The sequence below is a fragment of the Amblyomma americanum genome, chromosome 9 (assembly GCF_052857255.1).
Source record: "Amblyomma americanum isolate KBUSLIRL-KWMA chromosome 9, ASM5285725v1, whole genome shotgun sequence".
Lineage (NCBI taxonomy): Eukaryota > Metazoa > Arthropoda > Arachnida > Ixodida > Ixodidae > Amblyomma > Amblyomma americanum.
In genome coordinates, this window is record NC_135505.1 from 97173471 (window position 1) to 97245559 (window position 72089).

The 72089-nt window shown below is 44.8% G+C and overlaps 1 protein-coding gene across 1 annotated transcript; it reads left to right on the top strand.

The window, feature by feature from the left end:
* Nucleotides 1-6056: 6056 nt before the first annotated feature.
* LOC144103525 (uncharacterized) lies at nucleotides 6057-54554 on the top strand. The gene is made up of 10 exons (XM_077636223.1): nucleotides 6057-6181; nucleotides 6679-6837; nucleotides 13401-13486; nucleotides 23012-23032; nucleotides 25660-25843; nucleotides 26276-26569; nucleotides 28002-28102; nucleotides 45737-45992; nucleotides 50846-51046; nucleotides 54434-54554. Exons 1-10 carry the CDS (start codon nucleotides 6130-6132, stop codon nucleotides 54535-54537), a joined length of 1458 nt encoding a protein of 485 aa, XP_077492349.1. The 5' UTR covers nucleotides 6057-6129; the 3' UTR covers nucleotides 54538-54554.
* Nucleotides 54555-72089: the final 17535 nt, after the last annotated feature.

Consider the following 72089-nt stretch of genomic DNA (forward strand, 5'->3'; position numbering starts at 1 on the left):
TACACAGAAGTAAGGCAGTTCTCTCTTGAGCGTGGCGGCGGATGAAGACACCTTGCCTTCCAAGCACTGGATGAGGCGTTTTAGGTAGAGGTCCGAGCGTTGCTGCTGTACAAATGAGCTGGAGCAAATCGGTCCAAGGAAGTCGTCCTCATCGTCGTCCTGCGATGGCGCATCTACAGGGGCTCGTGACAGGCAGGCGGCGTCATAGTGCCGGCGTCCACACCTGTAAACCACGGCGACGTCAAACTCCTGGAGGCGCAGGCTTCATTGAGCAAGGCGGCCGGAGGGGTCCTTGAAATTGGCAAGCCAACACAGAGCGTGGTGGCCGCTGACCACACTGAACGGTCGTCAATACAGGTAGGGGCAGAATTTCGAGGTAGCCCAGATGAAGGCAAGGCACTCCTGAGTTGTCGAATATTTAACCGCGGCCTTGCACAGAGAACGGCTAGTCTATGCGAATGCATTCTCCAGACTGTCGCTTTTCTGAACGAGGACGGCGCCTAGGCCCACGCTGCTTGCGTCGGTACGAACTCACTATCGGCGTTTTCATCAAATGCGCGAGGATTGGTGGGGACTGTAAACGACGCTAAATTTCCTTGAAGGCTGCTGCTTGCGGTGATTCTCATTTAAATGGCACGTCTGCCTTCGTCAATTGAGTGTGGGGCTCGGTGATGCAAGAAAACTTTTCACAAATTGTTTGGTGATAAGCCCACAGTCCGAAAAATCCACGCACTGATCTCTTATCCAGCTGTTTTCTGCGGGTCTGGGCGTACTCCCTCCTTGCTAACAATGTGGCCTATAAACAGGAGCTCTTCGTACTCAAAGTTGCACTGGTATGCTATCAACGTTAGGCCAGACGACTTGATGGCGTCTAGTACCGTTCGAAGTCTTTTGCGGTGCTCTTCAAAGATACAGTTGAAGACAACGACGTCATCTAATATATAAGACAAATTTGCCACTTGAGGCCCGCCGGCATCGTATCCTTTACTCGCTAAATCGCCGCTGGTACGCCACGAGACTAAATGCCATCATCTCAAACTGTAAGCAGCCATCCGGAGTGATGAATGGGTTCTTCTCGCGATCTCTTTCATCGACCTCATTATGTCAGTAGCCGCTCTTGAGATCCATCGATGAGGAATACCTGGGGTCGCACAGCCGGTCCAGTGTGTCGTCGATGCGGGGGGGGGGGGGGGGTAGACTTCCTCCTTCGTTATGTTGTTTGAGTGGCGGTAATCAACACAGAATTGAAGTGCGTCGCCTTTCTTCGCCTTTCTTCTTTACCAGAACAACCGCTGCCGCCCAGGGACTGTTCGATGGCTGAATGACACAGTCACGGAGCATTTCTTTCACTTGGTCCTGGATGGCATAGCTTTCTCGCGGCGACACAAGAGGAAAGGTCGCATGTGTTCGAAGGTTTAATGCGTTGCTTTGCAATGGGCGTTTCTCGGAACTTCGGCGATGACGAGAAACACTCGCTGTAGCTTGGAAGCAGATTGCGAATCTAGTCTTGTCTGTTGCGTGGTGGGGCAGGGCTGTGTTTACTTCGAAAACGTGCTTGCAATCTCCCTTAGGTTAATCTTCTGGGACTCGATCGGAGAGAGCGAAGGCGTCGCGAACGTTGGATATTTCGTCGAGGAAATAAATCGTCGTTAATTTGTTAACGTGCCAGTATTCTTCGCTGAAGTTCGCAGCAGCACTTCAGGACGTTCATTGCGGAAATGTGCAATGCCCTTTGCGATGCCGATCCCTTGCTCTAGAAGCAACGCCGTGTTCCGCTCAATGAGAGGTTTCTCGTTCCTGGCATCCGTGGCACCTACGGTGCCCATGACGCTTGATCGGAGTGGGACGCTCATTTGTTCTTCCAGGACACTCAGGGCAACTTACTGCTTTACGGTTTTCATTGGAGCGATGGCTCCGTCTGTCTAAGCAATTATGAGCTTCGAACGCAGGTTGATAATGGCCTGATGCTCATTACGAAATTCTGTGCCAAGCATCACGTCGCGGGAACAATGCTGCAGTACCACCAATGTCACAGGATAGGTAAGTTCCTTGACAGTCACTCGCTCCGTGCATCTCCCCGATGGCGTTATGAGGTGGCCTCCGGAGGTACGGGTTTGTGGGTCGACCCAGGTGGTCGCGACTTTCCTCAATTGCGCGAGGAATGTTCCATTCATCACCGAATAATCGGCGCCCGTGTCGACTACAGCGTTAAATTTCCTGCCGTCTACTGTTACTTCTATGCTGGATGTCCTGGCTCTTGCGTTGCACGTCCTCCTCGGTGTCGGGTCACGGCTTCGTCGCGTATTTGAATCTTGGTTAGGGCGTCGTCGAAGCTTTTCTGGGTGGCAGCGTCGTTCTGAAGTGGTTCACGTCATGGTCGAGGATGTATTTTTGTGCAGCGTCTTTGTAGCGGGTGCAGCATCTTCATACGGCATCTTCATGCCGGCAGCTGTGAAGAATGAACAAACGAATGCTACAAATATTTGCGGCAATATTTACCTTGCTTAAGATTAGGGCATGACCTACAGCATCAAAATCCCTACAGCATCAAAAGAGCTAAGCGACATGATTATTTTCGGCCACATTATTAACGTGATCGAAAAATTCTTGCAGGAGTCCTTTTGAATTTATTTTTTTTCTTTTGACACCAAACTGCACTGAATTATGCATGAATAAAGTTTTCGTAAAACGGGTGCGTCCCAGATGGAGAATGTTTTTCCAATATTTGCGCTTAAGGCCACACAATTGCTATCAATGTGTAGGTTGCGTGGTCATCTTTTTTTCGGTGGGATGAACATACCTTATTGTAGATGTTTTTAGCTTGTGAAGTATAACACCGGTTTCAAGTATGCCTTTTAGTGACCTTAGCCCCAGATCTTTCAGCTCATTGAAGTGGGAATAAAAATCTTCAAACTATCTATCCCAGGTGATTTTATAAGATTTATCTACCTCATGATGCTACAAAAGTTCGTTTCAGCTATTTGTGGACGGTCATTCTGTCCTTCTACTTTTTGAGCGGCCCTTACGAACGTATCGTTGAACTTTGCTCATATCACATACGTGCATGACTGCAGCACGGTAGCCTTATCCCTGATTGTGAAATACAAGCAGCTTGCCCCACTTTTCGCTGCCTTCTTCTTGTTGATGTTCCTTCTACCGCCCACAAATTTCCTCTATGCTGCCGATACGCCTGCCCAGTAATTAATATCGAAGTTATTCCAAGTTTTCGAACGAAGAAGCGCGGGTTTTATTTTTGAAGCAGTCAAGCACTCTTTCACGCAAGATATTAAGGAAACATATGATCTGCTATTAATGTTTATAAGAGTTTTCTTAAGCCTACTTTTCTAAATAATTTTGGTGGAAGCCCCGCCGGCCCAACAATAGCTACAGCTTGCTACTTAACGGCGCAACTTCTGAAATATGGACTGTGTATTAATAAATCATACATATCGACTTTGTATGCTGTTCCTGACGACGCGCCTTTTTTATCTTTTCCTTGCTTTCACTCTTGAAGCTTGCTTGGTGTTTACTTGCATTGAAGCACTGGTTTGAAGCATGTTCACTGCTGCAGCCATGAAGTAGTTTACACGCTTGAATCAAAGAAACCTATATAGGTCTTCAGGGTAACAGGTGAGCACCTATATTAGGGCATATTTTTAAATATGTTGACGACAAAATACCTTAATTGTTTTCAAACAACTATATAGAGAAGAGAGATTTGAAATATTCTTCAGTGCGCAAAGCCGAAACCCAGCTGCGACAAAGGTTCGTTCCTTCACCTGCGTGCAAAAAGGGCGCTTTTGTGTATGTCCCGTAGAACTTTTCCCATAAAGAGAATTTAATTACGCAGAAATATGCCAAAATACAATCTGTTGACCGGAATTGCAAGATCTCATTTGTAGTTACCCACTTTATGCCTAGTACAATTCGAAGGAGTGAAGCGATCTTTCATTTTAAAGTACCACACCCGTGTTCCCTGAGACAGGGTTCTGTTCATGGGGATAATTATTTTAGATTTTCTGCAAACCACAGATCTGAAACAGTGAAAGAGTACCTGCATAATGAACCCACCATTTTTCAAGTGAAGTAGTCCCCGATGTTTTGAACATTTCGAATAATGCTCATTTTATCACGACAGGGCTCCTGGCCAGATTAGATGTAGTGCACTCGAGACATCTTTTACTTTGGGTAAAATGGGTTCCTCATGATGTTCGCTTTGCTGAGCAGAAAAATGGGACTTTATTCGCTTGCTAACGCCGAGATCCCTGGCCCATGGCCATTCACATAGTTCGCAACGGTTCAGGCCGGGCGCCATCGTGGAAGACGGTGTTCGAGTACATGCTGCTATCAAGCCCCGAGAGGTGGCCGCACAATTCCATATTGTGTAAATTGTGCGGTAGCATAAGGCTGCCATTGTGGGGAAAATCCGGATCTGGTGTCGTTGTGAGCAAAACGTGGGTTGGTCTAAAAGGTGGCTAGGCCGCACGCGAGTGGCAGTTAGGAAAACTGACTGAAGCATATAAATTAAGTATGTTTTATTGGAGTTAAACGTCGCAAAGCAACTGAGGGTGTGAGGGACGCCGTAGTGAAGTTCTCCGGAGATTTCGACTACCTGGGGTTCTTTAACGTTCACTGACAACGCACAGTACACGGGTCTCTAGAATTTCGCTTCCATCAAATTTCGACCGCCGCGGCCGGGATCGAACCCGCGTTTTTCGAGTCAGCAGCCGAGCGCCATAACCACTGAGACACCGCGGCGGTTGTAAAATAAGTAAATAAAGTAAAAGAATTGAGATTAAAAGAAAATTCGAGTAATTAGCAGGAAATCGAGGGCCTGCCTCTTGGGTTGCCAGTCCGGCACTTTAAGGGCACTCAGCGCTCGCACGGCTTAAGGGTGCGCCTTTAAGGGTACGTGTACGATCGTACTTAAGCTGTGCGATAAATTCGGATCTTAAGCATTTCTTAATTTTTGTGCTGAAAAGAAACAAGGTTGTTTGCACAAAATGTAACCAGATATCATTTCTCCAATCTAGGCATTGTAGTCGGCGCTCACAATTTAAGATTTTCACCGTTATTTTCTCAGAGATGAACTGAAAACTTGTTTACACAGCCGACTGCTTCTACTCATGGCACTTTCTCCACCACGACGCTTTTACGCGGCCGTACGCGATAATTCATTTGCAGCCCTTGTTAGTGCGAAGACACTAATACGGACTTTCAAAAATAAGAAAAATCGTCTCTTGCCGATGTATATGCAGCAGAAGAATCAGAAAGGACAAACAAAGAAAAGAAAACCACATCAATATCCACGCCTGGAAGTCGAAGTCGCGGTGGCGAAAACAGATCAGCTTCAAAGGTTTCTGCTCGAGACCACTAGGCTACCGGCTAATTTTTTTTCTTTTGATTGCAGGCTATCAACGCAGCCAAACACGACTCGTGTTAAACACCTGCACAGTCACGCGCTGTGCATAACAGAGCGTGGTCTTAAACAACATGGACCTGCGGCACCTCCCACTCATCGTCGTCTTCTGCGTGGCTGCTAATCCGTGCTTTCCCACTGATTCGAATGGAGTAAACATTCTGTGTAATTTTCTGTGGCTGATGGCCCGAAGGACGCGGTTTCAATTTCGGCCGCTTCGGTCTTATTTCGATGGAGGCGAAATTCTAGAGGCCAGTGTACTGCGCGATGTCAGTGCACGTTAAAGAACCCCAGGTGGTCGAAATTCCCGGAGCCTTTCACTACGGCGTCTCTCACAGCCTGAGTCGCTTTGGGACGTTAAACCCCCATAAACCATAAACCAAACCATAACCTCAACATTCAGGTTTAAACATTGTGTCGTGTTGTTGTAATACGAAACTTTCCGTTTCGCTTCGCGATAAACTACCATAGGCTTATCAGGCATGCAGCGAGTGCTCTCCTTAATTTTATCACATGTTGGTTTCATTTGGCGTTCACAGACCGCGGTGGGCAGTGTCACCTTTCACGCTGGCTGCTCGGCTATCTACGTTCCCGCCTCCGCCAAGGGTGGTTTGGGTGTCAGTGCGTCTTAGTGCTGGCACGCTACCGGAGCCAGCGTGCTACAGGGAAGCATACATCGGCCGGGAGCCGCACATATTTTCAACGGAAGCATGATGCGTGTAGCGTGCGCGGCTTTTCAACTGCTCCTTCTGAGCCCGATAGGTAAGCTTGCGTATTATTGGTTTCTGACATCCTGTTGTCTACTGTATGTGATCTTGGGTGGTTTACTGCCACTATTACGGCGCGATGGTTAAAAGGGGTCATCCCATAACTACCATGCATTATTTATGTATGGCATGTTGAAAAACTCTCCCTCCCCCATTTTTCTTAACTGCCTATTTTTAATGTAATCGTGGTTGCGATACCCATAAATATTCGCCTCAAAAATTACCGCCGAGCATCTCTGCACGAGTGTCAGGTGCTGTTAACTTAGAACTTTCACTAGCACACAGTGAACAGAAAAACAGCAGCATCGCAGCGCCCGCGTATTTTAACGATGAACTTTTCTCAACCACAGCACTGCAATAGGGGCGCCAAAATTTTTTGACAGATCACTTGTTACCGTTGCACCGTTTTCTTCTTTTCCTCGCATACCGTCCTTACGTACGGTCGGTGGGAAATAAAAGTACACCAAAGTTCTTTTACTCTTACCCGTACAGCCTCGCCTCTACGGGAAAAGGATTTCACCTGCCCTCATGCGGATTCTTATGAGCCTGCTATTCCTGCTACGTCTGTTTGCGACGGAACTGTTGAATGCAGCGTACCGGCAGGCGCGGACGCCGACGAGGGTCTTCATGACGAAAATCCTGAATTATGCGGTGAGGTTTCCTGAAGCAATTGCTGCGACCTACCGCCCACAAACTTAAAGCGCTCAAAAAGTGTTTGCTCGCAAACAGTGTTTCTCTCTCCCGTTTGCTATGTAAGCACAGGTTGACTTGCGCTTTTTCTTAAGACCTTCTGTCACCCTAAGTGTAGTCGACTGCGTCAAGCAAACAACTAGTAATCTATTCCAGCCCCACAACCATTCTTGGAGAAGCAACCTGTTCTCGGGGTGGCTAACGTGACAAGCACTATTGCGCGCTTTTTGTGGTCGGAGGTTACAAGAGACTTGCCCGGCCAATCGCTCAAACTGGCAGGATACTTTCTCACCGGAAGTTCCCAGTCCTATTCCTTCGACGCCATGTTATCAAAAAGCACGTCCTCATACCACAAGGATTCAATGAAGCCGTGGACCAACTACACAGTATTCTTCAGGCCATTTTACACCGTAGAGGACAAATTGATGCTGCGTACAAGATTGGAAGAGCGGCTTCTATCGTTTTCCAGACACTCGCTTCCGGTGAGTAAGCCAGGACGGTTTTAATCATACAACATTTATCTTTAAATGCGTCTGGATCTGCTATTAAAGCTTAACTTTCACAGTGCCACTCTAGCGATGCAGCACTGCCACGGATCTCTCCGGAGAACACTCGGACTGCAAGAATGGACTAGGCGACGGGTGTACCCACACAAACGCACATTTAATACACACTACGCGGCCACACACACTAGAACCCAAAACTAACAAAACACAAAATACAAAGACTATAAATACACACGACCCGGGCACACTGCTAGTAGCGTCTACTACTAGTGTTCTACTGTTAGCGGTCGGCGTTCGTGCTCACGGTTGGTTCGGTGTGGCTGCGGCGTAGTATGGATCAAGTAGGCGGCGTCGAGGCGGCGTTCGCCGTGCTTGGGCTGGCGTTGCTGGCGGCGTCCAAGCGCCCGAGGAGGTGATGCCGGTGTTGTTGGCGTTGGGGGAACCACCCGGATCGGTAGCAACAGCGCTGGAGACACGCTTGGCCGTAGCAGGTGGTAGCGTCCTCCGTTGACTCCCCGGAACGGGCTCAGGCACGGCAGGAAGTCCACGATGCGGAGCCGTAGAACGCGAGCTCACCGGAGCAGTAGCCGGCGTCGCTCTCTTCCAGCCGATGTGTCCCTGACCTGCCGGAGCCTCCGCTTCTCTGCTGTTCCCCCCAGTGTCTCGCTCTCACTCGTCCTTTTATAACCTCAGTGTTAGTCCACGCAAGCCTTGTCGTCGTCTTCTTCTCTTCTCCACCAATCATCTCTCTCCACCTCACCGAATGCTTCTCCACCAATAATTTCTCTCCACCTCAAATAATGCTTCTTCTTCCTCTTCTTTATTCATCGGTTAATTCGCGTCGTCTGCTGCGGTGTTTGTAAGTTTTCCCCACTAATTTTCACAAAAAGCACGGGGAAAAAAAAGATATCTAAAATTATGAGACATAACACACCAGGCGCAAACAAGCAAAAATTAAGAAACTAAGGCGCCTTCAGAAGGTTCTGGCCTAGTATAAGAAACTTAAATCATGCAGATGCTGAAAAACTGAAGAAAAGAAGATTAATGCAGTGATACAACCGCCACGCTGTTGTGATTTTTTGCAACAATGAATCTTGACATGGCACCAAGAAAATCGAAACAGGCGCGGTGATTAAGGTCCATTTCGGCTCTAGCCAAGCTCAAAGGCGCCTATAAGTGTGTGAAGAACGTGTAAAGGATAAAATTAAGCTACCCATCTAAAATCACGTCAGTATGAAAGTTACTGACTGCGTAACGTAGTGCGGTCTTGCTTACCTGGCTCAAGAGCTACACAGAATAGACGATTCGATGTTGAAAGAGCAACTAATGTAGGCACGAATAAATGCTCGCTGTTGCACAAGTCAGGTAACGTGACATTCAAGAAAGCACAGGTGATCGCCGTTTCTCGAAAAAACGGCGGATCTTCAAGAATTTAACTGCCGTACGAAATGATGATGTATCGCAGTCTACTACATGCAATGGGGAAGACGGCGAGGACGTCAGTGGTCTGCCTTTAGTGCTAAGCAAAACGAAATTGCTTTGCTGAAGGCGCGCACGGTGTCGGTGCACTTTTTGAGCTTAACGTTCTGTAATCTCGCATGTGTGCTTGATAGGGAGCGGACGAGCCAACGTTTAGTGGGCACTTTTGATATTCGATGACGTAGATGGCTTAGTGGGTGACCTTTCATTTCCTTTCGTGCACTGCTGTCGGTTTTGTTTTATATCGATCACATCAGAGCAACGTTTCCTGCTTCCTTTCATACTCAGGACACAATTCGCGCTTCATATTTTGTTTCCTTCTAAAGTTGTTTGCTTTCTCCTGCGAGCTTTGTAGCCTTTTAGCGCAAGGAAATTTGCCCTAAACTTTTGCACAAGGAAATGTCCTTTCAACTAGACCACAAAGTGTCCTGCTTATCAGCTAGTCTGATGAATAAAAACGACCAGCAAAAAAAAAGTGCGCTAGCGATACAGCTCTTTGGCTAAGCGAGAAAACGGCCGACACATTGTTTGCATCTGCATTTGCCTTGATGTTTACAAAATGTCTGAAACAATCTACTTTGCTCAAATAAGTAAGGCAACGTTTGACGCATTGTACTTCGGAAAGACCTTAAGGTTAGGAAGTTACAGAGCATTAAAGATGGAAGCACGTAGCCAATATTTTTATGACCAACCGTTTTCTAAATGTTTCTGTGAATATGTAAAGGATGTGTACAATACCTTTCGGTCGCTTTTCGTTTTCAGTTTATTTTCTCTATTCATTTTCTTGGTTTCTTCATATTTGATAAATCAAGCTTCTACATTAGGATTCCTTCTTGAGCTGTCATCCCTATATGGAGTCGCAAAAACCAATGCGCAATGAATGCATCCGAAAATGAATTGGCTCAAAATGTGAGCCCAGGTTAGGGACTCCGGTGAAAGCTTCAAGACATTGCATCTTAGACAAGCAGGCAAGGTCAAGTCAATGACTACTTGTGAGACGCCGCTAGGCGGCGTATTTTAAAAACAACTGCTTTGGAAGCAGAAGCAATGAACGTCGGGGTAATTATTGTTTGAAAACGTTACTGCTTTAGAAGTGAGAAAAACGAGGCTTCGAATCAATTAATATACTATAAGACTATATCTAATTAGGCGCATGATAGCTTTAGTAGTTTCTGAGCCGCACATTCGGGCGCTACTGTGTTAAACACAGTTAGCAGAAAAAATTGTGCTGTTAATACGTAATGTGGCACTTTCAGTAATGCTTGAAAATAAAGCAACCGCATTGCACTCCTTCGTGTAAAAGCTTATTACAACCACGAAAAACATTTCGAAGGGGCCAACGTAACTGGTTTTAGCATTGTTGAAGGCGCGGTGCAGGGTATGGTGGCTCATGAAACGCGCAGCTGTTTGTAACACTGTTAGTGTTGAATGCAGTTTTACAAGATATTTGCTAAAATTCAACACTTCCGTATTATGCTTTGTTTTGGAAGCCTCCCAGTCAATTTCCACAGCTTGAGCTTTTTATGCGTACCACAATTTTGTTACAAAGGCGTTTCTTAGCTTTCAGTTCAACAACATGCGAGCGCCTTTGTCGCAAGCGAGGAAGCGAACGCCAGTAGCCTAACGGAGCAGCCATTCTCTAAATTAGCGGGATCTCAAGAAAAAGTGCATGCCGAAAAATTAAATGAAACGGCTGCATTCCGAACCAGGACTCATGAAAATATTCCGCTGAATTTGGTTTAGTTTTATAGGGTTTAAAACATCCCAGAGCGAATCAGACTGTGAGGAACGCCGCATTGGAGGGCTCCGGATAATTTAGGCCCCCTTCTACTGCTATTCTTGAGTGTCCACTGAGATTGCACAGCACACGAGCCTCTAGTATTTCGTCTCCATGAAAACGCGACCGCACCGACCAGAAAAAAGCCCTAATCATTCGGATTAGCGGCACAGCCCTAATACCACTGATCCACCGCGCAGGTAGGAGACTATGCAGCCAAACAAAAACTTCGAGAGCGGACCGTACCTAGTTCCACTTACGTCTGAATAATGGAGCTTTCGCTGATGGTTTGTGAACGAAATATTTGAAGCTCATATCACTCGCGGTGTTTGCGAGCCTTGGGTTCTTTTCACCTTTTCGTGTGACGTTGTGGCTGGAAGAGTCCGGAAACAGCGGAGCGTGTGAACCGTTATTTCGTTCTTTGTCGGAGCCGTGAAAGATCGGCGGAACTATAAAACGTTCATGTTAGAAAGAACAAGTTTTGTTGAATCACAGCAGAACATTTTGGGTCCTCACGATTGTAGCTAATATTAAAAGCAGTGAATAGCTTTCAGAACGCCGCTCATATTCGCATTCTTGGATTCACTTTTGTTGTAGACTGCTGCTTTACTGAATTTCTCGCTCTGAAGTCCATCCTCGCCAACTCTTTTATTAACACATATTTCGTAAGTACTCTGTTCAAGCTTAGGACGTAAAAGATAGATTGCGTGCTAACAGACACAGCGAAGGAGCAAGAAAGTCAACTTCGCGATGGCTCGGCTTGCTTCATAAAGGAGACACAGATAAAGCTACTATTGCGAAGAGTGGCAAGCCCTTGAAAGAACGTTTCGATTGATATGGAGCATGTTTTATCGCCCTGTAATACACATGGCAGCAGCTTCTCTAGAGAGTGCAATCTTATTTGGTTTTAAAACAACTCTCTAAGGAAAAGGTCTGGAAGTCATAAGAAATTCATTTCCTATTTCTATTGAACCATGGGAAACCAGGGGTATCACGGGTGATACACAGTATAAAGATGCGAATCATTGTAATTTCTACATGTAAAACTACATATGCTGCTGATACATTTGCATAACGGTCTATTCCAGCACATCCATCAAAGCAAGGTCAATGTGCCGGCTGCGATAGATGCAGAATGCTTGCTGGACGATGAAGCCCTGCAAAAGCTAAGCTTAAGTGCGCAACAGCCTTAAATGTCGGTGGTAGAAATACTACGTTGGGCAGGGATGCCGCAATTTTGAAGTTTTCTTTTTGTGTGCTGCGCATACCACCCTATTTACATGGGTTTTGATCATGCTTAGACATCAGAGAGTTCTGTAATATGCGGCACCAAGGCTCTGGGCCCGCCAAGAAATTGGCCTAGTTGTAATGCGCATGTCCAGAAACCAAGGCATGCCTTGCGTCTTAGGTTTACGTTGTCCCCGAGGTCCACGGGGTGCACCGAAACCGCCCTGCGTTAAAAGCATATTTGCGAAGTACATCGAAGGGGAACCGCTGGCTTAAGGCACGAGTTGTTGCCATAACCATGTTTTTGAGGTTTATGATAAACGAAAGGGCGCGACTGTTTAGTCTTGTTTTAAGATATTTACACTACAAATTGTTAGCCGTTGAAGGTGCTAAATTTTCATACTGTTTTCCATACCCTGCGTTAGGTATGAACCGAGACAAGACCTAAGAGGGGTTTACTACACTGGAGATAAGATAAGTAACCACAAATATCAGACAAAGTAATTTTTGATGTGATTTTTGTTTTTTGTTTACACATCCCCCACTTGCCGTAATGGCTCTGGAGTAAACGGACCCAAGCCTCACGCCGTGCGTAGAGAAAACCTCTATTCTAAATGAGAGAGGTACACGCGTCGGATTCGTGGAGGCACGCTATTTCTTGGGGACCACAATCCCTAGATTTCTTTATTCTAAAACTGTTCTGAATTCACTGATAGTCAGAATAATTTTAGTGTACAGAATTTCTAATGAATCCCCCAGCGTTTCATAGTACTGCTACACAGAGACCATTAGTGAAGAGTTCCTGAAACTTCATTACCTTTATGAAACTTCATTACCTTTACATTAGAGTGTTAATAGGGCGTATTCGGCAAAAGGAAGCGTCAGTGTCAGTTTATTTTTATTACTCAGGAATTATTCAAAACGTTTTTGCATCCTTGAGAACTCAATTTGGAATTTGAAATGTCCAGGCGCAAATTATGCGTCATTAATACGACATTCTCGAAAGTTAATCTTCACTTACTTCTGCCACGACGCACCGCGTTGGCTCAGTCCGAGCCTGCTGCTGCAAGCGATTTAATTTTATAAAGAACTTGCTTGTGTTTCCTGCAATATGCCGTAAACATTGTTCAAAAAGATGGCATTTGCCGTACTACATCATTTAGACATCTGATTTCCTAAGGCCCTAAAAAGCATGCCTCCCTTAGAACTGCCTAGGGTTAATATTATAGGTCGTATGGGCAGGCTAACTTCAACTAAGATTTATTCCAGCTTATATTCCACAACGTGTACCTCATCTTCTAAACAGAACCTGCTTTTTCAGTCTTATCCCTGCAAAAGAACACGGGCATAAGTTGATACTGTCGCGCAGAAAGGTAAGAGCCCTTGCTTGAGTTTTTTCCCAGGGGTAACGTGCGACGTCCAGTATAAAGAAATTGATAAGAGTATGAACCGCCTTCTTCTGACAAGTTTATTACTCGCTTCGCCGGGCAGCACTATTGTCTATAGTTCCAGCGACATGGTTGCACTCATTCCAGATCCGTACCAGATATGGGCCTACGCTGTTGACTGCTTGAGAGCATTCGTCTCTTGGCGGCCCTCGGTGAAGGTGGACATTTTCAATGTAAGTTAAGCGCCCGAAGACAGCACTGCTTTTTTAACGCTTATTTTCTCAATTGAATGCGACCCAGTTTATTTGTTCAGTATAAGCAGGCCCTCAGAAATTATCTGAGGCTTGCGTGCAGTGCCCTGTAATAAAGTAACAACGCAATGACATTGAAAAATCTTTAACAGCTCCGAGAATATTCAGGTGGCCGGACACTGCTGGGCATATTCGCGTAGACTTAAACACTATAATATGAGCCATCAGCGTTGAATGAATTTGAAAAACCTAGTTTCTTACTTTGTGCTAAACACGCGGATTGTTTTCACTAGAGTGGAACCTCTTTTTCTGTGACATCGATGAAACTTCAACTCAAGCTAGATAAGGAGTCAACGTTTTGACTGCGGAAGAATTCGGGCTAACTTTTTTCGGCATATCAGGTTAAGCCTTAGAGGGTGGTGAGACACAGATTTTACTACGCAAATAAACAATATTATTTCTTTCTTGGGCGTACAGACATACCTTCTAGCAAGCTTTAGATGCAGGAGTTCAGCAGAACATAATTTAACGTAATTTTTAATTTAATTTTATTTTAATACGTTACAGACCCGGTGAGGGATGTTACATGATTGGGTGGAAATAGCATAAGGAGAAAATATTTAAGATCGCGTAAGATGACTGGCGACGATTTCGGCGAAGTTTGATGAGAACGGGTTGACTGTGATGCCCTTGGATAGGCTGTTCCAATCTGCAGCAGCCCGGGAAAAAATGAAGCAGCAGAAGTCGGGAAATTTAGAAAACACGACGAGCGCGATAAGATATGCGGGCTGGCGGGGCAAGCTAGAGTAGGCAGCTAAGTGAGCTATAAAAAAATTGATGAGGTAAGCAAAGGCTCGCATTACAGCTACGAACTAAGATTATGAAGAACATAAAGAAAGTATCAATCTCGCTGTTCTGTTTTGAACCGAACCAAGTGCACTGATAAGGTTCCATGTGGCGGGTTCCAAATCGGTGATGCATATTCTAATTTTGATCGGGGAACATATTCGTAAGATAAAAAATTTTACAGGTTGATGGGCTTGACGGAGATGACATCTTAAAATGGAAGCGCTTTATTACAGCCATAAATATAGCAGTTGCGTTTAAACCCCAGGAAAAGTCGTTACATAGGGTGATGTCTATGTATTCATATGATTAAACTAACTGCACAAGGACGTTAGCGATTACGTAAGGGAAATGAAGTAGGCTACAGCAGCGGTGGAGAGACAGGCGCTTACATATATTAGGGTTCAGTCTCATTAACCAATCGGCACACCATTTCTGATAGCGGTTAATGTCGTCTTGAAGTGATGCTTTGTCGATGACGTCAGTAAACTGAGACACACAACACAGTCGTCGGCGAACATTAGTATATTAGAACATATAGCCACACTGCTGCCACTCTGCCAGAGCAACCATGTGGCAGAACCTAATATCTTATTTTGTGGCCGAGCGCCTTCGTCTCGAAGGAGTGCGGCTGTTCGGCGATCTTCTTTCAGAATCGGTTGTGCTGCCCTGCTTGCTATGTTTGCCAGTGAAATTTGATGGATGTTCTAGGAAACCTCTTATGTACACTGATTATGACGATATCTTTGACGCTGGTCTCCGACGCGCGGGCGCCGCACCCGTCCACACAGAAAGTCGTCACCTGCGAGGCCTGCAACACGGGTTTGAGCAACTGACAACGTTGGTGCGGGCCATTTCCTCCACCCCGGGCAGCCATGCATGTCAGTGCTCCGCCAATGCCTCGCTGATCGTCCTGGAACCTCGGTCGCCGCCATCCTTCCACGACTACAGGCTAGGATGTAGAACGTTGCCTGGCCAGTTTTGACCGTTTTGATGCATTCATCCAATGGGACGATTAGCGAAAGCTGATGAGCGTGTATTTCGCCCCGCAAGACTCGGCGAAGACGGGGTTTGAGAACCATGAGGCATCTTCCTTCAACTGAGCATCTATCCGCCGTGAATTGCGGTTTCGTATTCAGCTCGAACGAGCGAAAGTAAAATGCTGAAATCACCCTTCGCTCTGGGTCACAGCAGTCAAACGAGAGCGTGGCCATGCTTACAGAGGACATGACACGAAACTTCAGTCGGGCAAACCCTGCCGTTCCTGAGGCAACGAAGGTATGACACCTGATGCGTGGGGTGAAAGACCAGCTGCGTTAGAGTGCTCTCCATGTCTCCAGATGGCCGCTATCTACGGCAGCACCTTCCCTTTGTGAGACCCTGGAGGCACTTGACAAGACATTGTGTAGCCCAGGATTAGTCGGGTGTCAATGCTCGTTGCTCGTTAGCTGTCCGAATGCCGACAGCCTGGCCGCCATCTTTATTCGCTCGGCGACAATCATTCAACTGGTCAAGCACATCCCGCAAGAGTGATTGGGGCGCCGGCAGGAAGGGGAAAGACTCAAGCCGCCGGGGTCTCCAGGCAAGACGGGAAATGCCGCAGGCCTTGGTATTCATAAGAAGGAGAGGGAGAAGCTCCAGCGTGGAAAGAAGGATCGCCCGAATGGAAGGGTAAAAACGAAGAAAGATAGTTAGTGGAGTGACAAGCAAGGCCCGAGACTACACCGCTGGGTATCGGTCCTCTGGCGTCCCAAGTGCCCAAGCCATCGGAGAGAAGTTCAGCCGCAGCGAACGAACAGGGTCAAATCCGCAGTGCCTGTCTCCCTCCTGACGAAGACTCCGGCGCCGACGCAGCGGCATATAAGAGTGGGTACCCCAGCCTCCACATTCTGTACTCTATAAAATGTAATTTTAATCATACCTGTTTTGTTCCAACTGAGTCTAACGTATCTCCTTGCCTCTAAGTCCCGTGTTGATATGCGTAATACGTGGGGCCGTTACAGCTGTTTACTGGCCTTATTCGCAACCCGCCGACAACCGTTGCCGCCTTTCCCAAGGAAGCCACGAGTATGGAACTTGCGTTGCAGGAACGGAGTGCACAGCACGGCCGTCAGTCAAATGTAGCGGCCACTCAATGTTGCGCGCCCGTGCCCGCCTCTGGCAGGAGGCCCTACTGGAGATTGTGCGGAGCGTTATTCTCGAAGAACTATGAAACTTCCGTTTAGATTCTCCATCGGCAAGCACTGCTTCTACAAGGGACGTCGTCCGTGATGAAATTTGGCGCGGTTCAGCCACCACCAGCGCCACTACCAAAGCCGTACGTAATGTTTTCTAGATATTCCATACGCCGACCTTCCCCAGCGCCGCAAGCGCTCCGCCCTGTTACCGGACCACCCCACCGTTACCTGGGTCCGTCGACGGGCAGCAGCAGGACCTGCGCCCTGCTACCAGGAAAACGCACGTGCGGCGCACGCCCATCAATTGGCCGTTCTGTAACCACTGCGGGAACCCCGGGCATATACGAAATTTCCCGTAACGGAGGATGGGTCTGAGAGTATTCGAACGCGACGCGCCTCGACCACTCTATAGTGAAAGACCGCAGGACCTTGAGGAATACCTGAACGCTCACGTGCTGCCCCCGACATCGCAGCACCGCCAAAGTCGATAGCCATCTCCACGGTGCGTTGCTTCGCCCAGTCAACTGTCATCCATCTTTTAGTGAGTGCATGGGCACGTTCCCTCACCAGGAAAAGTGAAGACGGCGTCCTCCGGGGTTAAGGCCAGCCTTACATCAGAGTCAACAGGCTCCACCCGAACATTTGACGCGACGGCCTAAGCGGTGACGGCCCGAGAGGCGACGGCCCAATGCGACGAACTCACCAACGTGCGGGCAAACGACTCGTTTCCGCTGAAATTTTATTAAAAGGGCAAAGCCACACTGCTGATACTCTGCCGGCGCCACCATATGGCTGAATGAGCACAGCTGTTCGGTGATCCACGCCAAGTAAGCGGCTGTGCTGCTCTGTTTCTTGAAACGTTGGTTGCTGGCAATATTTTGGTTGGTATGTTATTAATATAAATTCAGAGTAAAGCTGACCGAGAACAGATTCATTGAGGGACGCCTGATATTACTGGAATAGAATTGGAACTGCGGTTGTTTACATTGACACACTGTTCATCAATAATTATTTTGTTCATTTTAAGACATCGGAGGGCAGGTTTAAGTACCAAAGCTTCAACAGTAGGCAATTATGTGAAACCTTGTCGAACGCTTTCACGCGATGTAGAAAAATGGTGCCGCAATGTGGGTTAGAGCCAAGATTAGCACGCACATCGTGAACATGGATGTGAAGCTGCGTTTCACATGAGTAACCTTTTAGAAAGCCATGTTGCGTAGGAGGAAAACTGTTGAGGCTGCAAGAAACTCAAGACATTTGTTTAGATAACGTGTTCAATGATTTGGCAGGGCACGCTAATAAGTAAAATGTGGCGTTAATTAAGTGGTGATACTTCTTTACTCGGTTTAAAGACTGGAACGGCCTTACCGCTATCGCAGTCGTCTGGTAGTTGTCCTTATCAAAGTGATCGTGAAAAAAGCAAACTTTAAAATTCCGCAAAAATATCCCAGGAATTCTTCAGAAGTTTCGAGTTATTATTGTCAATGCCGCATGAAAGCGAAGTTCCATGGCTTCAGTTAGAGACGAAATCCCGGACGACGAGAATGCGCTTGGTGGCAGAACACAATCTAGCTTAAAAGGTGGTGTAGGTGGTGGTGGAAGTGTTTTTGTTTCGTAAAGACAGACGAGAAGGCGATATCAAACATTGTTGAATACTCTACCTCAGATATACCTGCCCCAGGTTCGTCCCTGAGGGTTATCTTAGCGAGCATTTTCTGCTGGGATGATTGGTGAGCATATTGGGTATGTACGAGTGGAAAAAGTTATACTTCGCGTTATGAATAGCAGCGAGATATTATTTTTCTGTCATGGTATTTTGCTCGTGCGCTACGCGTCCTCTAAAATATAGTTCATCTGTAAAAACGTTTCTTTTTGTTTTCCATGCGCTTCATTGTTTTAACAAACCAAGACATCTGCGAATTACTGCGAAAAATGAATTCGGGAATTAAGCCGTGGGTTACAATTTGTTTATTTTTAAATTATAACCAATTATCGTAAATACCTTGGGAATGAAGCCTTGACGTAATAATTTGAAAAAAACGTATTTATTTCGTTATTTATCCTGTCATAGTACGCATTGTCCTAAAGACTTATAGTTTTATTGTGCTTTGGAGGCCGGATCGGCGTGAGGACATTATTACGGTGGTTTACTTAAAAGTCAAAAGAGCTACAACTGGGACTAGTTGGAAATGCATTCTTGAGGGTATTGGTGAGAGCTACCAAAATACGGAAAGGGACGAACACACAAGACAAGTGGTGTCTCATTTCATGCAGGAATGTAATCGGCTGTACGCTGTTTGGGTAATTTGTCTATAAGGTTTCTAAAGCATCTGCACAATTTTGTGTAATGCGAACAGGTTCCAGAAGAACTTAACTGATGCTGAGATCTTGGAAAAATCTAATTCCTTTGATTCGTCATTGTTAGTTGTGGGCGTTGCCTGATTATGCTAATTAATGTTCGGAAAACTAAAATAGTTTAAGAGGAATATTTGTCAGTTAGGATGCTTTGCGATCATTTGACTTAGTAACAATTAGGCTGCTAGAAAAAATCATGACATTTATGTGTTGGCCTCTAACCAACACCGAGTAAAAGCGTTCGGTTTAGCTTGGCATTTCAGCCACAACATGTCGAGGTAAGTGGAATCATGTAACAGGGTCATTACACACCAAATGTCCCAGACGTTGCGCTCTACCATCTCCAATTTGTTCAAAAAATTGATGAAAACTAAGCCTAACGTGCGTAATCGAACCTTTAAATATTTTTGCCGAAAACGTTTATTCGTGAGATGAGGGCGGTTTCAATATTTAGGAAAGGCGAGAAAGCAGGCGCTGCTCAATAATTAATAATAAAAACAGTTTTAGAAACCACTGCACAGTTTTTTTCATTGACATTTGCACAGAATATGACTTTCTTTATAATTCAGGGTGTGGAGCTTTACACGGCATAAATATTTTAAAAATCAAAGAAAAGTAAGAAAATTTAACATATTCATCGTTTTTTGTTTTAAATATCAACTTGCTCTAGGAAACACGGAAATACTCGTCTTGTTTTTATATATGTCTAGTAGCTGTAAGAAGTGTTACAGATGAGGACACTGCGTACATCGAAGTAACAAAAATACTAAAATTCATAATAATAATTATTGGTTTTTGGGGAAAGGAAATGGCGCAGTATCTGTCTCATATATCGTTGGACACCTGAACCGCGCCGTAAGGGAAGGGATAAAGGAGGGAGTGAAAGAAGAAAGGAAGAAGGAGGTGCCGTAGTGGAGGGCTCCGGAATAATTTCGACCACCTGGGGATCTGTAACGTGCACTGACATCGCACAGCACACGGGCGCCTTAGCGTTTTTCCTCCATAAAGACGCAGCCGCCGCGGTCGGGTTCGAACCCGGGAACTCCGGATCAGTAGTCGAGCGCCCTAACCACTGAGCCACCGCGGCGGGTAAATTGCAAAATTGCGTTTTGAGCCAAAACCAGTCGTTAATTTCACCCTGAGGTGGACCAAGTAAAGACACAAACAATAGCGGGTTACGTCGAACGGGTTATTGCCTTTCACTTCTGGAATTTTTATCCAGGCAATGTTTGTTTAAAAGGAGAAAAGAATTTTTAAATTTCAGCTCTCACGCCTCAAGTTGCGTCGTCTCTTAACGTCTCTTCATCGCAGAGCACGACACTGCCGAGACTGTGGACAGACGAAATGTAGAGTTCTTGTTCTCAAGTGAGGTTTGCACTGCAGGCAAGCGTGGGAACTTTCAGTAATTGAACAGGTATTCGTGGGAAAACATTTCCCTAACGCTGCCGTGGCGGCACATGCCGAAGTGAGCTTGTTGTTCGATGCGATTGTATCGCAGTCAGCATTCTTGTCAGCGCCATTACATACGTAAGCACCAGCATAAGAGCTTGTGAGACGCCGATCTGGAGATGACCAGAATGCTCCGGTGTTGAAACAATCCGCGACGCAGCAGCGCCACGTGGTACCTGACCCTTGTGGCCGTCAGAGGCTCATGCCCGGTTGCTTCCGATCTGATGTTTTGGCTTCATTTGATTATTCTGTGAAATATCTGCATTAATACTCCAGCGACGACTGTAGACGAGCCTCTACGCTGGAGAAGCACCTTCATGCGAGCGACGCAGCTACGCCCGGGTGGGCCGCGTTCACCGCCAGCGCGTCTCGCGTTACTCGCCGCGGCGGTTTGCACTTCGCACCTTCCCGTGCACTCCGAGGCGCGCGCGCTCTCCGCGATTTTATTCTGATGTACATAAAGCACTTCTGTTAAGCATTTCATGCCAGCTTGTGATCCCTTCACGTGGTCCATGTGAGGCAGCACGCTGAATACTCTTGTTTTTCGTCTCTTGGCTGCCCCGCAACAAAGCGGCTCTTTTCGAACTTCGAAAGCAACAATGATCTCGTTTATTGTAATACCATCCGCCGATTCTCACGCTGTATCTACGTTAGATCTAGAACTGAAAATGCACGAGAGCGAACCACAGCAAATGAAGTTATCCGGCCATAAGTGTCGTGCCATGCCAGGTGCCGTGTTCTGCGGTGAAGAGGCGTTAAGAGACGACGCAACTTTGGGAGTGAGAGCTTAACTTCAAAAGTTCTTTTCTCGATTTAAACAAAAAATACCTAAATAAATATTTAAGTAATCATAGGCAACCAACCGTTCCACGTAACGCAATATTCTTTGTACTTTTACTTGGACTACCTCACGGGGAAATAAACGAGTGTTTTTCGCTCAAAACGCACTTTTTGCAAATTTAGTACTTTTTTTTTACTTCGATGCACGCCGCTTCCTCACCTGAAAATTTGTTATAGCTACTCGGCATATAGAGAAACAAAACTGTTTTTTCCCAATCTTCGAGAGAAAGTTGATATTTAAAACAAAAAACGGACAAATTTGCTACATTTTCGTGCGTTTTCTTCATTTTTAAAATATTTGTGACCAATAAAGCTGCACGCTCTGAATTGTATCGAACGCCAGAATTTGCGCAAATGTCAATGAAGAAATTGTGAAGTGTTTTCTAAAAATTTGAATTTTTTTTGTAACTATTGAGCAATGCCCGGTTTCTCACCTTTTCTAAATATTCAATCTGCCCTCACCTCAAGAATATTTTTTTTTTCGGAAAAATTATTTCAGGCTTTGATTACGCACATTAGGCTAAGTTTTCATCAATTTTTTTAACAAACTGAAAAAGGTCGAGTGCAACGTCTGCGTTGTTTGGCGTGGAATTAAGCATGATAAATCTCGGCTCACCTCATTATGTACACCGCCTCCTCTTGCGTCTTTGCCGCCTTTACGGGAAAGCTCAAAGCTTGGCAGATCAGCCGGTACATCGTTATCGATGATGTCTCTTTTCTGCGAAATTTCGCTTAATGCCCGCTGTCTACTGCTTGATGACAACACAAGATTAGAAACAAGTTAGTGCTTCGGAAGAAAAGTACTAATTTAATTGTATATTGCGGAGAACGAGATATCAATAAAGGAGCATTCTTGGTGCGGAATAGTGGTTGCTATACTGATTGTGGAGAGGTGCTGGCTGTCTGTTTTACTCTTTCCGAGGTTTCACTGAACACGTAGTGGCGGTGGCCACTATGCAATGTCTTCTAAGTCAAAGTAAATTTAGAATTTGCATTAGCAACCACGACTAGGTTCCTAACTTTGACGGAAAAGTCTTCTTCACACTGAATTCATTTTTCTTAATTTTACGACCGTTCGAAAGTGCAGTGTCCTTGGCTTTATATAAATTAAACCTGTGATTACTTGGACGATTGTTTTAGATACATAGCGTCCAATACGCTGGGCGTGTTCTATGTTCACAGGGTCAATTTCAATGTTCATACATGTCATACGTGGTAGTTAGCCGGTGGACCGTGAAACAAAGTGCAATAAAGCGCTGGAAAAGGCCAACACCGAACTGCCTGTGCAGAGTGGTTTGTAATTAATTATTAGTACCACACACTGCAGTTTATTGTTTTTATGACCAATTTTACGATTAGTTCGGCCGCAGACTTCTTTCAAGAAAAAAAATTCGGAAACCGAAAACTTCATATCAGCACCGCTTTAAGGAATCGATCACAACATTAATTCATTAAGATTACCTGCACCGGATTCCTACCGACGTCATGATTGAAGTGGACCCATTGTGAAAAGTTTGGAGCCAAGGGTGTTTGCTTCCAAGCCACACATTGTGGTATGTAATGCATTCCCATTGCTGAAAAGGTAAGAATATTTGTAAACCTGCCCCCTCCGATTAGTACGACTCCCAAAAATTCATCAGAAGCACCATAACACGCCTTAGGAACAAACCCCCTTGACTCTCATCTTCGAACAAAGGTTCTACCTAAGCATAATAGCACGAATTTAGGCGCCTCTTTTCCGCTGCTAACGAATTATACTCTGCGCACTGCTCATAAGAGCAATGTCAGGTTTGACCAAGATGAAACTTATATTTGCTTTCTTGTTTCTTGTTTTTTTCAGGTGACCGTGTACACAGATGACGTAAGGACCTCAACCTGGAGCATGCACTGTGCTATAAGGTTGCTGAACTGATGTTCGCACTGGTTCGCTACCTACAATGAAAAGAAGTTAATACAGACAAGCCCGCTTTGGATCGTAAATGGATAGATAAAGACAGGAGGGGAAAGGCTGGGATGTTGACCAGAAAGTCTTCCGGTTGGCTACCCTGCAGTGGGGAAGAAAATGAGAAGATTAAAAATGGAAGAGAGAACGAAGGGAAACACAGTCGCAATCTGTCAGTCAAGGCAGTCGTTCGTAAAAGAACAAAACGGTGCCTTGTAATCCTTGATGGCAGTCGACTTTTGTAGCAACGGACCGAGGATTTTGTCCTTTGTCAAAGTGCAAGGATCAAGGTGGTCTAGAGCACAACGCAGCTTACGTCTTTCGTTCACAAAGACAGGACACTCACATAGGAGATGACTGATCGTCTCTTCGCAGCCACAGCTGTCACAAGAAGGGCTGTCGGCCATCCCGATCCGGAAAACATATTGATTTTTGAAGGCAGCGCTGAGTCATAGACCGCACAGCAAAGTTGCTTCGCGACGTGCTATGTCACGTGGAAGAAGTAGGCGCCGTCTGGAGTCCAATGCCCTGAAGCGACGGTTGGAGAACTGTCCCTTGTTCCACGCTGAAAGTGTGGGCTCCAGCGCCAAATAACGAAGCCCGCACGCTGTATCAGCTTTTGTTACAGGGATATTGACAGGGATTGCGCCGTTGTGAGCAGAATGGGCACCCTCGTCTGCCTGCTCATTAGCTTTAATACCGCACTGTCCTGGAAGCCACTGGGAAAATTTTAATTTTTTAATGGATGATAGATTAGATGTGAAATCATATTACGTGATAGATGATCAAAGAGTGTGTGTTCTAGCACGAGCATGAGAAGAAGGATGTTACCCGGAGGCTACTGGGATATGAAAAAAAATGATGAGTATGCTAGGGTGCGGCGGCAGGCAGATAGTCCACGGCCTTTGAGACCACACCTTTCCTGTTTACCGCGGAAGTATTTCGAGCCTCGCTCGGGGGCATGATGCGATAAGTTATGTTCCTATTGGTTTTGAAGTTAGAATGTTTTCGGGTAACATCGAATAAATATTGTGCTTGAACTTTGCTGCGGTGTCCGGCCGATGTTCGGCTCGAGTTGCGAAGAGTGCAAGGCGAAATTATTTGATCTTTGAAATCTAGCGTTCATATTGGTCCAAAACACATAGTTTAGAGGGCTCACGCCATTTCTGGCTGCAAACTGAACTGCTCGGGGGAAATTAAAAGACTATCTAGCTGCAAACTGAACTGCTCGGGGCAAACTAACAGAAAACAAACTTTGAACGACGTTGGCACAGGAATTTGCTGGTGGCAAAACGTTCTGGCGTCCACAAATGGGCGAAACAGAAGTACCTGTGTTTCAGTTATGAAATCGTTAATAAGGCAATAAGAATTTCAAGGCCACTATCCGCCAACGCCTTATTGCGGTTTGTGTTGAGTTCGTGAAGCAGGCAATTAGGCACTGAAGAATTTTTTTTGCGTCTACGTTGCAGAGGTGAGGCGTGCGCACCGTCGTGAGGAACACCCATGTGACAAATGTTTTAACAGGTGCATTGATCGTTTGTCGCAACAAAAACAGGCAACCAGCGAAAAGTTGCTATGTTCAGATGACGCGCTTCGGAACTGAATAACGAAGAAAATCACAAAAGAGAGCGTTCAATTCCCTGAAATGAAGAAGTTGCTCACTGAAACCGAAAGTCCAGGCACGGTTTGAAGTGGAAAAACATGAAAAATACGGAAGTCATTGACTTACCAAAGCTGACCATACGCATAGACGAAAAGAGATGGGCGCTATTTCTAAGAGAAACGGCGTTGTCTGAGGCAGAGGCCAAAAGTGGCGATAATTTTCATAAATTCACTATTATCATTCACATAATTATGAACAAAGCACAGCAAAGTGTTTAGTCACCACAGGGAAAACATAAGTGCCATTGCGTGGACACAGCTTGCTCGCCTGAAAGAAAACATGTTATTGAAGGCATGTAAACATCAGCACGCTCAAAAATTTCAAAAGAACTTCGATTCGGCAAAAAAGAACTTCTTCAAATTGCAAACCGCGTCACAATTAAGCAGCTTTGTCGTCTGTGTTCTAACGCAAGCATGAATGTGTTAAGCATTCACATTTCACCCGTGCTGTGTTCCTGATTGCAGCTGCTGGAAGTTCCTTTTAGTGGAATCCATTTTGCATCGATTACTTTTTCCATCGAAAGCCAATGGGTTTTCTTGAACAGGTGCCATCGATGCTTCCATATTAACAGATGGGGCTCCAAAATTCACGATTTCGCCCCTTCTGAACTGCTTGAACAGCCCACGATAGCCAATTCGACCTGGTGAAAAAGCGTGCTGTCTAGCGTTGCGTGTTTTCGGAGGATTAACTGCAACATCTGGTGATGCTTCATTGAGCAAAGTCTGTGGCAAACTAACGCAGGAAAATGATTACATCAGCAGATATCCCACATCAACACGATGACCAGTATTTGTAAAATGTGCCAAACATTCTATGCGGTGATCACTTTCTTTTTGAAAAAATGGTATTAAGAAAAGATTGAACCGTATGCTGTCTTTTTCAGGGCGCAGGCAACTTGCGTTTCCATACCACTCAGCTTATCGAAGCGAAACCCGAGATGACTTCGATGCACAGCGTCCTCATAAGCAATTTGCAGCCTTGGACATACTACGTGGTAAACATCGGAGGTTGTTCCAAAAGATTCTGCAGTGATGCTGGGAACACAACGTTCATCACACCACCTGCAAGTAAGCACGTCCAGCTGACAGTTTCGCATCTTCTAAGAACGAGCACAGCTCTTATTTGTGATGGAAATGCTGAGAATCAATTCCCTTCCGCGCTTTTGAGATTCCTTAAAGCCGAATTCATCTCTCCTCGAAGGCCCTACTAGGCTGTATTGCATTAGGGCAAGTCCAACAAGAAAAAATATGGGCATGTGAGGTTGTTGTGTCCAGGGGCGGAAAAGAACCTCAATGTCAGTGTGTAGTGGATCTTTACAGACGCAAATTATTATGTTTAGCGATGAAGCATACACATCGACATTGTATTCTCCTTGTTGAAGTCTAAAAACGCATGCGCAGTGAGGACATAGTTGTTAGCACACTCAGTTTCATTATCAGCACTTCCTGATTCCTTGCCCGCTGTCTCCTTTACCGACTGAAACATTTCATTTTTGGCAGCTGTCGCGGCTCCCTTAATCACTAGCGCCGAAGCCACAGGATCAACTTCACTGAAACTGGCATGGGAGTTTCCACAACATGACGGACGCCTTTTCGACGGCTTTCGAGTGGAGTACTGTCCCAGCAAAGGGGTGTCGTGTTTTGTTACTTACACGAAGTATGACAACCTAGCGTTGGACACCCTTACACCCGAGACTACTATTGAAATTAGAGTGGCAGCACAATACAAGGATGCGGACGCTATGCCAGTGTTGGGATTCGAAGCGACAGCATCCGTTACTACGTGGAGTAACCGTGAGTTCATTTTTGTGTTCCTCAGAATACTGCCACTTTAATGGGCGGCAGTGCCTCAAGCAGGCAACAATCACTTCTCCGCTCCGGCTGTCTCTTTCTTCCATAAAGATTCTATAAGTGAGCGTATTACAACAATCTTATAAAGTGACTGGAGGGGTGAGCTCCCTCTTACGTATTAGACGCGCAGTATTGAAGATAATCTAGTCACTGCACTCATACGCCTTTGAAAGCTGAAGTGTTTGTACTTTTGAAATCAGCGGTGGCTTTGCTGCGTTGGCGTTGTTTTGTAAGCAATTCAAACGCTGTTCTTATTGCTTCACATTTCAGTGTTTCAAGCACGAAAGCCTTCTCTTCGAAGCATCTTTTTAAAGTACAGGATCACTGTGAATACATTACAGAAGTTATTGGGAAAGAAACAGAAAAGGAAGAAACTACTTTTACTTGTATAGCTGCCCCCTGTTAGGGTAGTAAACAACGTAGTCTCCAGCATGGATCGTTCTGCCAGCAGAAGCGACATTCCAGTTTGCTTGTACGAATGAAGAAGTTACTTTCATTTCACCTCACGATATAAGAATGTGGGTTGCAGGCTGAAGGGTGGGAGCGCGCTTCAGCAGCGCCTTCCCTAAGCATGCGCGGTGTAAAATCGTATATACTTAAACCTTGGCACCAAGTGTGTCAAAGATAGAGCTTTGGTTTTTTCGGAGGCAAGAGGAGTTCATTGCTCAGTAAAGTATAAACGCCTGAGGTAATGGTTGAAGAAGGACGCAGATAAACCTATTGCTTGAAAAAATTACTCCACTTTGGAATGGAAGCCATAGAGGGAAATATTTTCAGAAAGTAATAAATATAGTGTAAATTAAATATCAGAACAAAATCGTTACGAGCAAAATTTTCGGCCTGCTCTTGAACTAGATTTTCGTGCATGGTAAGTTTGGCTTGAGTATCATATTTTCATAAAGAATTACTATTTTAAACAGTGGTAAGAAGTTCCTCTGTCTGAATCCAGAAATAATTGTTAGCCTATGTTTTATCAGTAGAACAAGTAATCACCATTTACTGGCACAAAAGTTACGGAACGATGAGTTAATAGCCGAAATTGAAGAGCATTTTAAAGGAGAAATATGAACGGACTAGAAACAATGAAATTAACTCGAACAATGCAGAATTAAAGGCGGTATTCGGGCTCCTGTTTTCTGCGCAACTTTCACGTTTGAAACTGTGGCATGAACGTCGCCTCCGCCATGAACAACTTTCTCTGAGAATTAGGGCCGGTACTTTGTTATTAATTTTTTATTCGACTTTTTTATGTCCAAGAAATATTTATTTTCAGTCCTTTCAAATCTGAGTGTTCCAAGTTACTGATACGCTGCAAAGATACAAAGCAAGGAACACAAAAATTGGTTCTGATAATATCTTCTCACATCGAACGCAGTTCCGGTCGTGGACACTGAATTTGAGACAGACGTTCCTGACGGCGTTGGAACCTGCTTGGTGTCTTGGAGATGCATTAATAGCAGCATCGATTACTTCCAGGTAAGATTAAGTGAGAAGAGAAGAGGCAGCAAAATAAACTATCATATACATGGGGTATTAAATGAAGTGATAAAAAATTAAGTTAAATAGAAGCTTAATCTTACTCCTAATAGAAAGCGTTTAATCCCGAATTTCTTCCTATTTGTAATGACTTCTTTCTTGAGGTTGAAGGCTTCGCATTGAATTTTTGCAATGGAGGAGACGATTTTATCGCTTTTTATGCGTTTCTTTCTGCGCCATTATCGGCTATCACTGGCGGCAAAAGATAAGTGCAAAGGTACTATAAAGACCCATTAAGCTCCACCTATATTCAAAACACCGCTTTGTACTGGTTAAACAACTAGGTTAACTGAAAACAGAGAAAACTAGGAAAAAAAAAGATAGGACAGGCATCGACACCACCTGTCGTTTTCAAAGCCACGCTCTGATAAAGTCAATGTTTTTATTGTGTGCGGATCTATGAGCCTTAGCTACATCAAAACTCACTTCCCATCTGTGATTGAACATTCCTCTATTTTTATTGCCGTTAGCGGTTTGTGCTGGTGGAAGCAAAAATTGTGCCAATTAAAACAAATTTTCTTTGTATTTTACGCGCAGTTTTCTGTCTGAAAGACACTATTGTAGCTTCAAAGAACCAAATAATTGACTGTACTTACAAAACAATGAACTGAAACCGTTCGAAGCTTCTCTTTAACATTTCGCACTAGATTTTTTTTATTGTATTGTACATATGTTTAAAACGCAATCAGTTCAAAATTCGTTGGGTTAACGACAATATGAAGTTTCTGGTATTTATTAGGAATCCTTTCACCGTTCTTAAATTGCACGAGCAACAAAGGGCAGAAAAAAAAGCATCGGCTTGGCTTTCTTTAGCGAAAAGTAATACGTATGTAATATACAGCAGACTAATCATCTTGTATTCTAGACATATTTTAAACTGCTTATTCAGCTAAAAATACGCAGGATATAGGTTCGTCGAACCTCTTGCTCGGTATTCGAAATATGTTCTTAAAATTTGACGACAAAACCTGAACTAAAAGCATGCTTCGAAAACGTTTCAAATACATAAAAAACTGTACACGAATGTTTAGCATGTTTGCGGCGAATTAAAAATGTGCCTTTGTAAATGAAAAATAATTCCCTCACAGTACGCTTCAATGCTAAAAAATAGGCAATCCTTGAAGACATACTTGCAGCACACTTCAAGCTGCTGTAGAACAATTTAGTGCAGAAAATGATGTTTCAGGAAACAATAAAAGCACTTGTTTTTCTGTCGCACTTTCATTTCTCATAATTTCTGGTAGGTAGACAACGACCACCCTACACCCAGGCTTCACTCAGCCTGCTAAATTCGTTAATGGAAGAGTAAGAATTTGGATCCTTCTAAGCATCAAGAAGCCTTCTTTTAAGCGACGGCCTTGTGTTGTAGAATCCCCTTCGCATTAACAGAATGCTGCGTTCAATCTCCACTGCCACCAAGTACCGACTGGTTTTCTAACGGCTACAATATTTTCCACAGCCTTGTGCTCAGCATTTCTGGGGTGAACTGCTCGGTAAAAGTGTCTTGGAACAAACCTTGGGTAGGTGAGTCAGTGGTCCCTGCCGCTGTTGGAAAACTTGAATCCTCTTCGAGCGGTACAGCCTCCTCGTGGCCCTCTTTGAAGCGGATGCCTAATTGCTCTTAATGTGTTTTTAACGTTTCAGAAATATGGTAAGCGAGAAAAAATGACATTTTTGATAAATTCGCAGAAATGTTCTTAGTTTTACTCACAGTGCAGTTTGAAAGCATTGCTTCTGGTGTTTAGGTACGGTGAGCGCAGCTTTTTTTTTTCGTGAGGGTTAATTATTTCTACACTTTTAATGGCGGTGTGGCGTCGCCGGCTATCTTTGTGATCCAGAAGCGTGACTCTCAAGGCTGCTTTTACAAGGGAGTGCATTCCGTTTTGTTCAAGATACTATAAGGTGTACCTCAGCGGCTGTCTATGTGGAACCCTTGAGAGATCTTGGAGTATTAAAGGTGCAGAGTTGCTCCCGTTTCACTTAAATTATTTTGCAACACGTTTTGTGAAGTCCGGTAATAAATACAGAAAAGTGAAGGAACTAAATGGCGGTGGCCAGTAAATGTTGAGATGCCCGGATGAAAGCAGAACCAAAGCCAGGATAGAATAGTGAGACACAGCAAGGCCTGAGACCCAAATTGCATTTCTTTTAAGGCAGCCTAGTAGGTAAAAATGATATTTGTCCTTTTGGATGAAGAATTGTTATCTACCGACAGGTTAATTTCAGATTATTTATTTATTTTTTATTTATGACATACTGCAGACCGTGAGGCGCAAGCAGGAGTGGATTACAGAAGCAGATCACAAATTGAGCAAAAATACCAAAATGCAAACAGAACACGAGCAGCGGGAAATGACATGAAAAGGCAAAAAATAAGCTAACACAAAAGCAGAAAAAAACTAACAATATTAACTTATCAGGTCAAGAGACCGTACACACGAAGATGGTAAGCTGTTCCGATCACTAATGGTTTGCGGAAAGAAAGAGTGCTGAAATAATTTAGTCTTTGCAAAGTGCGGGGTCAGAGAAAGGGGGTGAGAGTGTCGAGTTTGTCTGGTGTTCTGTCGTATAAGATACGGTGAACAATTTATTCTTACGATTAAATAACAAAAGTAAGAAGTTCAACCGAAAAACTTGCGCCGGGACTGAAAGGTTGGTATTAAATTCGGCTGCATTAATGCAGAGACTGAAGCAATTCGATTGTGTTGTAAAAAACATGAATCGCACAGCTTTCCTTTGGATCCGCTCAAGTGCTTTTATGTTAGTGACAGTATGCGGATCCCATACAATGCACGCATATTCCAATTTAGTCCTTATAAAAGTTTTGTATGCCAGTCTCTTAACCTGAAGTGGTGTATCTTTTAGTTTACGGCGCAACAAAGTTTACTTAAGGCAAACGAGCAAGTGTTAGAAATATGAGTGTTCCAGCTTAGGTTGTTTGTTAATGTAACAACGAGATATTTATATTCGTTTACTTGAGTAATTCCTCCGGAACCCAGAAAAAAGAGCATATGAATGGATTAAGTTTTCATGTAACACGTAGTAGGACAGTCTATTCAAACTTAAGTTTCATGCCCCATCGATTACACCATACGTGGGTATTATTAAGAGAAGTGTCAATACTGCCTGATCATCAGCTAACCAGATCTCATAGAAAATAATAGTCATCAGCATACATGCGAATCTGTACAGGTTCATCAACCACATCTAGAATGTCGTTGCAATATATCAAAAACACCAATATATCAAAAATATATCAAAAACAGTTCTTGCGAGGATTTCTCGAATGTGACAAGACAGCCATGTAATGATACCAAAGTGGTGCTTAATCGCACCGCCAACGGAAACAAGCAGCGGGAAAATGACTGATGACAAAGAAACATTGATAGTCAAATTGAGTTCAATTTATTTCTTTATTTACCACAATACTGGACGGTCTCCAGAGTTAAAATTTGCTGCCTACAACTTCACAGGGCACTGGAGCCATTTACAAGGCGGCAGCAGACATTCATTGCAGTGTACGGTAACAGCAATTACAACAACACTGTGCGGTAGAAGGCATCAGTTCATATACACCTGCTGCAAGACTTATCGCAACAATTGATTCTTGTCACTTAAAAGTGAGACAAGTCTACTCGTAGCTCTTTTGGAGATTTAAAGGCTATCTGTTCGTGTTTATTCAATAAAACCGGCAGATTGTGTTTTAATGATTGCAGTTTGTGTTGAGTGCGAAAGTATGGGACTAACCATGGTTCGGAAATTTGAGTTAAAGAAGGAGCAGCTTTATGTTGCAGCATGCAATCGAACGAAGAAAACTTTTGCTGTGATGCTGAGAAAAATAGAAAGCATGTAACAAGCGGTGCTCATAATGATGGTCAAATCTAATAATATTGTATTTTACAAAGGGATGTCCTGTAGTATACTGAGGATCAATATTAGCTATGTAGCGAATCTACCTAATTTGCGGAACTATTATCTTTTAAATATTAGCTCTTGTGATGCTTGCCCACACCAAACTGCAGTAGCTCAAGTGCGGGGCAAATAATGTGTTGTGTAAGTGATGTTTAACTTTTTACTGGGCAGAAAAGTACAACAACGCGACATAGCTGCACCCTCTGGAGAGATTTGTTTTTGCAACATGGTTGACATGAGTGTCCAAACTCAAATGGCAAGAAAAATAGACACTGAGAATTTTGTGAGTTTCCACGAGGTCAATATTTTTATCTTGAATTTTTAGAGAATTTTCCAGAATGAATTTCTTATTTCTGACTCAAAATAAAATAGCTTTAGTTTTCTGGGTGCTTATTTTTATACGGTTTAATTGAGAGAAGACAAACAATTTTTCCAGTACATCATTACAATGTAACCCAAGGGCATTGGGATCATTACCAGAAATACTTCTTCCAGAAAGTGTTCTCTATCGACGATTATATTATTCTGTACTAGTTTGTCGCTATTAGCGGGAACACTATGGAGGTCTTATGCTTTCTAGTTTTTCCAGTAGAATATTATACTAAGGAAGATAAATTTCAATACCCTGCTCGTAGGAATACTGACACTGAAGGTGTTCGCGCACGTAACTTGACTATAAATGTCAATCACAAGAAATTCCGCTCAAAGGTGGTCCCAGTCCGTGTGTTAGAGTAATTTACCATGTTTCCGCACAAGAACTATTCAGCCGAGATCAGGCTGAATTCTAGAGGCTGAGTGCGACTAGCCTTCTGTAAAAGAGCGGTATCCCTCACTATTGTCGGACTTGATATCATAGAGTGGTGGATAATTAGGTACTGGTTGACCATTGTCTCAGCTCCATATCGTCGACGCATGGAGCCCACAATGTAACCCACACGTATTCGGTTGCCACCAACGTGACTCGAGATTGATTATTTGCGCATCCCGCCTTCTGTCTGCGCTGAGGGTGGATTGCCGCCGTTCACCATCTCTCCCAGCGATGGTGTGCTAGTGCACCCCACATGCTTAACGAAATTGAGCGAATGAGCTACATGTCTTAAATCACATATAGTGACCTGCGTGTAAGGATTATACTCATGTAAGCGAGGATAGTTAGAGGGGGACACGGAAATTGTGAACTATCTTGGTTAGCTACGATAAAATGTTACTAAATGTTACAAATGCACGTTTTCGGCATCAACATGTTCAAGAAGCAATGATCTGTGTAGTTAAACTATTAAATTTCCTTCTAGAATCTTAGTGCACGCGGAAATAAAAGTTCACCTGCAATTTTACATGAAGACAGGTTATAAAAAAGGTTAGGACTGCGCGAATAGGACAGAGCAGCAGAACGAGGAACGAAAAGGACAACACTGCGCCTGTGTTGTCATTTTTCTTTCTCGTTCTATTGTCTTGTTCAATTCGCGCAGTCCTAGCCTTTTTTTCTACAATGAACCAAATAGCACACAAGAACGTGCTACTACATTGCATGACGTTTCTTACAAATACAACTTCCAAACTTGTTGCTAGTGTTCATAGGAGAACAAGCAGGTTTATTGCACTTCGCAACGTCTGAGGATTATTGCGCAAAAAACTGAATAATTATACGCTGCTGCCAACAATATGCTGTTTAGGTACAACAATTTTTGTTCTACAGCCCAAAGACAGCGTACGATTCTTTGGGATTGATTTCCGATGAAAAATAAAATGTACCAGGCGGTACGACCCGGTCGGTACACTGATCTCATCTGGTATATAAAATAGTGTTAAAGATTTTTTTCTTTTTATATAACTATTCAAACATCTTCCAGGCTCTCCATGGAAGTTTTGTGTTAGTGAGACGGAATGCGAAATTTTGAAACGTTGAAGAAAAACAAAAATTGAACTAAAACGGTCTACAATTTTTAACACTAAAATAAGCAGGATACACTACAATACGGTTTATGGGGATTCATACTCCCGAAGCGACAAAGGGTATGAGGAACGCCGTAGTCCGAAAGCTAGGGTTCTTTAACATGCACTTAAAACGCACAGTACATGGCTTTCTAACACCTCGCCTTCGTAGAAATACGACCGGTGCGGCCGGGATCGAACTCCCGTCTTTCGTTGTTCCATCGCCTGTCGCCTCAGCTCTGTATTTAGCTAATTTTTCCTAATTTACCTAGTTTTATTTGAATATTCGAGGACGGCAGCATCTTAAAAGCGGTACTGTCCCTACGGGAAGAGTACGGCTGCTCCGGTGCCGAAAAGCCTAAAGGGACCACGCCATTCAAAGAAAGCTGGCTCGGAAGAGGCGGCCATGGCTTCCCAGGCTGTGGAGCGACCAGAACATGGACTCGACCACCCGTTCAGCGAGACCTCATCGCTTAGTGGGGCTGAGTCAACGATCGTGGACGGTGATGAGTCAGTGGCCGATATGGCTGACGTGGCCAACGAGGGCTTCAAGCTGGTGAGTCATCGCAAGCAACGAACGGTAGCGATCCCGATAGTGGTTGAGCCCACAGAAAAGGGGGTTGATTTAAGAGAGAATAATCCCATCTTACTTTTCGCGGCCATTCAATCACTGCTTGGATAAGCTCCAATTCGAAGTCGGTTCACCATGCACGGGGCTCTTCAGCTGGATGTCTCGACGGAAGAGCAGGTTGACAAGCTCCTGCAGAGCTCTCAGATTTTTGGCATCAAAGTTAACGTGCGGTTGCCCCATTCCTACATGAAGAACACGTGTGTTATTAGGGGGTACCAAGGTGGTATTCAGAGCGCGACCTACTTGATTATCTCAAACCACAAGGTGTGCTGCACGTGAAACTACTTGTGCGTCGTGTGGAGCCACCAGGAAAAGAATGGGCTGCGAAACCAATAAACTCTGTCGTGTTGACATTCGCTCCCAACTCAGAGCGCCAGAAAAAATTGGTCTGGGATTCACAAAACACGCAGCTGCAGAGTTCACTGAAGTTCCTCCACGGTGTTTTAGATGCCAACGGCTTGGGCACGTGGCCAAAGTTTGCACAAAGGATCGACGCTGTAAGCGGTGCGGAGGCGACCACGACTTTAAAACCTGCAGGGCAGATTTTGCTTGCGCCAATTGCGGTGGCGATCATCCATCGAGTTTCGGAGGCTGCCCCTTCCATGTGAGCGCTTTGCACCGTCGGATGACCTTATTTCTAGTCCAAAACCCCCACCGACTGAGACGCCTGTCCCAGGATTAGACGAGTTCCCAGTATTGGACTCTGATGTTGTTGCGTTGCCCAACAATGTCCCTAAGAGACCTGAGTCCAGCAAGACGCCAAAGCCCAGTGCGCGCAGGACGACTGTTCGACCTCCAGCAAGAAGTGTCCATGTTCCTGAGCGGCCGGATCACAGCCAAACTTCACGGCAAGGGGGACCCTCATATGCACAAGTGACAAAAAAACCAGCTACTGCGGCCAAGAGTGCGTCCCCGTCGGCATCATTTGTCGACGTTGTAAGTGAGTGCGTTGCGCAAAATAAGGAGCTCAAAAATCAAAGTATGTCTGACCTTCTTCATGTTTTGTTTGGGGCCCTTGCGTTCACATGTTCCAGCGATGGCGCCTGGTAACCTGAAGAACCTCCTATAGCTGGCGCTTTCTTTTGAGTCCCTAATTTCCACCTTCGCAGCAAACTTCCTTGCGAACTAAAATGGATGGGGCTAAACCTCGTGGATCTCATATGCACCGAAAAGTGCCGTTTATATTGCAGTGGAACTGCGCTGGGATTTTAACTCGGTTAGCTGAACTGAAACTACCTGCCAAGCGGGAGTTGTTTGACTGGATATGTCGCCAATAAAACTGCAGCATAAAGTCATTTCCTGCAGGAAGTGCTGCGCTTTACATAAGAAGAGAAATTCCACATGTTTCTCTAAGCGTTGCCGATCTTTGCACGGATGACATTGAGGTACCGGCTGTGAGAATATAGCTCGGCTCTCGAACCTTTTCTATTGCATCCGTGTACGTGTCTCCGCGGAAGAAGGTAGCATTAGATTTGTTTCTACAGCAGCTCTGCGACCGGTTCCCAGCACCTAGAATCATCTGCGGTGATTTCAATGCCCATCATGCCGTTTGTGGTGACAGGAACACAGATACCCGTGGACGCAAACTTCTAGAGGTTATTGACAGTTTGGACCCGTGTGTTGCCAATGACGGAAGCCCCACTTTTTTCCGGCCTCCAGCCTCAACGACAGCTTATAGACCTGACACTGCATTCACCTGACGTCCGCGTGAGTTGGTCAACAGCGCCTGACCGCAAGAGAAGTGATCACTATCCGATTTTTGTGTTTGCTGTCGACTTTCGTATGCATGGTTCTAAAATTAGCAACGTGGTCAACTGGGACAAGTACAGAAAGCACCTAGAACGTGTTTCTGGTGATGTTGTTGACAAAATGCTTTCTAGTAAGCTAGCAGCAACTACGGCGGTCAAGTTACCTGATCATTTTCCGGCCCCGGATTTAAAGCTCAGGTACCTTTGCGCAGCAAGAAGAAGGGCGGAGCGCCTACTCGTGCGGAAGAAGGACGACAGGCAACTGAAGACGACCTTCAATAGGCTAAATTCTGCTATTAGACGGCACAAGAACAAGCTGTACAGGTAGCAATGGGCCTCATTCAGTGCTAGTTTGACTGTGTTCTCACCGATAACGAGAATATGGCCAGTTATTGGCAGCCTTGCTAGAGAATGTCGCCCTTCAAAGCCTTTTGAAGCTCTTGCAATACGCAAGGAAAAACCTATTGCGTGGTTGGCAGAGGAATTTGCAGACGCACTCGTACGCGCTGATTCTGGAATAGATATATATGCACCACCTGCTTCCTCCAGGTCTTTCATGGACGTCCCGTTCGCGCTTCGTGAGCTTCAGACTGCGCTCACTGGCCTGCGGCGCCGGTGTTCACCACGTCCCGACGGCATAACCAATACAATGCTGAATAATCTGCCCTTGCAACTCTTAAAGGAGCTCCTCAACTTCATCAATCGAGTTTGGGAGACTGGCGATGTTCCTCCGTCATGGAAGGTGGCACATGTAGTTCCAGTACTGAAGCCTGGCAAAGACATGACAGACCTTGTCTCGTATCGCCCTGTGTCATTGACCTCCTGTGTAGCTAAGTTGATGGAGAAGCTGGTAAATGAACGCTTATCATGGTGGCTTGAGGACAGCAAGGCACTGCCATCATGTATGACAGGATTCCGCCGAGGTCTTATTGCCCAATATAGCGTCTTAGACTTGATCAGTCACATTGACACCAGAGAGCTTTCGGCCTTTCCACCTTACCCATTTTTCTTGATGTTGCGAAAGCTTACGACAGCGTGCTTCAGAGCTCCATTCTAAACAGTTTGCAAGGCATGGGCATACAGGGCCTTATGTGAAGATTCATTTTCAAGTTTTTAAGTGATCGCGCGGTTCGTGTACGGCTAGGGAGTACGTTAAGCACTGAAAGGGTTCTATCACGATGTGGGCCTCAAGGAAGTGTTCTTTCCCCTACGCTCTTCATCGTCGTAATGGCTGGCCTACCCGATTCGTTGAAAAAAAGTTGCAGGCAAGTGCGTATGCCACTTTATGCTGACGACATCTGTATCTGGATTACTGGCTACCAACACAAGCGATTAGCCCTGATAGCTCGACAGGCTATACTTTCGGCACAAGCTTACCTTCGAGGTGTGGGGTTGTCTCTGTCAGTGGACAAATTCGGCTTTATTCTGTTTCCAGGTGTAGGAAGACGTCAAGCGCGGTTGAAGATAGACCTCGGTCACTCTTGCATCCGCCAATTCAACCACGCGCGTCTCCTGCGCGTCTCCTGCGCGTCATTATTGACTCCCGTCTACAGTGGAGAAACGCTGTAGACGCGATTGTTTCATCTGTATCTTCTCGTCTCAATGTGATCCGTAGAATTGCACGTGAGCAATGGGGAAACCATCCTTCTTCAATGGTCAAACTTCATGAAGCGCTGGTGGTCAGCCAGATAATGTATCAATTACCTTTAATTTCCTCCTCGGCATCACAACTTGAGCGTCTCGAAGCTGTCCACAGAAAGGGCCTAAGAAGAGCCATTGGAGTTCCCCAGGCGGCTGCGAATAAGGCAGTACTTCATGAGTCCCTATCGAAACCTCTTAGCCTTATCGCTTCTCAGAGACTATTTATGCATCTTGACCGCTTAGGAGAGACGGTAGCTGGGCGATCCCTACTCCAGCGGCTCTGCAAGAGATACGAGTCGAAGGCTTACTTGGCACTGAATACCCTTAGTTCTTTAGGCATTAATGTCTGAAGGCAAAGGAAACGATTGGAACCCCCCTGGTCTTTTCCGACCCTCGACTGTAAGGTCACAATTCCCCATGTGAGCGCAAAGCGCTGCTCTCCTTTGGAAGCAACGCGTTCGCTTGTACTGGAATACTTGGAAACAGATTATGCCTGCCATCTTCAAATTTTCATGGTTGGTTCTGTGGACAAGTTCAAACAAGCTAGCGCAGCGGCTTTTTGCATTTCTTCTTTGGACTGTAAGTGGTCCGTACGCTGTACTGCTGTCGTATCCTCCACAACGGCTGAAAGTGTTGCTATTGATGCGGCTTTATGGAAGTTAGGGTCTTGTCCGGCTCAACCTGTTGTCATCCGAACTGATTCAAAATCTGCCCTTCAGAGGTTAGAGTGCGGATTCCCTACTGACGCCTTGTCTCTAAGCTATCTGCGCTTGGTGCAGAATCTCCACAGCAGAGACTTTACTCTACATTTCCAGTGGGTGCCCTCTTACATAGGAGCCAACGTTAATGAGGTGGCAGACAGTCTCGCCCATAAAGCTCTCTCAAGGATTCCATCAAAAAAAGTACCTCAAGATGGGAAAAGTCTCTGCAGGAAAACGGTGCTCGATCACTTCAGTACCCTATGGAGTGCGTCCCACAAGCCATGTGTGACCAAGGGACTGAGAAGATCTCAGGCGACCCTTCTACATCGAATTCGCACGGCCTCTGCTCGCACTCCTGCATGGATGCATAAGACCTGCAAAGCATCGTCTCCGCTCTGCTCTTTATGTGGTGTGTGCGGGTATATCGAACAATATATTATGTACTGCCCAGAGTACAACGCGGAAAGGCATGTGATGTTCACTTCCTTCAAGAAGACAGGAACCCGTCACAGCACAGTGCAGGGCATTGTCTACCCGAGTGGAAACCAGACATGCAGAAGGGAAGCTGCGCGCCTTCTTTTACCATTTCTGCAGAACACGGATCTTGTTTTTAAATTGTGACAGCAGGAACGGACTATGGCCTACTGTGATTGAATGTGTGTGTAGATGGTGTCTTCCGGAGTGGACTACTTTATACTGTGAGTGAATGTGTGTATGGAGTGTGGTGCTACAATGGCCTATGTTCTACTGTGACTGAATATGTGCTTAGATGGTGACTTCTGGAGTGGACTGGGATGTGAACTGTGTGGATTGATTGGGTGCATAGATGGTGACTGCGGGAGAGAATGTGTGCTATTATAAGAGACTGTGCGCTTAGCGGGGTAGATGCGGCATTGTTAATATCGAAGGGACGCAGCGGTGGAGCAATTGCCGGCAGATAAAACAAGGCTAACCCCACCTTTAGCATTCAACACCTTAACCGGGGATGCACTACAATAAATAAACCCGTTACAGAATATTTAACATATCAGAGCCCAGATCAGGAGTTGTAATATAAGTAAAGATCACAATCGTGTACATTTCTTGCATTCGTCTCAATAGGTTTCGGCATGCGAGCCAACCTGGATGCTCTCTCAAATTCGCCAAACCTTCGCCACCTGGAGGTGGAGGCGAAGAGGAAATATTTTCTGTTACGAAAAATGTCGCGGTTCGACGGTTCTTTCGGTAGACGACACGATAGCGCTGGAGTCTCTTCACATGTGGCGTCGCACGTAAGGAGACGCACAAAGGGCGAATAGCCCATGGACGAGAGCGTAATTGGGATCCGCTGGAAGAACGGAAGTATCACAGAATCTAGGGAAGCGCGCATTGGTTTCAGAGCCTTATCGGATCAGCAAATAAGACGGCTTTAAGAAATTAGCTAAATGCTCTAAACGCCGTGTGGCTGGCTTGCCTCACTGTTAAGCGCAAACGATAGCCGATCGTCAAATCGCATGCATCAGGTAGACGCCAGAAGCATTGGAACATGCAGTTGAGGCCTGGAAACGAATGCATGCGTGGCCGTCTTGTAGAACATGCAATACCGTGACTCAGCTCGACTTCGCCAGCCCGTCCGAACTGACCATTTTTTTAAATCTTTCATGCTTCACTTTGCCCATACAAGAGTTCCACACCCTGGGCGTTTCAATAATCGTGTTTCCGAGGCCATAGTGTTAATGGGCATTTGGTGGGGCTGTGCCAGCAGCCCGAATTATTCAAATTTGCGGGGGTTGAGGTGCAAGAATAAGCGTTTATTTAGTTGGGTCGAATTAACGATCTTTTACTGCATAATGTTCCACCTGCTGCTGCTGATTTCACAGATGTAAAATATTCCTCTTTCGTGACGCCGCAAAGTAGGACTAGCAACGAGATTTTTTTTACAGAATTTCAAATGTTTTTCGCAAATATAATTTAATTTCCGTATATTTGAGGAAAAATTTGTAAAATCCTAATACGGGTCTAAATTAGTACATTTTACGAAAAATTAGTAATAGTGGGTAGGTAAGTTTTCGGTGGAAAAACATACACAAAAAGAAAACTATAAGGTAAGGTTTCAGGTTTAGCTCATTAATCCGCGAAAACAGTTTGTGCTTTTGTCCAACCATATCGCCGTGAGTATGGCCGAGGATGCTACATCGTCAGCCTTAAGAAAGTCTAGACATATTCATGAGGATCGTCGAAATTTTAACGTGCCACCCGTCGCCTCTGCCCCATCGCTCTCTTCCTTCTACCGCCTATCCCAACTGCCAACTCCCGATCGGGGAAAGTGGGAAAGAGAAGAGAGGGCGGCAATTCTGTTGAATTTTGTTTAAATAGAGCAACTAATGAATCTCTTAATTAAGCGAAATAAGTTATTCACAAATAATCAAGGTCATGCGGCTGATGCTATGGGTTCGACGGTAGAATGCAGGGCTATAGGAGAAAAGTGAAGCTATAAAAGATTTCCATATGAAATGATTAGGCAAATCTGCGGGCCATTATACTTTCAAGTGCGACAGGATCTCTGGTATTAGTAGTGCAATCTGGAACACTATTCCGTTTTCTGACATTAAGATATTTTTATAATTTTTATTTATTTATACAAAATACCACTAAAGGCATTCAATTTGAGGGTATTACATAGGGGGGGAGGGGGAGCGGTACAGGCAAGAATCAAAAGAAATAACTAAGCCAAAAAATTCAAGAAACTGAAAACAAAAACAAATAAAAGAATACAAATCGTTTTAATAAAAATACAAAACCGACATAATTAAGCATTGAAGCATAAATGGCAAGAAACAGAAACATTAACAGAGTAAAATTAATACAAGTTATACAATGTCTATCGACAACGGCATAAAATAAAACAACGAGAATCATTATTAACAGAGCTAAAGGACAAAAATATATTGCACTGGTAAGTTAACATTGTACTAAAAGATGTTACCCAAGTAGTACTGGCAGATATTAGTTTAAAAATTTCTCCGGATCAGTGGTGGTAGCAACATCTGAAAGGAGAGCGTTTCAGTTGGTTATAGTGCTTAGAATGAATGAATGTGCATAGTGAGATGTACGGCATGACGAGCGCTTAACTTTAAACGGATGTTCACGGCGGTCAAAAATGGAGGAAGGCAAAGAAAAAAAGCCATTATGAAGCGTTGGGTGATGATACAGTTTATGAAAAAGCGATAAGCGTGTCACCGTACGACGGAGATATAGATCTTGCAGATCAGCGCGTTTCTTCAAGGCTGCGATGCTGGAATGACATGAATAAACAGAGTAGATGAAACGAGCTGTGCGAATATGATTCGAAGTTATTTATTAAATATGCGTGATGAGGGTCCCAAATAGCCGAAGCATTTTCAATTTTAGGTCGAATAAGAATGGTGTAAGCACGTAATTGGAGGTGAGAGGGAGCATGCTTTAAGTTATGTTTTAAGAAGCCTAATGACCGATTAGCAGATGGAAGAATAAGGGTAATGTGGTGGTTCCATGTTAGGTCTGAATGAACGTGAAGACCGAGGTATTTATACGTGGTCTAATGATAGCATTAGAGGCCCTGTTCTCGAGACAAACTAGCGGCCGTCCGTGTCATAAAAAAGCAAGTGGCCCACCCGCCGAGGTAAGGAGCTGGAAATCTGCTCAGCGGTATTGGAAACCTGCCGAAGATGGTAGGTGGCAATCAAATTAATTCAAATATATACAGTGCAATTGCCGCCTATTCTACGTGGCACTGCGCATTAGCTTCTTGGTAGTGAGATTGATCTGAGCAAAAATTGGCCTCACGGGAGCTAGGGAAGAGCAACCTGGCTTTCACAAACCCCACCAGTGGCAGTGTTCGAAGAAGCCACTTGCCGGAGCAGGGGCGCGTCGATTAATCGCAGTACCACTGTCGCAGTACTGGTATGAGGACTCCCGGCTGTATATGAATCTATTACAGATTGCTTGAGTGGGTGGGTTTTCTAACGTTGCCCATTGCACTCTTCAGGGTAGGTTAAGCGTCGTCCCAGTAAGATGCTGCGATAATGGAAATAAAGTACGCATATTCTGCTCCCGTAATCATCATCATCATCAGCCTGACTACGCCCACTGCAGGGCAAAGACCTCTCCCATGTCTCTCCATTTAACCCTGTCCTTTGCCAGCTACGCCCACCCTATTCCGGCAAACTTCTTAATCTCATCCGCCCACCTAACCTTCTGCCGCCCCCTGCTACTGTTGCCTTCTACCCGAAGCTCCTAAGTTCCCCATAGGGAGCAGCGGTTATCGTTCCTTCGTACTACATTCACTGCCAATTCCCATTTCCTAATCTTGATTTAGACCAGGTTTTCATTAACACGCGTTTGTTCCCTCGCCCACTCTGTCCGCTTCCGGACTTTTAGTACCCCATGTACAAAAAAATTATCCGGCGTTAGAACTGGCGACCGTTTGACGACTCGCAGCCGGAACGCCCGGAGAAACCCTTCGGCTCCAGGAGTCTAGGTGGGCTACCGTGGTCACGTGACCTTGTGGCGTCATCTTAACCTGTCCACCGGATAGTGAGAAAACTGACAACCGTGGCAGGTGGTAGTTAAATGGTCGCGAGACGTTGGTTGCAGAGAGCAACCTGGGCGCAGAAGCACCACCGGTGGCAGCACCTGCCTTTGCAGGGCAGTGGCGCATCGCATAACCTCTCAACCTCTCCATTAGGAGTGCCATGAGGACTCTTAGCGATCTATGAATCTAAAGTAGAGTATCAGCAATTCCGCATAGGCGGCCATTGACCCACTAACGTGCTCGCGGCATACCCTTAGGGCGGAGCCGTCGTGTCCCTTGTAGTTTCTTTTTCACTTAAGCTCGTTTTCATTAAATTTAATTGCAGTCATAAAGACTACTAGAACATGAAATACGTAAACAGATTTCAGAATTTCTTGAAGAAAAAATATTTCGTTTAAATTTCACCATGGCACGACATTACTAGTTCTCTGGATATGCGCTCCCAGCTTGCTCATTATTTATCCATCTATACCGTCGTATGTGTATGTCCACATATCTATAAAGACGTATATATCTGTGCCTTCGATGTCGTTTTTCACACTAAACGTGTTTGTAAGCTGAACACAATTTTCAAAGACCCGTCACTAGAGCAATGGATATCAAATTTTATACTTAATAGCACAGAGAATGTTTCCTTCGTCTACTGTTGATCTGAAACTATCAACGTATAACCCGGTGTATCACAGTGATTATTCTTACCACACCCTAATGCTTCGCCCCTAGACATTCTTTCTAAATGCGTTTGTAAGACGTTGATTTTGCAACGCATAGTCAAATGAGGTACTCTGGGAATCACCGGCTACGAAACGAACAAAAATAAAAATTTGTTTTGAGGAAAGGAAACAACGCAGTAACTCTTTCACATTACTAGGTGGACACCCGAACCGCGCCGTAAGGAAGAAGAGAGGGAAAGAAAGGAAGAAATAAATAAAGAAAGAAATAAGGAAAGACAGAAAGGAAGAAATAAAGAGAGAAAGAAAGAAGGAAAGAAAGAAAGAAAGAAAGAGAGAGAGAAAGAGCGAGAGAAAGAAAAAAAGATAGAAAGAAAGAAAAAAAAAGAAAGAAATATAGAAAGAAGTGCCGTAGTGGACGGCTCCGCAATAATTTCGACCAGCTGGATATCTTTAATGTGCACTGACATCGCACAGCACACGCGTTATTCCGTTTCGCCGCCATCGAAATGCGGCCGCCGGGGTTCGAGTACGAGTACTCCGCCTCAGTACCCGAGCGCCTTAACCACTGAGCCACCTCGGCGGGTAAACTAAACACATCTTTTTCATCTTTTGCTCATGGTGTGAAACTTGGCAAAAAAAATGAATTATGAAAAATTTTTCTTAATGCCATTTTACTGTCGTAAATTGGTCTTTTTACCTTTACTGATTACAAAGCCTTTGAAACATTTGATTTATTCCAAATATCTTGTTGATCTCTCTTTTAACTTCTGTTGGTTGAAAACATTAGAGCAATTTTTGACCATGCAATCAGGAGGCTGGGAACACTGAACACACTCTGTATTGCTCGCAAGAAACTAAATTGCCAACTTGCAAAACAATCTCTAATCCTTCCACTTCCGGAGTATGGGACAATATCTAGCGTCCGGCCACCGTGGAGGCTCAGTGGTTTTGGTGCTCGGCTGCTGACCTGAAAGACGTGGGTTCAATCGTGCCTGCGGCGTTCAAATTTTGATGGAGGCGACATTCTAGAGGCCCGCGTACTGTGCGATGTCAGTGCATGTTAAAGAACCCCAGGTGGTCACAATTTCCTGAGCGCTTCAATACGACGTCCCTCATAGCCTGTGATGCTTTAGGACGTTAAACCCGTAAACCAAACCAGTATAGCATCCTATTAAATACACCTATGTCAAAAGTCTTGAATCTGTCCAATGTACAGCTGCGCAGTTTATTTTCGATGTTATGACAAAATGTTTTCGCCGTCATCGACCTTTCCTACATGATGTCTCTCCGTCCTTTGTAATCATAGCGGCAGTGAGGGTTAAAAATATTTTGACAGCCTTGTTCATTCGTCCCGACCGTTTTCATGTATTTCGTTAGTGCGCACAGTTTTCTGTCCTTTTCTACTAGGAACTATAACTATGATTCCTTGCAGGTGTCGCCTATTAACTCCTTCACAGATGCGTTCGAATCCAGTTTCTTGCCTCGCGTTGTTGCGCACTGGAATTCATTGTGCGGTGATGCCCGCTCACTGCAATGGAAACATTTTTTGCGTATCGTACCAAGTGTGTTTATGCTGTTATTATGCTGTTAACTGTATATTACGCCTTTTTGTGCTTTTTCTCCCCAACTAAAGCAACAGCCCTGATGAGGCTGCAGTAAATGTAAACACAGCCTGTGTACCGGAATATACGATATATATATATATACGAATATACGGAGTATACGGAATATACGAATATGTTATAAATGCAACCAATTTACTTGGCCCTATCTTTTGGCACAGTACAAAACGCAGGAGCATGGTGAGTGGACAATGTGCAACGACTCGGCCGAGTGCGATGTCACCATCAACTACGGCCGGAATGAGAGGTTGACAAGGGGATACATCAGGCTGACCCCCCGCCACGGAGTCCAGGTCGGCTCGAAACCAGTTCTGACAGAATTTAGACGCAATAACGCTAAACTGGTTTGGGTCCGCGCCTGCAACTGTCATGGATGCGGAAAACAGAAATCGGTCGTAGTCAACAAGTACAGGCAAGGTTCGACATCTTATATTTATAGCGTATATAGAGTAAATTTTAACCACCCTCTAAATATGAATACAAGAAACGTTAATGATACGAGTAAAGCTCATGACGAGATACGCCCACACGTCGATTAATTAAAAATATCTCCCGCATTACCCGCTGCTGGGGCGCTGATAATCAAGAACATAATCTACTATGCCCGCGCTCTGCAATAAGGAGCCGTAATAAAGAGCAGGTACCTTACCATCACGACCCAAGTTTAAAATGCGCACGAAATCACATGATGGGAGGCGACTGATCTACGTCAGCACAATGGTTTGTAGACTGCACTTTTACAGGATCTCGTCTTTGAATTTAATTTCTACTTCGATTTTCGTTCTGCTGCTGTGTGTCTTCTGGAGAGAGGAAGCTTCTCGAGGGTGGAGGCGGATGGCGCGGAGGTCGGTGGCCCTTCGGGAGGATGGAGGTGGAAGATGTTTCTTTACGTGAATACGTAGAGGCCCCGAGTGACGGAAATATCTGGACTGATCGAGAAAGTGGTTGCTGCAAAACACGCACATAGATAGCGCCAGAGAAATCAGCGGTGCATTGGAAACCGCTGAATCTTCATCTGTTGCGAGGCAGACATGCTACCACTACACCACTGAGGCAAATCCGTAAGGCTTAGTTAAAACCCGACTTCACATGTATGATTTGAGCTGTTTCACATATTGATTGTGATTGTGAAGAGGGAAAAGTGTCCATGTCTGCATGGGCACAAGGAACGGCAGTCGCGACACACCCCTAAAGGCGGAGCTTAGAGTCCCCCAAATTTTTACTGGCCTGTGCTCTGAGGTAACACCTGCAGAGGGTGCTGCGCAGGAGGTACCTTCCGGCCGGAGAGGTGCCCGCCTCGCTCCAGATACCTATGGGTTTGGATGAAGGCTTCGCACACAGACACAGACCGGTGCATTTTCGCCGAAAAAGACTATACCAGTACAATAGTAGAATATTCCTCGGAAGCATTTTAAAGCTATCTGAGTGTTTCGATAAGCCACCACGCTTCCGTAATCTCTACATTTTTCTCTGATTTCTCATTTTGGTGATATTCATCATCACCATTATCACCAGCCTCACTACACCCACTCCAGAGCAAAGGCCTCGCCAATGTCTCTCCAAAAAGCCCTGTCCTTTGCCAGCTGCGCCCACTCTATTCCTGCAAACTTCCTCACCTTATCCGCCCACCTAACCTTCTGCCGCCCCCCGCTACGCTTGGCTCCTCTTGGAATCCGTTCCGTTACCCTTAAGGACCAGCGGTTATCTTGCCTTCGCAGTACATGTCCTGCCCAAGCCTATTTCTGCCTCTTGATTTCGACTAGGATGTCATTAACACCCGGTTGTTCCCTCACCCACTCTGCCTGCTTCCGATTTCTTAACCTTACATGTATCTTTTTTTTTCATGGCTCGCTGTATTGCCCTGAACATGAGTTGAACCCTTTTCGTTCGCCTCCACGTTTCTGCCCTGTAGGTGAGTACCGGTAATATACAGCTGTTGTAGAGTTTCTCTTGAGGGATATTGGTAACCTGCTATTCATAATCTGAGAGAGCCTGCCATATGCTAGGCTGTTGAACATTGCTTTGGTTTTCTGCTTGTTAATTTTTAGGCCTACTGTACTGCTCTGTCTGCCTAACTCATTCATCGTTATTTGTAATGATCACTATTTGGTGACATTATTGGCATCGTAATACCCACAAGGATCACTGCGGAGACTTCCTAGGCTGGGGCGCTATTTCGTTTAGGAGAAGGCAAACATCAGCGTCTATCAAAGCGGCGTTCAAAATAGTGCAGAAGGCAGACAAAGTGCGAGATTTCAAGAGCATGTTACTAGAATATGCACCGAAACAAATAATGATCGAATAGTGGAAAAATTAGGGGACTCTCAAGCTGCGCCTTCAAGAGTAAAACGCGATAGCGTGTTCGCGAATATAAAGCCTCGCTTAACTAAGCCATGAGAATGTACCTAGGTGCCCTAGGGGGAGCTAATCACAGCCAGATTCCACTCAGACCCAATCTTATTTGAGAAACCCGAGTTGGCAGCTCCTCCCGAATTGGCCTCGTTACGTGGCGTCGTGCCGCCCTACGAACAATCTGTGCCCGGCCATGTCAGCTCTGGCTACCGCGTGCCAGAGCCATGCCCGTGATTTTTCGCGCACAGCGCCGATGCCGGCTAAGCTGACAACGCCGACACCAGATTTTGTAGAGAACAGGGCCTTTACCTCTAGAGGGTTAAAACGGTATCCGCAGTCTGGTGCAATGATAAACAATGACAGTACTATTACGTGGAGACCGAAGAGCCGGAACGTTGAGAATGGGATTGAAATGTTCTTCGCAGGTGCGCCGAGACCATTATTATGGACGACGATGTAGAGAGGAATAAAGTGCTAACTTATGTGATGTTTTAAACGTGACGGCTACGATGCTTTTAAGTATGAGATTCGAGAGGAGGAAAAAAGTAAAAAAATTGAGTGGTGCCAAATGAGGGGATTAAACCTCAGCAAACTTCTTAATCTGAGCCCTCTAGTTCACATCTTGCCGCTAACACGTTTTTATTTCTTTGAATCGATTCCGCGTAACATGGTAACGTCGATTTCAAGCTTTTCTTATAATATTTCTTTGCCAATTGGACAGAATTACGAGAAATAACACATTTTTTATTACCACACTAATCTTAGGTCATACTTGTCTCTTATGCGCTGAAATAAGTAGAAGACTAGTTCTCATGTCCGCAGTGGCATCTTAGTCGAATGTATTTTTTCCGAGGTTGTAAAAATATGTAGTTCGAAAGCACTTTTGTTTTTTACTTATTTTGTTCTGCCTGCAGCGCACTTTCCTCTCAACTTAGTCATACACTCTGCAAGGCCTGTACGTGTCCTTACAGTTCAGCTTTACGATGGTTAAATGGGTGGCTGGGCCAAATTCAGTACTTCACTGCTTCTTCATTTCATGACGCCAGAATTGGCACAGTGGTCCGAGCCCTGCTGCTGTGGCGCATGTCGTTTTCTACCCGGTCCGGTGTTAGAAGAAACTTCGAAAGCTCAATTAAACTGCATTTCTACCTGAAATAACGCGTTACACAGCGACCGTTTATTGAAATAGACAATGAAACGATAATATGTTTTGCAGCCGCCGCCTTATATGAATGAGTCATATATGAGTGAGCAATAGAAGCACTTCTAGTAATTTCGTTTTCACAATATTAATCAAAAGAAAGGTTTAATTTTTCCATTCCTCGATGCTGTTTTCGCAAGGAACGAGTTCTTTAGATCGCCATCCAGCACCACAAAGAAACAGTCAAAAATAGCAAGTGATCTGGAACTCAACTTTTTCGATTGCATTTCGCAATGTTAGCATTGTTAGGCCAAATGCGAATTTAGTGTGCTTGCACTTTGGGTTTGACTTCGGTTTTCGTGTCGGTTCGAGGCGCAGCTTTAAAGTTAGCAGACATCATACAAAGGTGAGGCTTCTAACAAAGTGTGCAGGTTGCTATCTGAAAGAATCAAGCAGGCTTCATACAAATGCGAAATCGGAGTCGGTAGGAGGGGGCGACCTAGTGCTAACGCAATAAAAACCGCGCTTCCTCTAGCTTGACTGTAAGTGGAACTACGATAAAGCATAAATGTAGCCCCTTCAACGTATTTGCACCCTGGGTAGTGATCTGGTGCCACTTTTATCCTTCAAATATACAGTTAAATGCTCTTACCTCGGTACTATTAGAAACCGCGCGAACACTAAATTTTTGCCTGTGTGTACAGTCGCCAGTCAAATATATTAGCACAATGACGTCACCGGAGCGGGGGAATTCGCACCACACGACTGGCGCGGCGCCGTGCTTAACGAACACACCTGGCAGTTTTTTTATCGGCGTGTTCGTACCGCAGCGCCGAACGTTGTTATCTGCCGCTCCTGTAGCATGTTACTACTGCTAATCTTTTTTACTGGCGACTGTACCTGCGAGCAAAACGTTGCAAGAGGGCATGGATCCAATGACTTCCGAATGTCAAAGAACTTCAAAGGATATCAATAATGTCTGCTTTTATCTACGTGTAAAGACATATTGAATCCAAGAAAAATAACAGCGCTAACACAAGGAAGCACTGAGCAGCAAAATTTACAAGACAAGCGCTTGTGTCTGGCGAATCTTCTCTGTTCTGTGGATGCCTGTGTCAGGGTTGTCAGTTTTCATAAATTCAGAATGCACCAACTTTGCCAGAAACATGTTGTAATTAAAGACATATCTTGCTCGAAATGATATTAAACGTGGCGCAGAATATTGGGATAAGGAGGAACCAGTAGCGGACGCAGTGTGCCGCTTTGCTACGAGTACATGCCTCTCACCGCAGTGCCACTTTTGATCTAATAAAGTGAGGAAGCAAAGAACTACGCTTTGAGCCCTGGAGTCGGCAGACTTCTTCTCTAGCCAACGTAGCAGCATCTCGCGCAGCTTTTGCGCTAGTTGAACTTGTTTTATTTGTTTCCGTTAGGGCAGCAATATCACACCAGTGGTGCACAGATGCACTCATGGCGGGCACAGGGTTGGCAGCGCTGAAGTGGCAAACATTGACACTGCTGTGCTTTTAATTAAATTAGGTTTTCAATTCCAGCTATTCTTCTTAATCATTGTTTGGAGTCGCATATCGTATATCACGGATTTTTTATAGAAGCTCCTGAGTCAATTGACCTGCAGGCGTTAGCGATGTATTCATGGAAAAGGTTTTTGTCGTCGCCTACTCCAGGCATACCACAACGCAGTGCGTGCTGGCCTCTCAGCTCAGTGTTTCAGTATAAAGTTTCTTTCTTGGTTTCGCGGCTGAGGCGCTTTTCACAGTTCCAGGTCCGTCCTCGCTGTCGGGGCTGACTGTTATCACGAGAGAAAATAGCGCATTCCTTCGCTGGAACCCCCCTGTCGAGGTCAGATACGGAGGAATCGAAGTCACTTGGAACTGCGATGGTAACAAAACAGTGAATCACGTCACCAGGTTCCCAAATAGACCTTCGTATGACAACACCACGGAGGCAATAATAAGAGGTGAGCCTCTGGAACACTTACTTTTTCTTCCCCATCATTGAAGTGTATGTGCTTTTTAGTATGTTATGATTTAATTGTAATGGCACAAACCCAGGTTGTGAGGATGGTGTGGCACGCATTTATGAGCACGATGTAGTTAGAGAGTCGGTTGGTGACGCGCAGCGTTTACTTTCCCCAGACCGTAATGAGAAGCGTTTGTCGTCCAGCTAGTTGGAGCGAGACCACGCAAGAAACAGGCGTGCAGAGAAAACATAGGTAAAAGCGCCGTCTTTAGTCAGGCCGACATCTCGCCTGTATCATCCGTGACGACTGCTGTTCAATTGCCGAGAGCTGTAGCAATCCGTTGGCACTGGCTGTGAGGCAGCGAAGGCCATCTAGGCAGAGCGGAGCGCACGGCTGCGGATTGGCTGCGGTGAAGTGACGTCATGATTTCTACGTGACTAGGCAGAAGTGAGCGCTCGGTTTCGGCAGCGGCGGAAGCTGAGTGACGTCAGTGCTGTCACGTGGTTTCTCCTCGGTTCAAGGTTAAATTCGCGCACACGGCAAAGATGCTACGGAAGGAGGGGTAAAACTTCTGCTTTTAAAACAAGTGATCCAGTTTTCTGTACTAAGGGATCCAAAACATGATGCTTTTTTTTCTGCAATTAAAGAAAGTCACGAGGTGTGCAAAAATTTCTGGGGGCGGGGGCACTTAGTTGGCCTATAGTGCGGTGAGGTGAAACCCTTTAGCGCGGTGTTGATGCTTGTGTCACTGATGAGTGATTAAGATGATGATTATGTACACAATTGTTTGTGAATCTTAAATAATGGAGACACCGGAGGGCGCTTCGGAGGCATCCCTCTGAATCGACGCCTTTCCGCAAACACTCTCCTATGTCCTAGACAAGAACTACATATGCGTCGGCAGGAAGTAGCGTAGACTTTAACACGCTCTGCTGCAGAACGGAAGGATGGTGCTTCGAATTCCACGCGTACAAAGACACTGGAGACACTGGAGATTGTAGACTGTAGACACAGGAGATTGGAGACTGAAGACACTGGGGGGCGTTTCGGAGTAATCCGTCAGATTTGACACCTTTCCGCAAACAGTTTCCAGCGTCCTGTACAAGGAGAACTAGGTATGCGTCGTCGGGAAGTAACGTAGTCATTAGCACGCCCGGCTGCGGAACGGAAGGATGGCGGTTTGAATCTCCCCCTGCACAAAGATGCTGGAGACACTTTGGGTCGTTTGGGAGGCATCCGTCTGAATCGATACCTTTCCGCAAACACTCTCCAATGTCCTAGACAAGGAGAACTATATATGCGTCGGCAGGAAGTAGCGTAGTCGCTAGCACGTTTGGCTGCGCAACGAAAGGATGGTGGTTCAAATCAAACCATGCACAAAGATGCTGGAGGCACTTTAGGTCGTTTGGGAGGCATCCGTCCGAATCGACACATTTCCGCAAACACTCTCCAGCGTCCTAGACAAGGATACCTGCACATGTGTTGGCAGGAAGAAGCGTAGTCGCTAGCACGCTCAACTGCGGGACAGAACGATGGTGTATCGAATCCCACCGTGCACAAAGATTTTTTTCTTATTAAGCTGCTGGATGTAAAGGACGCCGACAGATCCATGGCCGCGAGTATGGGCCATTAAAGGCTTTCGCTTTAAAACTAATGTAGCCATGCACTCTGCCACACTGTAGCCGACCGAAATGCGCTATGAATGAACGAAGCGTAGCGGCTCACCGCGTCGAAGTCACCGGCCGACGCTGCTGTCAGCATTGCCTTCAAAGTTCGTGAGCACAATCATCCGTAACATGGAAAGTCACGGCGTGATTTGTGATATGTGATTAGCTGGTCATTGGGAGCCGATTCAGAGGGAGCTTTTATTTATTCATTGCGCAGACAAAAAAAAAAGAATGGAAAGCAGTGCAGTCGCGTAGTTGAGGTAGCCCTTGTTTTATTTATTTGTTTCCGTGTTTCGAAATGAGAGGCGGCCGCTTTATTAGTCAAGCTCAGATCGCAAAAATCTTTCTTTCAAAACATGGTAGGCAGCATGCAGTATCGATTGCGCACGGGCTCAGAAACATGAATTTTTTTTTCATATATCGCTCCATTTCTTTAATAGCCTGGACAAAAAAAAACACGCAGGATGCACATTTACAAGAACAAGAATTGGCTCGCTTATTTCTGAGCCCCCTCTGCAATTTAACGACTCGCACTTACCCCTAAATTAAGTATAATTCAGTTTAGATAATTGCCCAATGTAGCATTCTTGTGTTGCATTTGAGCTCTTCCGTGCTTTTTTAGGTAACTAGTGACCTTATATGTCTTGAGTTGTATCCGTGCAAAGCTCTTGGAAACTAGGCTGCAGTATCAAACAATAAATAAGCAAAAAATAAAATAGCCGCTTTGGAGCATTACACAGCCGAAAACGAGATGAGCCTGGTTTCACGTATGTATGAGCTCCTGCTTTTTTAAATCCTTCGGAAATACAATGAAACGCCATGTAAAGCAGTTTTATCAGTAAAAGTACAAACATATGGGGTAGAAAGGTGGAGGCTAACGGAGAGGCGTGAACTTAAGTGAAGGAACGAAACGAGGTGTGTAATAGAAAATGACAGCTGTAACTGTAAGAATAATAGAGTCCGCAGGGTGGGGTATTGAACACACGTGATTAAATAACATTCTACTCAAAATCAACAGCGATGGGCAAGACATGTAATACGAAAGGAAAATAACTGATTGCTACTAACGGAACCAACTGCAAGGGGGCGAGAGAAAGGCAGGTTGGCGCTATAGATTGGGAGGTTTCCTGGATTAGGCGGCCACTGTTGGCACAGCAGAAGGTTAATTGAAGATATAAGGAAGAGGCCTTTCTCCTGCAGTGGGCGTATTTAAGCTTATGATAATAGGTTATAATTTAACGCAAATAAGGATTTCGCTGACAAATCAGTGACTTGATAGCATGAAGGAATAACGAACAGAAAAATCAGCACACGCTGGTCGAAATGTTGAACTCTGCAGAGTGAGTACAGGTTCTCTGCACCCGTATTCCCGAGAGCACCAGTGGACGCACTAACGAACTCCATGCGCCTTTCCGTCAGACAATTGTTGGTGATCCTAGGTGAGCTAGAAGTGGAAAACTAATATGTGCGAATAGTGGCAGTTTAAACACCATTGATCAACTCGGGAGGATTGAAGAAACTGCAGTGACAATGCGCTTCACTTGTGGCGCACCAATATATCATTGTATTTGTCCCAGGGAAACCAGAAGCTCTGTGTCGTAGCCTATAACAGCTCGTTTCTTTGCATCAACCACTTGCATCGAGTGCTTTGCGAACGTCCGGCTTGAAATTACTTCACCGGGCATTACTACCCGAAAATGTTCCACTGTCTTTGCAGGTTTGCCCACCTATGTAGAACGTTGTGAGTTCTACGCCTCAACGTATATGGTCCGAAGCCAAAGGAGATATTACAGCTTACAAGTGCGAGCCACTCCGGAATAGCAGTGTACCTGCCTGCACACACCGGTGACACCACCGGCGTTAACTGCTCCCTCCGCATTTGTTAAGTTTTGAATTTTAATTTCAAATAAAGACATTTATGCTACTTGTAGTGTTTCTTTATTTGAAGCTGATTTCTAAAAGATTTTGTACATTCCGAGTGCGTTCTCGCTAATCGTGCAAGTTGCTGACACAAAACGTAATAAAAAAAACTGGAAAGTAGTGCTTCTTTTTGATTTTTCTAAAGCAGATTTTACCTCCACTTTACATAGTGCTTGCAGTGTTTCGAGATGATTTTTTCATCGGCATTAACTTAGGGTGTCCTATACGCTGCCTCGTCCGGAAGAAAAGATCTGGAATTCTATCAAGGAAAAACAATAATTCTTGAATAAAAAGGTAGCTCAAAAACGACGAACACATAAACAAGACAGCACTAACACGAATGCTGCTAACAGCTGATTTTATTTTCCGGAACAGTTAACAATGTATAGGCGTACACATCGCACGCGCACACGACGCTACGGGGGCGCCGGCCTTCTTGAGAGAAAAAAAAGAAAAAAGAAACCAGCAACAAATTTTATTGAAAAACAATAACACGCAAAAAGTCGATGAAGCAGCATAGTGATGCTTAAGAATCGGCGATCACTACACTAAGAAGAAGCAAGGTGCTCAGTGGGGTGCTTTCGACCAACTGTATTAACTCGTTTCCAACAAGTAGAAAATAATTTCAATCATTGCTAACAAAACCGAAACGAAGAAGTAATAACTGTTCAAATGCCCTTACGGCCACTCACATTCGTGATGAGGATTCCGTGCAATTTTTTTTAACTTTAAATGCTTGTTCCTCATTTCATTTTGTTTGATAAGCCATTCAGCCAATTTATTTTAAAATACATTGTCGAGTGTTTGACGGAATCCCGTCTAGCGAGGACGGAACATAGAAGCACAAAAGAGGAATACTCGCCAAAAAAGAATAAAAAGAAAAAACAATCAACGTTTCAGGACCCGTACGGGTCCTTGTTTACAATGTGAACAAGGAGCCCATTGTGAACAACGGACGCAACAACATTGTGAACAAGGGACGCCAGGAAAAGCCGTGGTCTCTAGTTATCCCACCACATAACTGTCGCCTGCGCCAGCTGCAGGCTCCTTTTAACCGCCAACTTCCGAATTTCACTCGCTTTTTTGATTTTGTGCTGCCCACAGTGAAATTTGTCTTTTCTTGGAACCCTCTTGGTTGCCTTACAGAACCGTCAGTCATGTTAGATATTTGTGCTAGCTTTCGCCGTGCTGCATGCAGTACATCTAAATGGCGGGTATGTTGGCATCGGTGCATACGGCCTGTACAGCGCAGCGCGGATATAGCGAGTCGGGGTGCATTGAACCCAAGGATCTCGAATTATTGGCTGTGTAGAACACGAAGAATATTTCCTTGAATATCTCGCGTAAATGTATAAGAAATTAGTAAAGTGTTTCGAAGAGTAATTGCCTGAGGGGTTGCTTATAAAGAAATGCGCACCGCATCCGTACTAGCGGCGCTTCTAATGGCGCTGCCGAAGATGTTGCAGAAAACAACTTTGTCTTAATCTGAATTACCTGCTACGCTATTTACAGTGCGCTGGTGACGTGATTAGAAATCTTACGAAAGTGGCAAGCTCCTAAAAGTCGTCCACCATGGTTCCGATCAGAAGCAGGCTAGGCTTATAGGAACGCCTTAAAATCGGTGTGCTGCGGGCACGTGGGCAGGTGGCTCGTTGCTGAATTAAACTCGGCACCAGGGAGGGTGCAATGTATTCTTGGTTCAAGGGGTCAAATATGGCCATCTATTGCAATTTTTCATATACTCAAGTACCGATATATCGAAGTATTTCTCAAGCCAACTCGAGTACGATATAGCCATGCTCGATTTCATGGAAGTGCCAGCAGTAAAATGCGATCAAGAAAAATCACATTGCCAATTCTTACTGAAACATAACGCACAGGAGCTTACCGCTAAACTCGCAAACTTTTCTCGCCACGAAGTTCTGCTCCAAGCGGCCCGCGAGTCTGCTTTTTGTTTCAGAAACCAATCTCCACTCGAATCGCTTCCCGACAAGAGGAAAAAATCGTGGATTTTGTTTTGAATTTCGAGGTAACACCGACGCCATTTTAAAGGCTCTTTGGGACCAGTTTGCTTGCACACATGGTGGACCTCGCCCTGGTTTCTCGCTTTGTGGATTTAATTCTGCCTGCAAACGACTTTTCACGAACGTGCATAAAATTTGAAAGCACGAAACCGTGTTCCTAAGTATCGGATAAGTGACGGAGTCAGTTCATTGAACTCGAAAATTCTGGAAAGGTATTGGTTTGCGAAGATAACCATGGCTAAGCTCCTGATGGTCGCGCCTGCCGCTGACACCGAGCACAGGTAATGGTGGTCAATCGCTCCCTCCAATGCTGTAGCTGTGGCTTGCCCCACAACGCTTATGGGGTGTGGGATAATTTCAAGTCGCCGCCTACAACCTGGGCATCGTTTTAGACCAGCCATGTGTCGAGCTGTAGAGCTCGTCGCACAGCCTATCTAATACAGAGAGCTCTCTATTTATCCGCCTTCGGTATTTTCTGCAGTCGGCTGTGCACATGTAGGTAACGGCGTCGTAATTCATAGCAGGAGCTGCGGGCTCGCAAAAGATATTTCAGTAGTCTGCTAACTTCAAGGTTCTTTGTGGAGGACTTTAAAATGCACGACTTGACAAAATACGAATGCAGTGGACAATGACATGATGGCTTACGGTCAACTTTTCGTCTTAATATCGTTCCCATGCGGCATTTACGCTTCCTCGTTCCTCGATGGAGGCGTGGTGGAGGAAGTCTTTTTCGAGGAGGAAATGCGGAGTGGTGATAATGAATTCAGAACCGTCCCTTGCGTGGAGATGTAGCGTCGAATTGAGACGAAGTGGAGAGCTAGTGAGTTCGGCGGCAATGTCTCGCTCCAGCCGAGATTATATACTTTATGTGGCAAACGCACAATAGCGTATAAGCGATTAAACATAACCTTTCGAGTTTAATCACGGACTACGCCAGCAGATGTACAACAGCAATGCCGGACACAGGCAAGCTTCCTCAAGAAACATGTGGTCCTTTTATGGCACGTCAGAGTATGAAGGGGGCAAACTCCTAAATTCAACTAGCCTCTCTTGGGAGAATAACAAGCGTAATATAACCCACTTCAAAACTTATGTAGTGAAGCGGGTTTTGCCAGCCGTTAAACATGGGAGAATCCTTAGAGCAGGAAAAAATATTTGTCATGGAAAGTCACCAGTAGGAGTTACCGGTATATCAGTAACGTATCAAGAGAGCGAAACCGGTGCATAATAAGACGAAAAGATGGCAATGTTCTAAGCAATTCTAATAAGATGAAAAAAGTTGCTCATGGTTAGAGAGTGTTTGCACAGCAGCAGAATTAATCATGCAATAATACAGTGGCCCCTAAAAAAAGGGAAGTTCCGAAATAACTAAAGAGGGGCTCATGACAGCTTTGTAGAAATGTAGGAGCAAAATTCGTATTGTATCAAGAAACAACGATCCGTTGGAGGACCGTATAAAATTTGCTCTAGGAAACCTTCAAATCTTACCTCTTAGCTTACGATCCTGTTAGCTTACTCTCCATTGCTTGTAGACATTTGCGAAAGTAATAAAAATTCAAGAGAAAGCAGCATTACACTTCAGTTATCGGCATAATAATAATAATAATAATATGTTTGGGGAAAGGAAATGGCGCAGTATCTGTCTCATATATCGTTGGACCCCTAAACCGCGCCGTAAGGGAAGGGATAAAGGAGGGAGTGAAAGAAAAAAGGAAGTGAGAGGTGTCGTAGTGGAGGGCTCCGGAATAATTTCGACCACCTGGGATCTTTAGCGTGCACTGACATCGCACAGCACACGGGCACGTTAGCGTTTTTCCTCCATAAAAACGCAGCCGCCGCGGTCGGGTTCGAACCCAGGAACTCCGGATCAGTAGCCGAGCGCTCTAACCACTGAGCCACCGCGGCGGGTTTCAGTTATCGCCAGGTAAAGTACGAATTTCGCAAAGTGAACTCATGGGTGTACCATATATATGCCATAAGTTTAGTGAAGCATGTCCAAATTACAAGTTTCTTATATATGGCTTCAGGGATTATGAAAAGCAGTTGGTTATTTTCAGAAGCATGGGTAATATGCGACAGGAAAACCTATACAGTGAATTTCAACAACATTAACGCGAAGCCCACCGGCCTAGGCCATTTAAGTACCTTGGTCTGCGAATCCACGCAGAATACTCTAGATTATAAATTCCAATCTGCGAATCAAAAGTGCGTCAGGCACGGTGACGAAATCTCTTTCCTGTTTTTAACTTTCATTCAAAGGATACATTCAGAGGGTTGCAATTGGTGGAGACACGTATGAGAGTCATTGGCTTATATAGGAGCGATATATTAGAGGACAGGATTTGACATGGCTGTTCCTGAAGCTTCCTGACGCCCGGGAATAGTGGTCCAGCTATCTATTTGAGGCAGCGCCCTCCTTTCCTGTGCGTCTCCGTCGCCGGCAGCGACAACAGACCGTGCGCGCTGGCTCTCACTCTGCCGATCAGAAAATGATGTTTCCATTTCTCCATAATGTAGGCTTAGGAATAAAATGCATTTTCCACCACGAAATCTCAGTGCGTCTGTAATACAAGAGTGCCTATTCTTTATTCTGTTCCTGCATGCATTAGCTGAACTTGTCTAGCGTGGAAGACGGTTGCGAGTACGTTTGAATCGCACGGTACAGATCTTTAGATTCCTTTGTTCCAGATAGGGTAATAGTTTTGCCGCGGGGACCGCAAAGCTTGTGGGAGAAATTTCTCAGCTAGGGCCCGTCTAACAGAAAGTTTCTGCCCTAACTTTTGATGTTCATTTGGCAACTTTATAAAGGCGAGAAATCAAGCACCTTATCGCCCACCCTTCCCCTCCTGATGGCGTGTTCTAAACCTTAAGCATCAGCGGCCTAAGATTAGACTAGCATACATTTGGTTATTCCAGTAAGGCAAAAGTCGTGACCTTGCGAGCCATCTGAAGGGCTGCCCCCCCCCCCCCCCAAAAAAAAAAAAGCACCACCTATGCTGCCTGCTGTGGAGCCAGGTAGTGGGGATATTGCAAAACTTCTATGCTGTTGAAAAGGGAGGGCGGTACTCCTACTCACCAAATAGTGAAAGGCACACAGCGCAAAGAAGATGACTAGAGCAAAATAAATATATATACCACCAACTTACCCATTTGGCTGTTGCGCTGAACCAGATAGAAATTTCAAGCACTGGTGATGCAACATTTACTTCACTTGGAGCTCCAGAATGAAGTAGAACTGCGTGGATATTTCACAGGCGTACTGACATTACCAGGCCGCAGGTGGCTGGACAAAGAAGCAACCATAAGCATTGTATATCACCCCGTACTCGCCTATGGGACCAGAAATGTGAAGCTTAGCGAAAAAGTTCCAGCTCAAGTTAAGGACGACGAAGGTGGCTATAGAAAGAAGAATGATAAATGTAACGTTAAGAGACCAGAAGCGGGCAGAGTGGGTGAAGAGAACGAACGCGTATTAATGGCATCCTAGTCGAAATCAAGAGGAAGAAATGGGCTTGCGCAGGGCATGTATTGCGAAGGCTAGATAACCACCGTTCTTTAAAGGTAACGGAGTGGGTTTCAAGAGAAAGTTAGCGTAGCAGGGGGCGGCAGAAGGTTAGGTGGGCGGATGAGATTAAGAAGTTTGCAGGGATACGGCGGCCGCAGCTCGCCAAGGACATGCTTAATTGGAGAGACATGGGAAAGGCCTTTGCCCTGCAGTGGACGTATTCAGGTTGATTGTGATGATGATGATAACTATCATCTTCGACATCCTAATTACGTCCACTGCCAGAAATATATCTCTCCCATGAACCTCCACTCGGCCCTGTATGCACCACGTGCGGCTGCTTTATACCACAAATGGTTGAACCTCTTCTACCAGCCAGGCCCTCCGCGCCATCACGCTACATTTCCCTCTTCTAAAACCCAAACCGTAACCTCAAGGGGCCGTCCTTTGCATTCTTTTGGCATGGCATGCCAGTTTCATGTCCGTAATATAACGCAACAGATGACACTTTGTTTCAACCGCAGAGATCATAATTCATATGTGTGATCTCTTTATAAATTCAATCGATTCAGGAACTGTCCTGCATGTTATAAGAACAGAAACTTTTATTGTCTGAAAGTTTGATTAGCGTAGTGTTGAAAATGTGTGTTTGGTAGAAGCCTGCTTATGGTATCTGTTCTCCTGTACACTTTCTTCGTAAGCAAAATTTCGCTATTCCTTTGGATGTCTATAGGTGTCCTAACAGTGCAGCTTGAGAAATGACAGCAGCGCTAAAAAACAAATTCACATAAGGAAAGCAAAACACAGAACACTGAAGCCCATTCACTGGTTGCGCGCTCGCGGGTGTTGCTTCATCTGGATCCGGTAGTGCAACGTATCACTCCTTTGAAGCTCACATACCGGGGCCTTTTATTGAAAGCTTTGAAGCTTCTGTGCTTTTTTCATGAGAACAATGAAGTTTGCAGGCTTCCAGTGGTTGCTTTTTCTCCAGCAAGCTGCATTGCATGTTCTTGCACACTCTCCATAACGGACTCGACTCTAGAGAAACTCGTAGCCCCAATAGCCTGTCGTCATGAGACGATTTTCGAAAGAAAAAGTTCTGTCTGTAGCACGATAAATATATTGATGGTATCTTGTTGCTCTGTGTAAATTCACAGGTAATGGCTGATATTTTCAGGTCCATCCTTCCTTCGTGTGTCATTGTTACGGCGAGAGGAAACAGTGCAATACTTCGTTGGAACCCTCCCGTTCAGGGCAGGTACAAGGGCATCGAAGTCCCTTAGAACTGCAATGGTAACAAAAAGCTTAACTGCCTCACTAGGTTCACCATAGATCCTTTAAAATTCAACACCACAGAAGCATTGATAACAGATCAGCATCTCTAAATTATTTTTTTTTCCAGCCAATCACTGAGGAGTAGGTGCTCTTCAGGGTGTTCGTGTTTTCTGTACTAACCACTAGCAAGTCAGTGCGCACTGGCTTGCCCCAGTGTGGACGCGCGGAGACTAGTGTTAAAGCAGATTTAATGAGCGCAAGGAGACTAAAAAACGTAAACCAAATTTACGCACTGAAAAACGCATCACGGTTTCTAAGTTTTCGGTGCATAAATTCTCGCGAAAAGCAATAAGAATGAATGAATGAATGAATGAATGAATGAATGAATGAATGAATGAATGAATGAATGAATGAATGAATGAATGAATGAGCGAGCTATATGCTTAAAAAGAGGGGCTCAAGGCCGTTTGTTTGGGAATTGGGTTGTTCAGGAAATAGGAAAACAAAAGTAGGGGTCTATAGATACATGAAGGAATGGCAAGAAATAAGGAAAATAAAAGATGTTATTGTTTGAAACAAACCTAGAGCAAGAGGCGAACCGAATAAGAATGGTAGACGGTGTACTGCTTTAATCCCTCTGCTTTATTTCTACAGCACCTCATCGAGCAGCTCATGGTGATTCGGAAACTGTTGACCCACACGGTTCAGTGGCATGCGCGGTCTTTTGGGCTGGCAGTTATTAGACGCCTACAGTCATGGTACACGCACTAACATATTGGTCGTGCACAACAGCTACTCATTCGCTCTTACAATTCGCATATGCTCATTCGCATTTACAATCCCTACCAAACCGGTCTAGAGCCGGTACCTGCCTCCATAACCTGTACAAAAGAGCGAGAACACAGATTCGTAGCGTCTCCGCTTCAAAATGGAATATCAAGAAATAATGCCGGTCAGAGCGCTCAGGGGACCAGCGATAGTGGTAGAACGCAAGGGTAACCGCGCGTTGCCTTTCATCAGGCATTTATTTCTTCGAAGCACCACTTTGAACCTCAGCAGCAGCTGCTCTCTTTCATTTTGTTCTGTACGCATCTCAATGCTATTCAGTAGCGAAAAGCCGATACGCTTTCTACGTGTGTGTGTGCGTTTGCGTGTGTGCGTTCGCGTGTGTGCGTGTGTGCGTGTGTTCTGACCCAAGGGGTGTCCGTGCAAGATCCAGCCGCGTCGACTGTGCTGGTGGGCATATTTTGCCAGTATTACAGGAAACTAGAGCTGAGGAGAACGCGTTTTAAGGAAAAACAGTTCAGGCGACGGCGTCATCTCCATGATGCAGAATACAAGATACATGGCGAGTCAGTGCTGTGCGGCTTTCTGCTCATGCAGAGATGGAGGAGTATCATGCCTGTCCTACACATTTTCGCAAGATTGAATCTTGGCAATCCAGCTGCATTCCACTGAGGTAAAAAGCAAAGACTCGGAGTGGAAATAAAAGGTACTTGTATATTTACATGATAAAAACTATAAAACGCAATAAAATTCATTGCAATGTTTTAAGAGCATGAGCTCTTACTCATCCCGTTTCGGTATTTCGTAGGGTCTGCTACCATCTTGAGGTCACAGCGCCATCTGCAATAGCATTGTAGAAATAACCACATGCCGCGTGCCAATGATGCCGTCACGGTCCAATATGGTGGATAGAGGTGGAACTAAGTGAGTATGACGTCAGGGGAGTAAATAGCGGCATGGTTTCGGCTTGTCGAATCCAAGATGCGGCCATTAAAACTGGTTTTGCCTTCCCATCTCTTTTCCTCTTCACCCTCATAATATATCCTACAAGTGGGAAAATTTTCTCGTGAGGCACCTTACAGCATCTTATGCATCCTTGTTTCACTGGACAGCATTCGACAAATCGCTGCTGAGTGAAGTGACCATGCTCCGTAAATCAGCAAGTATTTAAGGGCGAGTGTAAAGAAACAGGATTATATTTGTAGCTGCGTAGTTTACTATTATCGTGTTTCACTTTGCTAGAAAGCTACGCCAAGAGCTTCAAGATTTCTGGCTTGAAAGTGATATTGACGTGCTTTACTACCTGAAGATGCATCGACTTTGCAGGTTTGCCTACCCACAAGCATTATTGTGAGTTCTACGTCTCCGCCTACGATTTCCTAAAGCAAAGAAGATATTACAACTTACCTGTGCGAGCCAATCCAGAATAATTGTTTGCCCAATAATACACCGAGATGAATTCATGCTGTATTCACTGCGGCCATAACCTCGGTTCTTTTTCTTGGAATACCAGCTTGAAGTAAAACAAATAAATTGATCTACTGGCTGAAATATAGTAGTGTATTTTTGTGTATTTAATGCAGTAAACCAAGAATTTATTTGCGATTTACATTCCTTGTTACTCATAAACAAGAGAAAAAATCAGGAATTTTTTGTATCATGTCCAGCTTTCTCGAGAAAAAATTTTGAATATTAGTAAATTGTAGGACACTGGTATGGAAATATTAAAGGTAATGGTTCATTATTCTGATATGTAGTTAATCTTCCGTTTAAAGTGTTTAAATCTATCGCATCGAACTGTTGAGACTGCCGTGGAAAACCAATAAGGAAAGCTTTCGACGATAGCAAAAACATGAATAGAAAAAAATACAAGACTGCCGTCGGGTGATCTGCGGATATATTGATAAAGTGAAATCTTACAATATATGAAAAATCGCATTCATAAATTGTTTCCTGCTCACAATGGCTGCTGTCCAGAACTCGTGGGTATAAGCAATACAGATTACAGCGGATATTTTGTTATGCTTGGTTTGTTATTTCTGGCGAAAATCTCTAAGAACGCCATAGAGCACAATTTATTGATTTTTAATAAATAGGATGCAGTCCCTGTGTTCGTCTATCTTAATTTAAGCGGTCTCACAAATAGGCGCCCTCGGGACGCAAAGTGACGCAAAGCACTACATTAAAAGTAATGAAATAGGCCCACATAGCATCGAAGAGGAAACCTACCATACTTCGGAATAAAGAAACAATGCCTTGAATGCAGGTAAGGCGCGCAGTGGGCATGTTTCCAATTACCTGTACTTTCGCGCCTCAAACAAGTGCAAATCAAAACGTCAGACAGTTGCGCGAGTTGGTGCATGATCTCGATTGAAACAGACCCACGACAACACATTAAAGACGACACCGAGACCCATTGTGTCTAGCCTTTAATGTACTGACGCCTTAGCGCCCTTTCAGTTCAGAAGTATGGATAACTTATGACAGTTACGCAGGAAGACACAGCACAGGAGTGGTGTCTATCCTACTGCAATTGCGGCAGACAAACAGAATGAAAATAACTAAGCTCAATCAGTTTTTAGTAATGAGAAAGCGTTAGCAGGCTATTTCGGCAGCTGATGTGCCCCCCAAAACTGGACGCAAAATGTGTGAGCAAAATGTCGAATAATAGCGCGTCTCAAAATAGGACGTCATCGGCTAGTGTACAGTAGGCATGATTGAATGCGTAGGACAATTCGTATATAGATAGAGAGTCAGATCATAGTCGTGGTCATATGAGTCTCGAGTCCGTAGTCAATACTCATGACCGGAAGTATAGTCAATGTGATGATGAACAGAGTCACTGTCTGAGAAAGGAATATAACCGTAGTCATAAAAGTCATGATTCATGAAAATTAGTCATGGACACAAAATGTCACAAAAGCGCTGAGTCATGGTCAGAAAAAGTGGTGAGTCATTGATCACGAAGCGAGTCACAAAAAGTGTTCTGAGTCATGGGTCACAAAAAGTGCTGAGTCATTGGTCACAAAATGGGCCATAAAATGTGCATAGTCATAGATCAGAAAATGTGCTGAATCATGGGTCACAGCCATCATCATCATCATCATCAGCCTTACTACACCCACTACAGGGCAAAGGGCTCTCTCATGTCTCTCCAATTAACCCTGTCCTTTGCCAGCTGCATCCATCATTTGCCCCTTAGGGTCACAAAGTGGGTTGCAAATAGTGCTGAGTCATGAGTTACTCATTGCGTCACAAAATATTTAACATTTAGGCGCTAACTTTTCAGTGTGGTGGGGAGTGCGGGGATCCAGGGGCCTCGGAGGCCCGAATTACTGTGAACAAAAAAGTCTTTTTTTCTCTCTCTCTCTCTAGATTTATCTGAGAATTACTGCGCTATTTCCTTTCTTGAAAAACATTTCCTTTTCTCAAGACACACACTTTCGTATTCCTCCAAGTAAGCCGACCTAAGTGCCCTCAGAATTTTTATATTGTGAGATGTATTCGTATTTCTAAAATTAAATTGAGCTCGCTGTTTCTAAATGAAAACACTGCTTTAAATCGCTTCTCCTGAATGCTTTAAATGCTTACCTATGCATTTATGCAGTTATATTAACATGAAATATGACCACATTCGGCGAAGACATGTATCGCTTTATGACAGTTTCAGAACAGCAATTTTATTTAGGCTACCTGGCATAGTTTAGGTCTAAATGTCATTAATACCAACGTAAAATAACCGCAAAATGTTGAAAATTAATAATAAGTGTGCATGGTTTCTTTACGCTCACAGATTCACAAAGCGCTGTTCTATTCAATAAAACTTTCAGTTGTTTTTGGATGCATAGTACTCAGAAAATAAAAGTTATCTTACAAGAAACATTTCTTACAAAAGGGTATTGTTATACAAAAAAACATTTCTTTCTCGAAATAAGTTCCAACAACTATCGACGCGTATATGAAAAGATAGAGAGCTTCATTGCTTTCCTCAACATGTCACTACTAACGTTAACCAACACTCTCTTTAGTATCATTCTTTACGAAATTTTAAATGGATGACTAAGAGCAACATCATACAAAGTGAAAAAAAAATCAGTCTCTAAAATTTATGCCTTCCTTTAGCATTGTTCTTCGCCTCGTAACTTTTGAGCTTATTAAGAGAAATATGGCACTGTCACAGGTTGAGGCTCTGATTTCTCCTCTTGCGTTGATACTGAAAGAGTGGTGCTGTGTAGAAGGTCACAAGAAGGACAGTCAGAAGAGCGGTTCGCCGACAGTTTTGACAGACACAGAAAAACAAAACGTCATTTCTAAGTTTTAACTGCATATTTGACAGCAATATTTGACCAGGACACAGCAGAAGACGCGATGATTACAAAATAGAGGAAATTGAGGAATAAAAAATTTGACAAATTGTCCTTTCTGTACCCCTGTCAACTTTAAAAAAAGCGCACTTACGGGGAGTGCGCCTCAGTCCTTGGAGTGGACTCTACGCTACGCGATACTAAATGGGAAAGCAGAGTGCTCCTGTAGATATTAAAATAGCTGATGGCAAAAACAAACCTTTTAAATCACACCTCCACCCATCATTGATGCCCTGGGGCAATAAATTTCGCTTAAAGAAACCTTCTCGAAATGGCGATTTGATAGCTTTACCTCCACTAATATGCTCGTCTTGAACAGTGGACCACATAAAAATAAACATAACCTAATTTTCTGCCGTGGTCACATTAAATTTGTTAGCAATAGTGTCGCAAGTCAAGACATGTTCCTGTATTGCACATCCAGGACCTGGACAGCGAACAACGTGGCTGATGGAGTGAGTGCAGTGACGTGTTGTCTTGCTGGTAATTCTCATAAAATAATTGTAGAAAAGACAATATATGTAACTGGTAAAATAAATTGTATGAGCAGTGTAGGTAGACTTATTCCTATTTGCTGAAAAAGAGCTATATTGGAAAGCGCTATATTTACTCCCGACTACTTCACGCAAAATTAGTGTGGGGCACAAGGATGATAAGAAATTACGACAGGCTGCTTGTGCCGCAAAAATGCTTTCGGCGTCTAATTGAGAATTATAAGGAAGGAGTAAGTGCCCTGCCTATCCAGCCACTCTTTTAAATTACTATTTACTACTGGCCTACAAGGTAAGTTATTTTAAAGTAATGCAATAATTCCACGGGAAAAAGCCTACCACTAGCCATAAAATATATGCTCAAAACATAGCTTTTGAACCCATGTACACACAACAAAAAATTAAAGATAAATATAGAAAACAAAAATATAATTTTCAGGCAATAAAGTTACTTAATTTAATGAATGCCACGTCGATAAAACGTTGCTATTTAAGGCTTTCAAACTGCACTATAAATCTGTTTTAATTACCGCCGATCATATGTTCCTTACGTAAGTACACTCACACTAGTATTCTATGTCTTCATAAATTTTCCAGATTTATTTCATTATGTTATCAGTGTAAACCTCTTTTCATGACCAGATAGATGTTGATCTGTTTTCTCACCAATAGATTGTCGTATTTTGCGCTGTGTGTTTATATCACCGCGTCATCATCATCATCATCATCATCATCATCATCATCATTATCAGCCTTACTGCACCCACTGCAGGGCAAAGGCCTCCCCCATGTCTCTCCAGTTAACCCTGTCCTTTGCCAGCTGCATCCACCCTTTGCCTGCAAACTTCTTAATCTCATCCGCCCACCAAACCTCCTGCCGCCCCCTGCTACGCTTACTTTCTCTTGCAATCCAATCCGTTACCCTTAAGGACCAGCGAATATCTTGCTTCCGCATTACATGCCCTGCCCAAGCCCATTTCTTCCTCTTGATTTCGACTAGGATGTCATTAACCCGCGTTTGTTCCCTCACCCACTCTGCCCGCTTCTGGTCTCTTAACGTTACACCTACAATTTTTCTTTCCATGGCTCGCTGCGTTGTCCTTATCTTAAGCTGAGCTGTTTTCGTTAGCCTCCACGTTTCTGCCCCGAAGGTGAGTACCGGTAAAATGCAGCTATTGTACACTTTTCTCTTGAGAGTAATTGGTTAACTGCCATTAGTAATCTGAGAGAACCTGCCATATGCGCTCCACCCCATTCTTATCCTTCTAGTTGTCTCCCACTCATGATCCGGATCTGCTGTCACAACCTGCCCTAAGTAGACGTATTCCTTTACAACTTCCAGGCTCTCGCGGCCAATTGTGAACTGCTGTTTCCTTGTTAGACTGTTAAACATTACCTCGGTTTTCAGCATGTTAATTTTTAGACCCATCGATCTGCTCTTCCTGTCTAACTCGTTGATCATGATTTGCAGTTCACCTCCTGAGTGACTCAGCAAGGCAATGTCACCATCGAATCTTATAATATTTAGGTATTCTTCATTTATTCTTATTCCCAACTGTTCCCAATTCATGCCTCGGGATACCTCCTGTAAACAGGCGCTGAACAGCATTGGCCAGATCGTGTCTCTTTGCCTGACACCCTTCCTTATTAGAATTTTATAGTTGAATTTTTGTAGGACTATAGTAGCTGTGCAGTTGCTATATATATCTTCCAGTATTTTGACATAAGGCTCTCAACCCCCTGATTACGCAATTCCTGTATGACTGCTGAGGTTTCCACTCAGTCGAATGCTTTCACGTAATAAACGAAGGCTACATATAGAGGTTGGTTATATTCTACGCATTTCTCTATCACCTCATTGATAGTGTGAATATGATCTATTGTGGAATATCCGTTACGAAAGTCTGCCTGATCATTTGGTTGTCTTAAGTCTAAGGTTGCCTTGGCTCTATTAGCGATTACCTTAGTAAATACTTTGTAGGCAACGGATAGTAAGCTGATTGGTCTGTAATTTTTCAAGTCCTTGGCGTCTCCTTTCTTAAGAATTAAGATAATGCTTGCATTCTCCCTAGCGTTTGGTACTGTTGTGCTATCGCTTCCTTCCTGATGTGGGATTTGGCGAAGTGGTGCACGGGGAGGATTCCATGAAGACCACCGTGAGGGTTGGTGAGCCCTCTGGGGAAGACGTGATGCAGGACTGCCAGAGGGAACAACAATAGCGTCCCCACGTGTTCGAACAGGAATGCCGGAAGCAGCGACGATTGCGTCCCCATAGCGACGATAGCGTTCAACAGGAATGCCAGCGACGGAGATAAGCGTATTCGTTCCGGTCCTCGCCACGACGAAGTGCGGTATCAGTGCGGTCCCCTTCAGTCACGCTGGATTTGAACAATTGCCCGAGTGCCGCACCAGCGACAGAGCTTCCGCGTTCCGGTCACCAGTGGAGGATATTTTGACACCTAAGGGAGACAGCCTGCATTGCTGTGTCATACAGGTGCCGTCCGGACTTACGTGCGCGGCCATCTGGAAGCCGCGGGGACGACCACGTGACCGAGTCCTGTTCCCTTTTCCTCGACCGAGCTGCGAAGAAACATCAGGACCGCCCTGCCGTGGGTGGTACCATCAGTGCCATCGTGTGAATGGACATCATTCTTCGAACTGCATTCCTCAGCTCGGTTTCTGGGGAATACGAAGAGTATTTAAGGAGCTGCTGGTTTGATGCCAAAAAGGAGTCCCTTTCTTGAGAGGTATCAGAGACTCCCGACAACTAAGAAGCTCTCGTTACTGAGAAGCACTCTCAGTTGGCCGTGCTTGTACATAATGTAAATAGTCCTTGTATAAAATTTTCCAAGTTTTCTTCCTCCGATCGTCCTCGTCTCTTCTCCAGACCAGTCACGCTACCTGAATCCCAACAACTGGTGGCAGCGGTGGGATGCTGCTACCTGAATTGAAACAACTGGATGGCAGCTGTGGGATGTCCACGTGAAGTTACCGGCTCCAACGGACCTCGGCAGTTACGGAACTGACAGGTGTCAGCTATACCTTGGTAGGGTGAGTGCCCAATGTTTCCCGTTAATTTCGCCAGACCATACGAGCACAGGCAGACGCTAGGTGCGGATTCCTGTTGTCTGTGAAATTGATTTAGGGAAACTGCTTTGTCCACTACAAGCTAGGGCTTTTCTTTTAGTGGGCTTGCTAACGCATGGTGGAACTCACAATGGAGAAGTTAAAAGCGCAGGACCTGCTCGATATTTGCCAGCAGCTGGGGATTTCGCTACGTTCGGCGAAAAGAAAAAAGAAATTCTCGAGGTTATGCGGCAGGAGGGGATAACTACTGAGGAGGTCGACGAGGCTTTGGAAGCGATTGCTGGACGCAAGAAAGAAAAAGAAGAGCTTCGGTTGGCTCAAGAAAGACGGAGATTGTACGAGCAGAAAGAAAAAGAAGAGCTTTGGTTGGCTCAAGAAAGACGGGAGATCTGTGAGGCAGAAGAAAAAGCCAGAGAACATGCTCGAAAAATGAAGGAGCTCGAAATCGCGTCACACGGAGGGAATATGGCGCGTCTTAGCCCTGTAGCTTCGGAAGAGGAGCAAGGGGGGCAGACGTTGTAGGGTCTCGTCTCACCATACCGCGTGGGAGGTGATATTGCACTCTCTTTTGGTAAATTTCGAACGCGCATGCAGGAAGGTGCACATCGACAAGAGAGCTTGATCTGAGAAGTTACTTCCTCTCCTTCCGTGCGAGGCGGCCGAAGTGGTGGCTCGCTTCTCACGGGAAGAGTGTGATGACTACGAGAAGGTAAAGAGCGCACTGCTTAGAAAGTACCGGCTTTCTGCAGAAGCCTTTAGGCAGCGATTCAGGCAGGCAAAGAAAGGCAGAGAGTCGCATACTGACTTCGCGTACCGGCTTAAATCAACTTAAACGAGTGGCTTAAGACCCCTGAGGTGCACGGAAGTCATGACAAGGTACTGGAGTGCATCGCACTAGAGCAGTGCTATAGCGCGATTCCAGAAGATCTGAGGATATGGCTGCAAGATGGGCTAAAAGTTATATACCTAGACAAAGCAGCACAGCTCGCAGACGAGTATTACGTTCGCCGAAACCTCCAAAGCAAGGCAGGGTACGATAACAGGTTAGGAAATGGAGAAGCCTATTTAAAGAGAATCCCCGACCGAAGGGTGCCACCAGCACGCCGAGATCACAGAACAGAGGAAGCGGGATGAAAAAGAGGAGGTAGCGAAAACAAGATGGAGTCACCCAAATCTGCTGATTCGCCGAAACAGCAGGCACCTGGAGCTCGCGCGTTTTAAGCGCGAAAGCCCATTGTCTGCTATAATTGCAACAAGGAGGCTCACATATCAGTGAGCTGCAAACAGCAAAATATGGCGTTCGCGTGCATGCTAAAGTCGGAGGAAAACCTCATATTGCTGGAGCCATAAATGCGGTACGTGGTTATAAATGGCAAGAAATTCAAGGCACTGCGGGATTCAGGGGCTACCATGGATATTGCTCACCCGTCTTGTGTTTCCTCCACGGAATACACCGGCGAATGTGCCTGGATTAAGCAGGTCACCGAAGAACACAGAGTGCATGCTTGCCTATAGCGAAGGTGACCCTAGAGGGGACTTTTGGCAGGCTAGACATAGAAGTGGTAGTTAGCGCAAACTTGCCGAAACACTTGCACTACCTGTTTTCGAACAAATCCGAGCAGCTGCTGAAAGAGAAAGGTCTCCCTTTTACCTCGGGCTTGGCTTGCATGGCGCTAATACGTTCTCGAGCGCGAAAGCTCGCAAAGAAACTCGACTGCACTCCGATAACTGAGCAGGCACCGTACCACTCTCCCGACCAGCCGGGGGATCCTTGCAGAAAAACTAATCCGTCTAAACCGCATGAGCATGACCATGAAGGTGTTCCCGAACAAGCGGTAGCTCATGAAATCCAAGTAACTGCTGATTCCGTAGAGAATGAGGCAACAGGAACCAACGCGAAGAGTTCGATATTGACACCTGC

Excerpts from the sequence above, each read along its gene's own strand:
- LOC144103525 (XM_077636223.1), top strand. The coding sequence starts at position 6,130 with ATGATGCGTGTAGCGTGCGCGGCTTTTCAACTGCTCCTTCTGAGCCCG. Across the intron at positions 26,570-28,001 it reads CGTTACTACGTGGAGTAACC|TTCCGGTCGTGGACACTGAA; the intron begins GTGAGTTCATTT and ends CATCGAACGCAG. Across the intron at positions 28,103-45,736 it reads GCAGCATCGATTACTTCCAG|TACAAAACGCAGGAGCATGG; the intron begins GTAAGATTAAGT and ends CTTTTGGCACAG.